The sequence below is a fragment of the Sapajus apella genome, unplaced genomic scaffold, assembly GCF_009761245.1.
Source record: "Sapajus apella isolate SASKATOON/1434 unplaced genomic scaffold, GSC_monkey_1.0 scaffold119, whole genome shotgun sequence".
Taxonomy (NCBI): Eukaryota; Metazoa; Chordata; class Mammalia; order Primates; family Cebidae; genus Sapajus; species Sapajus apella.
Genome location: NW_022437059.1, coordinates 1,652,226 through 1,716,715, shown reverse-complemented (window position 1 = coordinate 1,716,715; position 64,490 = coordinate 1,652,226). Strand labels below are relative to the sequence as shown.

The 64,490-nt window shown below is 42.6% G+C and overlaps 1 protein-coding gene across 3 annotated transcripts; it reads left to right on the top strand.

Moving 5' to 3' along the window:
- Positions 1-5,458: 5,458 nt before the first annotated feature.
- On the top strand, positions 5,459-42,684 carry FCRL5 (Fc receptor like 5). Of its 3 annotated transcripts, XM_032260720.1 has the most exons (17): positions 5,459-5,653; positions 8,829-8,849; positions 9,997-10,242; positions 11,587-11,835; positions 12,104-12,388; positions 13,514-13,792; positions 17,257-17,535; positions 20,350-20,628; positions 28,825-29,103; positions 32,266-32,544; positions 36,037-36,315; positions 36,780-36,896; positions 37,555-37,582; positions 38,543-38,625; positions 38,829-38,897; positions 41,641-41,672; positions 41,750-42,684. In XM_032260720.1, the coding sequence occupies exons 1-17, from the start codon at positions 5,476-5,478 to the stop codon at positions 41,837-41,839; spliced, it is 3,072 nt and encodes a 1,023-aa protein (XP_032116611.1). In that variant the 5' UTR covers positions 5,459-5,475; the 3' UTR covers positions 41,840-42,684. The 3 variants fall into 3 exon arrangements, with proteins under 3 accessions (XP_032116611.1, XP_032116610.1, XP_032116612.1); XM_032260719.1 differs by having other exon boundaries at positions 41,641-42,139; XM_032260721.1 differs by having other exon boundaries at positions 5,481-5,653; positions 11,626-11,835; positions 41,641-42,139.
- The last annotated feature ends 21,806 nt before the right edge of the window (positions 42,685-64,490 follow it).

Genomic DNA, 64,490 nt, shown 5'->3' with positions numbered 1-64,490 from the left:
AAAAAAAAAAAAAAAAAAAAAAAAAATTTAGATAAGCAAAAACATGCCTGAGAAAAGCAGAAATGTATATATTAGAAAACAAAAAAACAGAGCTGGTAATTAAAGAGCTGTTTTTTTTTAATGCCAAGGAACAGAAAACAGAATTGTCCTGGAATAAGAAAGAAAATTTAAACAGATAAATTATCATAGTAGAATTTTAAACAGTTTCCAAGGAACAATCCAATTTAAGAAACCTATCAAGACAAGATAGTTTCACAGATAAATCTTTCTCACTTTCAAAGAATGAATAATTACAAGCTACTTAAATGGTCTTGAGCCACACAAAAATTAAAACTAGAAGGATCTTTTTCTTAATATGATAACAATTATGTAACTCAAGCCAAAAGTTAGATTTGCATTTAATGAAGAGCACCAAAATAGTTTCCAGTAAGGGTGAAAAAATGGTAATTTAGAATTTTTCTGGTAGTATGTTTTAGTGGGAAGAGGACACTTTGAAACAACTCTAAAAATTGAGCAACTCAACGCATAATAGCTTATTTTAATTCAAGTTACATGCCCCACATGAACTGGCAACTGACCCAGGGACATAGAGGCTTCACCCTTTTGTACCTGTACTGCCTGAATCACATAGGCTATTTCGTGCCAATAGCAAGAGAAGTGATACATGGGCATTTCATGCCTGCTCTTGATATGTCATCCTGGAAGTAGCTAATACTACTTCCACTAACAGCCTATAGGACACATCTAGTCATATGGTTCCCTACTATATGGAAGCTGGAAAATGTGGAGCACATGGCTATTCTGTGAGCAGTAAATGTCTTTACCGCATAGTACTAGCCAATGGATAATAGTCAAGAGAAAGAAAACGATACAATTACAAAAATTGCAAAGAAGGAGATAAAATTAAAGCATGCAAAAGCTATGCTATAAAAGAAATCAAGAGTTGAGATAGACTAAAATTAGAAAAGATGTGTATTTGAATAACATGAGTCACAAGTTTGATCTAATAAGAAAAATAAATTTTAAAACAAACATTACTAGAGATAACTGTATTATTACTTAATGATTTAAAAAAAAAAAAAGGCATTCCTAAGCATGATAGAATAAACCCAACTCAAGGGCTCACGCCTGTAATCCCAGCACTTTAGGAGGCCGAGGCGGGCGGATCATGAGGTCAGGAGATCAAGACCAGCCTGGCCAACATGGTGAAACCCTGTCTTTACTAAAAATACAAAAATTAGCTGTGTGTAGTGGCATGCACCTGTGGTCCCAGCTACTCGGAAAGCTGAGGCAGGAGAATCACTTGAACCCAGGAGGTGGAGGTTGCAGTGAGCCAAGATTGCGCCATTGTACTTCAGCCTGGTGACAGAGCGAGACTCGGTCTCAAACAAAAAACAAACAAATAAAAACCCAAACGGACCATGCTCAACTAGACAATGAGGTTAGCTAAAGGTCATTAATAAAATTACAGCAAACACAGCATCAGATTTGGGTTTTTAAGTATAGCATCCAATGAACTGAATCAAGTCTAAAGGTAGATGAGACTCTCCCAGTGTGGCTTTCAGACAAGAAACAGAGATAAAGAGAGATATTTAATAATAGCAAGTGTGTCAAACTATCAGGAAGAGGTAACAATTCTAAATGTGTAAGCACTTCATAAATTAACTTGAAGAATAAAATATTAAAGAGGAGAAATTAATAAAAGAGAAAATGAACATACAATAGGAAAAAATCAACAAAGCCAAAAGGTTCTTTGAAAAGGGTTATTCGATTGATGATTCCCACTAGAGACTGGTGAAGAATAAAAAAACAGAATGATAAAGAGAAGACAGTTATTAATATTATGAGTGAAAAAATAAAAATCATTACTATGGATCTCAAAGATATTAAAAAATAAATGAGGACCTTGTAAATAATGTTGTGTCAATAGACTTGGAAATATTGATAAACAAATTTTAAAAATATACAACATATCAAAGCTGGAACAAGATGAAATAAAGTATCTGAATAATCTCATATCAGTTTTAGAAATCAAATCTATAATTTGCCCCTCCCAATAAAAAATTTCAAGCTTAAGTATCTTTATCAGTAAAATCTTCCAAACATTTAAGGAAGAAATAACATCAATCTTAAACAAACATCACAAGAATAGAAAAAGAGGAGCTTGCTTATGATACCAATATAATTTTGTTACTAAAATTCATCAAGAAAATAAATTCGTCCATCTATCTCATGAACACAAATGCTAAAAAGCACAGCAAATGTATAAGTCAAATTCAAGAATATATAAAAAAGGTAACACATCATGGCCAAGTTATAATGTACAGTTGATTTTACATTTGTAATCATCAATGTAATTTACAACATTGACAATAAAAGTAAACAATCATATGATCATATTAATAGAGGCAATAAAGATAGTTACTGAAGTAGCATCCGTTATTTTTTTAAAAATGAAAAAATCTTAGCAAATTAGAAATATAAGGAAAGGTATTTAATCTGATAAACAGTATTTACCCAAAAATCTTACAAAAATACCATATTTAATATTGAAATATTAAGAGCTTTTTCTGTGAGACTAAGACAGGATGCCTGATATTACCATTTCTCTTTAGTATCATGTTTGAGTTCCTAGTCAGTGCAATAAGTGAGGGAAAAGGACATTTAAGTTTTAAAAATAATGAATACAACTATCATTATATGATTGTGTATGCATGAAATCTAAAAGAACCTAAACTATTAGAATCAATAAGTAAATTCAGCAATTTTAGTAGATATTAAAAGATTAGCAAGGCCAGGCACGGTGGTTCATGCCTGTAATCCTAGCACTTTGGGAGGCCAAGGTAAGCAGATCACTTGAGGTCAGGAGTTCAAGATCAGCTTGGCCAACATGGTGAAACCCCATTTCTACTAAATATACAAAAATTAACTGGGCGTGGTGGCAGATGCCTGTAATCCCAGCTACTCAGGGGGCTGTGGCAGAAGAATTGCTTGAACTGGGAAGTGGAGGTTGCAATGAGCCAAGGTCGTGCCACTGCACTCCAGCCTGGGGGACAAGAGGGAAACTTCATCTCAAAAAAATAAAAATGAAGGTCAATAAAACAAAAAACTATTATATTTCTACATACCAATATACATTTAGAAAAAAATACATTTTTATTTAGAAAAAAATAAAAATGAAGGTCAATAAAACAAAAGACTATTATATTTCTACATACCAATATACATTAGAAAAAAATCTGATAATGTCACTTACAATCTCATCAAAAACATATCAATAACCTAAGGATAAACCTAACAAAAGATGTACTTTCTACAGACGAAGCTCCAGAAAATTACTGAAAGAATGTCAAGTTGACCTAAATAAATGAGGGTATATTTTATGTTTATGGATTGGGAGACTCAATCTTTTCTAATTTATACAAATTAATTTATAAATCCAGTGCAATCCCGGTTATTAAAAGTCTACTAGGCTTTTGGGAGAGAGGGAGCAGGAGTTGACAAGGTGATTTTCAAATGTATAGAAAAATTCAAAGAGCCAAAAATAGCCATAACAATTTTGAAGAACAGCATTTTATGACTTAAACTACCAGTTAATAAGAGTTATTATAAAACAACAATAATCAGAACAGTGTCATATTGGCATGAGGATAGACAAAATAGAGTAATGAGCAAGAAAGGAGTTTCCAAGAATTGACTTACATGGCTTTTTGTTTTATAACAAAGGTGAAATGGCACTGTACTGTGGGAAAAAATCAACTTTCAATCAATAGAGCTGGGGAAATTATATATATTTCCATTAAAAGTGAATAGAAACATTCATACTATACACAAAAATCAATTGCAATGCTATTATAAATATAAACTAAATGGTAAAAAAAAAAAAAAAAGTTTCTAGAAGATAACCTGGGAGAACATCTTTATGACCTTGGAGTGGACAAAATTTCTTAAAAGGGATGCAAAAATCTCTAACCATAAAAGAAAAGATTGATAAACTGAACTGTGTCAAAATTAAAACAATTGTTCATCAAAAAGCACTATCGATGAGGAAGGAAGCAAGCTACAGATTGAGGGAAGACATCTGCAATACATATATCCAACGAAGGGTTTATATTCACAGTTTAAAATAACTACAAAACAGGAAAAGAAAGACTAAAGTTAAGAGAAAAATGAGGAAAGTTTTGAACAGAGATTGCACATAAAAAGGATATCTACATCACCAATTAAACTATGAAAAAATGCTCAGTCTCAAATTCACCAGATACAAAAACTTAAAACCACATTGAGATAATTCTAGCAGAATGGCCGGATTTTACTAGATGACAACATCAGTGTCAGCCAGAATTTTAGAACAATGATAACTCATACATCGGTTGGTGGGTATGGTGTGAATTGACACAACCACTTTGGAAAATAATTTGGTTGTACTTGCTAAACTGAAAATATCCATTCCTTATGACCAGGAATTCCACTCCCAGGTATATACCCAATAGATTGTATGCGCAAATGCCCCAAGAAATGTATACAAGAATGTTCATAGCAGCACTATTTGTTTTAGCACCAAAAGTAGGTAAAGACTCTGTGTTCCCTTTGAAGTTCTCCTCCTAGACTTAGATGGATTCATCTCTATTCACCCCTGTAACCCCTGTATGGTTTTCTCACCTCAGGATGCAGTGGGTCAGATGTGACATAACACACCTAAGATGATGTAAAATTTGTAGATATAAAATTAAATGCCCCCTTAGGAAGACCAAGGTATGGGCCCAGAGAGAAAGGGTGGGGAAATTTTTTGAAAGAAAGAAACTGGCACTCCTCATGGCAGCTAATGTCTTAGGAACCTCTGTTGACCAGTATACCAGGATGGAAACTTGACTTTCAGAAAATTGTAAGAGCTATACATTCACATGGTAATTTTTAAAAAAATCAAACAGTACAGAAATACATAAAATTAAATGTCTTTTTCCCACCTATTGCTCTTCAAGCATAATCAATATTTTTGTGTGTGCTTTCCAGGAAAAGAAGAAAGTATACTTAAAAGAGTTGATGTACACATGTATCCTATTTTTTATATCTACCCACTAGGATAATATTACAAAACCAATCTATATCTTACTTTTTTCCTCTTCACATCAAACGGGGTGGTCTTGCCTTCTTAGCATATTGTGATTTACCTTATTTTTTAATGATTGCTTGTCATTGCACAGATGAATCAGAATATTCTTAAACAGTTCCCGTAGCATGGTTTTTAAGTTTTGTGCCCAGTGTTTAGGCAATAATGAATGCTACAATAAACGTTCTTATAGAACTCTCTTCAGATACTTCCTTCAGGGTAATTTCCCACTAGCAGAAATGTGGGGTCAGGGTATGTGATTTTTTAAAACCTTAACTTCTTTTTTCCTTCTTTGATCATCGGGCAGGAAACTTTGATTAGTAGTTGAATATGAGTACTCCCACTTCCTTTTTTCTAATTCACTAATGCTTTCGGCTCTTTTTGAAAGTGTAGCTTCTCAGATGTGCTCCCTGGAGCTGATGTGCAGTGTCCTGACTGTAAGATCAAGTCCAAGCCGGTTATTCCTGACGAAACTTCTCTTTTGGTCTCAGCCCTTGGTGGTCCAGCTCTTCATGCTGCTGCGGGTGATATTACTCCTCCTGGGTGAGTAAACGGGCTTAACAAGGACCCTGGGTGGTGTCGAGACAGCTTCTCTCCACCACAGATCTGGTTCTTTCTTGGGGCTCAGCCCCTGCTGAGAGAATCTTTCCTACATGAAAGGACTAGATTTTTGAACTTTACTCTGTAGCTCAGGGCTTTCTATTGAGCCTGAAGAAAATGGTCACAGCTGGAAGAAACCTTCAATCTTACAGAGTAACCATGACACTTAAAATTTCATTAATTTTTTTTCTTCAAAAAATACTTCATAAAGGCTGGAAAATATTTCATGTTTGTTTATTCATATTGCCTTATTTATAGAAGAGCCTACTCTCCTCTCTGCAGAGGAGATGTATGACAAGGCCAGATCCTGGTCCCAAGCATGAGAGGGCAAGGTTTCTAACAAGAAAGACACCTGTTTCTTTTGGACACAATTGCAAACCACTGCAGCGATTGGCTGATTAAGAAATGGAGTGGGGGAGGTTGGAGAGGGGTAGGTGGGCAAAGCAAGGACAAATCTAAAGCATATGACTTTCTTTTTGTGCCTGTGGGCATGGATAAGTTTCTATTGATTCATAGGTGCCAACTGATTGGTTTTTACTAAAGTTTAAATACTAGAATTAAATATGTTTATTTATTTGTTCAGCAAATGTGTTTAGTAATAGCTATGCACAGTATTGTACCAGGTGCTGAACAATAAGAGTCCACAGGAGGCACCATGTTTATGCTCAGGAAGGTCATGACATAGAAGGGCTCCCCACAAGGCCAGTGTGCTTTAAAACAGCTATGCAACAAGATCCCAGTTAAATAATTGTCCAGGAAAAGTTACCAATGAATGCTGTAGGCTGACAATAAACTATATGCAAAATAGCTAGTAAAGACTTAATGAAACTTAGAGGTGAGTTAGGAGCTAGAGGAGCAGAAATGGAGCAGGCATGATATAGGAAAAGAGGACCCCAAAGTTGTAAGGTACATAGACTATAATTCCTGAGGTAGGAACACATCGCAGTGTGGCACCCACATAATATGAGCATTAGCTAGGTCCTTTCAACGAGAGGGCAGAGTTTACAACATGGGCTCTGGGGTCAAACAGGATCTAGGTTCAAAACTTCATTCTGCCACCTGCTAGCTACCAGATTCCTGGCCTATAAAATGGGGTTAATCCTAGTGCTTACCTCATAGGGTTATCGACAAGGTTATATAAAATAACCCATGTAAATGCATACCATATAGAAAGCGCTCACAAAAATATTAGCTTCATTTAAAACAATACAAAGACTAAGGAAATCAAAATATTCAGGTGAATGGTGAATAATTTGTTGTTCTCAGTAAAATGTTTAAGTTCGGATAAGTCTCCAATAGCCTCATGTGGACAGGGATGATGTGCCTCTCACTCACTGCTGGATTTCTATTGCCTTGCCCTGGAGTATGACTGGCATTCCAAAAATCTCTGTTGAATAAATAAAACGTGAATCTTACGCAGAATATCTACTCAATTTATAAACCTGCCAGTTTTCTGTCCTCTCTCTCTTCATTACCCAACTCTCAAATCTCTATCCTTCTATCTCTATATTACTAACCTAGTTCTTTAATTAATTCATTATACAACAAAAATATATTTAGGGAATATTAAAGGAATATCTTTTATATACCAGGCACTGTTACAGGTCCTAGAGGATATATGGTGAACACAAGAAAAGTCCTAGATCTCATAGAGCTTGCATTCCAGAGATGGGAAAATAAACAGATAATGAAAATCATTTTGGATAAATACTCTGAAAAAAAATTAAACATTACCATCTCTTGGTCAGAGCATCAGGTCTAAACGACCTGAGCCTCAGTTGATTGTTTAAAAATTAGGCATGGGCTGGGCGCAGTGGCTCATGCCTGTCATCCCAGCACTTTGGGAGGCTGAGGTGGGTGGATCACGAGGTCAGGAGTTCAAGACCAGCCTGACCAACATGGTGAAACCTTGTCTCTAATAAAAATACAAAACTTAGCTGAGAGTGGTGGCACACACCTGTAATCCCAGCTACTCAGGAGGCTGAGGCAGGAGAATTGCCCGAACCTGGGAGGCAGAGGTTGCAGTGAGCCAAGAACATGCCACTGCACTCCAGCCCGGGCGACAGAGTGAGACTTCATCTCAAAAAAAAAAAAAAAAAAAAAAAAAAAAAGTAGGCATGATGATAACAAGCCATTGGAGTCAATGATTTCATGAAGAGAGTATAGCTTGGACTCTGTTACTAGTCTCCCTAATAGGTGGGACTACAGGAGCCTGCCATAATGCCTGGCCATTTTTGTATTTTTAGTAGACATGGGATTACCTCACGTTGCCCAGGCTAATCTTGAGCTCCTGGGCTCAAGTGATCTGCTCATCTGGGCCTCTCAAAGTAATGCGTGACCATTTCCTTGCCCTGCCTTCTAATCAATCTCCCTCCTTCGTACTGTATCCCACTGAAGTCTGTCCTGTGACGGAGTGTTCCATCCAAGTTCCACTTCTAACCTTGTCAATCTCCTCCTTGAAACCTTTCCATGACTCCTTATGGCTTTGAAAATAAAATTAGAGCCACTTACTGGGGCTCTGTATGCCTCTCTGCTCTTTTTTCCACCAACACTCCCAACTCCTGAGAACCAATGTCGTGTCTCCACCTCTGTGCCCTTTCTGCCTTGATTACCCTTCCCATCACCTCTCGCCACACACAAAAGCTAACATCCACCTGCCGACTCTTATGTTCTCACTCCCAGTTTTCTGAAGTATCATCAACTTCAGATACCTTCCAAGATCCATCCGCCCTCTTCAACACACATACACACAAACATACAATCTATACACATACACACATATTCTACACACTAGACTACGTGGCCCTTATGCCCTCAAGATACCGCCGTGTATTTGTTATTGCACTTACACCCTGTGATATAATTATATTACTTTACATTGTGTTTCTGTTTTTCCACCAGTCAACTTCTCGACAGCAGATACCATTTTTAAAGTTTATTTTAAAAGTCCAAGCACCATGCCTTAGTATTTATATATATAAATTTGATGAAAAATTATTAGATTTTTTTAAAATGCATTTTTAATGGGAGAAGTAATATATGCATGGGAAAAAAGAGAATTGTCTTAAAGCAAAAGAATCTTGGCTCTGTGCTCATCTCTGGCTCTTATTTTTTGCAGCTCCTGTCAACGGACAGCTTGGTGAGTTCTCCTGTCTTTAGCACTTCAGTGTCTCTGGATAAGAGTGTCTCTTTCTAGTGAATAGAAAACATTTGTGATGGTTGCCTGAGATCTCTAATATCTCCTGTTTTCTTGCTGAGATCGGCAGGGATTTCAAAGTGATGCTTGGTTTTTTGGCATTGCCCAAGGGCTAGGATAGTGCCCTGGTCACCCTCTGACTCTCCCTGGGTGAAGTGGTGAATGCACAAGCAGCTCCTGGCCTTTGCTAGGCTCTGCATTTACTGTTATTGCCAACAGACCCCACTTAGCCAGGAAGGACATCTTCAACTCCATGGCAATTGTGCTGGACTCAAGATAGGATCCTCTCCAATCAGCAAGCCAGAAAAATCCCTCTGAAAACATCCCACTGTGCTGATGTCAGCAGGAATGCTGCATTCTCTACAGCTTTGGAGTAAAATCCTCCAGGAAATGTGTGGGGAACAGAAAATCTGACAATTGGGTCCTTGAAAAAAAAGAAAGGCAAGAAAGGGGAGATAGGGGAGAAGACAAGTCATCAGCATCCCACATTCAATTAGTTCTGGCTCTTACTGCCATTCCTTTGGCTCAGAGTGAATAATTGAGAATCTATGAATAGCAAGAACCCTCTACAACCCCTCTCCTTGTCCAAATCAGTGCCGCAGCTGTCACCTTGTCCTGCTCACCCCTGGATGCCAGTGAGTGACTTGTCCCTTCCTTGCTCTGCCACAATTAACTATGATGGGATTTTTCTGGGCATTTGAATCATCATCTACAAAATGAAGATGTTAAGTTGAGCTGCCAAGGTTTTTTCAGTGACAAATCTTAAGATAATATGATATAGTCTCTCAGGGTAAGTGCAACATTGTGATTTTAAAAATCACCTTTGGAGGTTCTTGTGAGTGTATGAACATGATGAAATGGCAGTGCAGTGGTGGTTTTCTCTGGGACCCCCTTCCATGTAAGGCTACCTAACTGTGATGTTTGATGGTGAATCCTGCCGGTGTCACCCTCCTGAAATCATTTTGCTCATTGTCATCCCCTGGGCAATTTCTCCCTTGGGTGAGGTGAGGGCCAGGCTATGCAGCAGGAGGCCCTGAGGCTGGGCCTGCGGGTGCCTCTACCTTAGACTCCTTTTCTCTTTCCTCCTCAGCAAGGACACACAAGTCCATTATTTCCCTCCAGCCTCCATGGACCACAGTCTTCAAAGGAGAGAGAGTGACTCTGACTTGCAAGGGATTTCGCTTCTACTCACCACAGAAAACAAAATGGTACCTTGGGAAAGAAATACCAAGAGAAATTCCAGCAAATACCCTCGAGGTTCGAGAATCTGGAGAGTACAGATGCCAGGCCGGGGGCTCCTCGCTCAGTAGCCCTGTGCGCTTGGTCTTCTCTTCAGGTGAGAGAGAGTGAAAGACGCACCGACTTTAGAAATCAATTCAGCCCATGTTTCTCTCTAGCTGTTATGACTGTTTACTTCAGACCGTTTATGAGTGGACAATTTTTACTTGAGTGGATTAATGTCTCTAAACCTGTGGCTCTTAAAGTTTGATTTGGGCAGCTTTTCCATCATACAGATACTCAGGGCCTACCCTATATTTATTGAATCAAAATCTATAGGAGTGGGGCCCAGCAATTTGTATTTTTTACAAGCTTCTCAGGTAACAGAAAGTCTAAGGAGTAATTCATTTGAATGGTTCCTGAATCTATGTATAGTTTTTTTGTTTTGTTTTTTGAGATGGAGTCTCGCTCTGTCACCCAGGCTGGAGTGCAGTGTCACTATCTTGGCTCACTGCAACCTCCGTCTCCCTGGTTCAAGCGATTCTCCCACCTCAGTCTCCCTAGTAGGTGTGACTACAGGAGCCCACCATAATGCCTGGCTAATATGTGTGTTTCTAGTAGAGACGTGGTTACCCCATGTTGCCCAGGCTAATCTTGAACTCCTGGGCTCAAGCTATCTGCTCACCTGGGCCTCTTAAACTGCTGGAATTAAAAGTATGAGCCACTGCACCCGGCCTCTATGTATAGTTTTAAGTCATATTATTTACTTGGAATAATACGTGGCAGAAGGGTTGTTCACTCTTCTGGGTAGATAATGCATAGGTAGATAACTATACAGAGAAAGAAAGATGAAGTAAGAGACATTTCCTCTTTTGCCCTAAAGTCACCAGTTTTGAAATTGAAGTCATAGCATCCTTGAACGTAGTAGAAGCAGTGTACTAGCAAGGAATAAATAAAATGCTTAAGCTCTTTGACTTAACACGCCCTCTCTTAAGAATTTGCCTACTGAAACAATCATAGGCGTACATCCCTGAAAATGGCAGACCCTAAAATGGTTTAAAAAAAAGAATACTCATTTTAAAAATTTATGTTACCGCCAGTGAAGTAGGAAAGTGTTCATAGCATAGTAAGTGAAAGGAAAGTCATCAAATCCACCAGTACAATTTTTATTTCATAAAAAAATACACAAGGACTCTCAATACTTGAAAGTGGAAGAGAAAACTGGAAAAACATGCCAAAATACAGGTGGTGAGGTGGTAGGTGATTTTACTTACATTTCTGCTTTTCAACTTTTCTCAAGGTGTATGCGTTCATTTTTAAATCAGAAAAAAAAAAAAAGAAATGATAATTACTTTAAGAATTCTTTTTCCCAACCCATCTTTTAAAATAAAATCTACTTGGAAAAACAATAAAAAGGGAAACAATGAGATGAACCAAGTAACTGCGGTTGTGTTTCCCATAGCTTCGCTGATCCTGCAAGCTCCGTTTTCTGTGTTTGAAGGAGACTCTGTGGTTCTGAGGTGCCGGGCAAAGGCAGAAGTAACACCGAATACTATTTACAAGGATGATAATGTCCTAGCATTTCTTAATAAAAGCTCTGACTTCCATATTCCTCGTGCAAGTCTCAAGGACAATGGTGCATATCACTGTACTGGACATAAGGGAAGTTGTTGCTCTGTTTCTTCCAACGCAGTTGAAATCCAAGTCCAAGGTAAAGCCTTCATTATTTTGTGAAGTGAGTTGGTCAAAAGGAGACTCCCTGGGTTCATAGAGGTAGAAGAGGAGGAAAAGGGTATGCCACAGGGCACAGTCCTATAAGGACCAGAGGAAGTACAGCAGTGTTTTGGGCAAAAGGAAGCTAGAAATTGATAGCATCCCTTTCTTTCCCTACTTCTGGATGTGCTGCTGCTTGAAATGTGTTTCTCTCCAAAGCAATTCCAGCCTCACTGCTCTGGGACTATTGTGATTCTTCTCTCTAGAGCTGTTTTCACGCCCAGTGTTGAGAGCAAGCTCCTTCCAGCCCATCAGCGGGAGCCAAGTGACCCTGACCTGTGAGACCCAGCTCTCTCTAGAGAGGCCAGATGCCCAGCTCCGGTTCTGCTTCTTCAGAAATGGCCAGACCCTGGGATCAGGCTGGGGCAGTTCCCCAAACTTTCAGATTGCTGCCATGTGGAGTAAAGATTCAGGGTTCTACTGGTGTAAGGCAGCAACAGTGACTCACAGCATCATATCTGACAGCCTGAGATCCTGGATACAGGTGCAGAGTAAGTGTTGGTGGGATCTGAGGCTTGCTGATGATAGGGCTGGAAAAGTGGGACAGAGCTGCACATCAGCTTGGGTCACCAGCCTCTGTAGAAAGAACCCTTACCTGCAATAATGGGAGTTGTGCAAGCAAAGAGACCCCTACTCTTGTGGACATCTTAGAAGAGCTTAGACCCAGGAAAATCCAAGGAAAGAAACGTCTTTGTTATTTCTTTCAATGCCATTGAATACTACTCTTTCTTTTCTCTCACAGGGCTGTCTTCTCTGACATCATTTTTTTTCTTCTAGGCCCACAGGGATAAGCTGTGGGCTGTGGCAGAGCTCTCTGACTGTGGGGTACAGAGGTATCTTAATGTTGTCCCAATTAACATTAATTACTGGCAATAACCAATGTGAAAATTTCTGCAGGATACAAAGACAGATAGCAACATCACAGTTACTCCAAATACGTAACTTTGGAGGCTTACCATTCCCTAGTTAAGTTTTATAAATATGCACCTCAGATTACATCACCTTCCTTACTAGTATACAGCAGCATCCTTACCTCAAAGCTACTGTAGTAATTACGGTGATGAGGGCAAAACAGTTGCTGTGGAGCCCTGTGTCACCCCTCCACTCATGGCAAACTCCAGGCTCACTTCTAAGGAGACAATATGATCATCACCGGACCAGGAGTCAGGAGACTAACTCTGGTCCTGGCCAGCCCTGAAAACCTACACAGCCAGGTCTCCTAGTCTCTTTCTGACTCAGTTTTCTCACCTGTAAATAAAGAAGGTCAGTCTGGGCCAAGGGAGAGAGTAGGAGCTGAAGAAAAAGCTCTAGAGGACTATGCTAATCTTTAAGGAAAAACTGTCAATGGCGAATCAATCCCTGAGGCCAATGCAAGTCAAGGGAGAAATGAACAGGAATGGGAAAGAGGACTCGGAATAACTGGGCACTCCAGGGACAACCTTCCATAGTCATAGGGCAGAGGGAAGGAGCAAGGAGCAGGTGCAGGTAAGGGTGTGTGATTCTGATGACAGCAAGGTAAGGGTAGAGACTGGAGACTGGGCATTTGCATTGAAATTGCCTTGAAATCTACAGTAAGAGGCAAAAGCAATTCTTGACTAATTTTTTCTCTTTCTCAGTGCGCATGTCTCTTCCTGTCCTCACTCTCAGCCCTAAAGACGTCCCGAATTTTGAGGGAACCAAGGTGACACTTCACTGTAAAACCCAGGGATATTCTCCAGACACTTTGTACCGGTTTTATCATGAGCATGTCCTACTGAAGTACAAGTCAGCCCACTTTGCAGAGGGAGCATCTATTAGCTTCTCGCTGACTGAAGAGCATTCAGGGAACTACTACTGCACAGCTAACAGTGGCCATGGCCCCCAGCGCAGTAAGGCTGTGAGACTCTCCGTCACTGGTAAGTCCTGGGTTCCTGCCAATCATCCACCCCTGGCCAAGAGTCCTCTCTTACTAAGCCCTTCAGAAGACGGCATGTACCTTCCAGTTCCCTCTGCTTCTTCCTTGGGACAACCTAATGTCCACCTCCACTCTCTGGCTCACTGAACTAGCTGTCTGCCTCCTGAGCCTTGTTGCATTGCAGTCTGGGTGCCTTCACACCCCTACCTGATGGTGCAGCGGCTTTCTCTCCCTTGGTCCCCAATTTCTCAGAAGAGAAGTCCTTTTCTCGTGTTCTCTACTTGTCTTGTGGCTCCCCAGATGCCTGATTTTCACTCATTATATTATTCTCAATAGACACAGACTCAATTTCCAGGAGCACAGAAGTATCTCCTGTTCTGTTAATATCAGACATTAATCAATAAACCAGAGGCAAAGACATGTAAGACACAAAGACAAGTAGCTGGATCACCGTTACCCCAGCATGTCCCTCTTGCTCAAGCCTTTTTTAGAGTTGATTTGGGAGTAGGTAAGAATAGCACAGGCAGCACTGGGCTGGGGGCAGGCCAGGAGACAGCTTCACTTCTGCTTGCTTGGCTTAACGCCCTCATGGCTATTCATGCGGCCGTCAAATAGTTACGACATCAAAAAGATTTCCACTGAGCTTTGGATCTAAGTTTTGAATCATTCATGGGTGGCTAAATGCCAGGTCCAATGTTTAAGGAGACAGCATGATTTGGGCCTATACTGGAGACAGAGGGTCCAGTCTTGGCTGGGCCTGGAAGCAGACTCAGTTTCCTTTCCTGTAAAACATTAACACAAACTTGGAAGACAAGCAAGAATCCATTCCCCCCTATGAATGTGTGAGATTATAAAAGAGAGGACCAGGGAAGCCGGGGGAAGACATCAAATAACGTAGAAAGAGAACAGTGCCCCTACCATTCAGAGGCCTAAGTGGAGACAGTGACATCATGATCAAACACACTCAGAGATGCACAAAGTCCTATTCAATGGCTCGTTTTTTTTTCTTCACCTAATATATACTGATTGCATATATTCCACAGACCAGACTGTACTGACATCCAAGGATGCATCTAAGACTAGACAAACCTGGCCCTGCCCACATGGTTCTTAGGGGCTAAAAGCAAATGCAGACAAGTAATAGAGAAAACATCAACCTGAGGATAAAAATACCTGGTGGCTACAGGAACAGATGAAAAGGCACACAAATCTGAACTGGAAAGTGAGAAAAAATTTCTTAGAGGAGCTCATGTATGAGTTGAGACCTGCAGGAGAAGAGAATTGTGGTGAGGGTGGGAGGATACAAGTCAGGAACTGGAGTGGGGGTCGGTTCTTGATGACTGCAGCATACACTGAACAGTGGAGAAACGTGGGATGAGGTTGGGCAAGAAGACATGGTTAGAACATACTTAGAAGCAGAGTAAGGGCTTGGGCCATATCTGCAGGAGAATCTGGGCTCCATAAATGGTTTCAATGTTGGGGAAAACCACTCCAGCAGCACCGTGAGAAATGGGTCATACAGCAGCCAGTTTGGGAAGCAGCCAGGAGTAAAGGACAGGGTCCAACAAGAGAGTGTCCAGTTGGACAGAACCCCCAGGCCAGTCCCAGTAGAGGAGATAGGATATGAGAAGGAAGGACTCTGGCCGAGAAAAGAGGCACTATAAGAGTGTGTACCACTGTCACCAAGGGCAGAATGTGTTCTGAGCAGAAGAGAGTGAGCTGGTTTGGATAAGGCAAAGCTAACAGATGATGACAGGTAAAAACTGAGTCACATCCAGTGAATTTAGCCACAAAGTATTCTTTGGCAGAAGAACACAGACTAGGACCGGAATACCCGGGTATGAGTGCTGCCTCTTCACTTACTAGCTGTGTGACTCAACCACTTAGGACCTCAGCACCTTCATCTGCGAAACAGGGACAACAATAGCATCTACCTCAATGAATTGTTGTGATGATTAAATTAGTGTCTCTATATGTATAAATATTTATGAATTACATCCAACAAATATACACACACCAGAACTTAGTTACAGACATTATAGTGTCATTATAACATGTCTATTTTATGATTTTTAACATTATCATCATAATTAAATTCAGAAACATGAAAATCAGCTTTAGTAGATTGTTGGGGATACAAACCAAGTTGCAATGGACAAACTGTGCACATGAGGTATGAGATAAGGAAGTAGAGATGATAAATGTAGCTCACTTCTTCCAGAAGAATGACCACAGAAAAGTGGAGAAACAGACTGAGGAGCTTCAAATGCAAATAGGGTTGTTTTTCTATTGTCTGGTTATTTTCTACCATGGAGAGGGTTAAGCACATGCAAATGGTGTTTGCAAGAAGCCAGTAGAGGTAAGAATGTTTTATCTAGGACAGAGGCAGGTGTGCACAGGGTCAAGAGACAGAAGAATATCCCCGCCCCCAGGCAGGCCAAGGAGGTTTGCTCCATGGTCTCAGGACACAGGAAGGAGTGAGAAGCTGGTGCAGGTAAGGGTGTGGGTCGGCTGGTGGCAAGACAAGGGAATTCTTCCTTGAAAGCAACATCTCCTCTGCAAAAGAGAGGCAGGTCATACAACAAGGGGAAGTGGAAGAGGAGAAAAGATAGAGGTCTGATGGACAAGGAACAGACAGGGAAAGAGCAGCATGCAGGACAGAAGAGCTGGTGAGAGAAGCCTGGGAAGTGGCTCCGTCACCCTGTGGGTGGGTGGGGCCTGGAGACTGAACATCTGCATTGGCCAAACATTGAATGTGTGAACCAAAAACTATCTGAGACAGGTCTCAATCAACTTGTAAAGTATATTTTGCCACGGTTAAGGACATGTGCCGCGGATTCAGCCCCCTGCCTTCTCCAAAGATGATTTTGAGGGCCTTAATATTTAAAGGGGAAATGACAGATATTGGACAAAGATGAAGAAATTTTTAAAGGTATGGGTAAATAGGAGACAAAGTGTTCATTCTTTTGAGTCTTTGCTAAGCCTTTAGCAGAATACACAATTTATATTTAGGAAGAGGGTAGAGGAATAGTCACTTACGTCTTCCTCTAGCCCAGTGAGTCTGCATTTTAAAATCAAAGAAACAATCAGTATATATTTGTCTCCTGTAAGCAGGGGTGACTTAGAGTTCTGTCTTTTGTCCTGCACCTGTGAAAATCAGCTCTCAATTTACATTGTTAGGGTAAAACAGGACCAGTTAAGACAGAACCATTTAGAGTGAAGATCTTGGGATCCACAAAGAAATTTTTTAGTGGACAAAGTGTGAGGGAAGTATGTAGCTTTTTAAAAAAGTCTTTGTGGTGATCCTATTAAGGAATAAAATGAAAGGCAGGTTTGCCTGACACAGTTCCAGCTTGACTTTTCTCCCTGGCTTAGTGATTTGGGGCTCCCAAGATTTATTTACCTTTTACCAAATCTATAGCAAGAGGCAGAATCAAATCTTGACTAATTTTTTCTCTCTCTCAGTCCCTGTGTCTCGTCCTGTCCTCACCTTCGGCTCTGCTGACAACCTGAATTTTGAGGGAGCCAAGGCAACACTTCATTGTGAAGCCCAGAGAGGTTCGCTCCCCATCCTGTACCAGTTTTATCACGAGGATGTCATCCTGGGGAGTAGGTCAGCCCACTATACAAGAGGAGTGGCCATCAAATTCTCTCTGACTGCAGAGCATTCAGGGAATTACTACTGCACAGCTGACAATGGCCGTGGCCCCCAGCGCAGTGAGGCTGTGAAACTCTTCATCACTGGTAAGCCCTGGGTTCCTGCCAATCATCCACCCCTGGCCAAGAGTCCTCTCTCACCCAGCCCTTCAGAAGTCTGCATGTACCTTCCAGTTTCCTGGGTTTCTTCCTTAGGACAACCTAATGTCCTCCTTCACTCTCTGGCTCACTGAACCAGATGTCTGCCCCTTCGATCCTTGTCCCATTGCAGTCTGGATGCCTTCTCACCCCTTCCTAATGATGCAGCAGCTTTCTCTTCCCTGCTCATCAAATTCAGAGCAGCCAAGTGCTTTTCTTGTGCTCTCCACTTGTCCTGTACATCCACCAGATGCCTGATTTTCATTCACTAAATTGTTCTTAGTAGATATAGACTCATATTCAGTTCCCAGGAGGACAGAAATGTCCCCTGTCCAGTTAATGTCAGACATTAATGAATAACCACATGCAAAGTCATATAAGATACATTGACAACTAGCTGGATCACAGTAACTCCAGCATGTCCCTCTTGCTCAAGCCTTTCCTTGGGGTTGATTGGGAAGTATTAAGAAAGGCACAGACAGCAGTGTGCTGGGGGCAGGCCAAGAGACAGCTTCACGTCTGCTTGCTTGGCTTAATGCCCTCATGACTATTCAGGTGGCTGTCAAATAGGACGTCAAATAAGTTTCTGTTGAGCTTGGACCTGTTTTGGACCATCCATATGTGGCTAAATGCCAGGTTAAAGTTTTAAGGAGACAGTGTCATTTGGGCCTATGCTGGTGACAGAGTGTCCAGTCTTAGCTGGGCAAAGAAGCAGCCTCAGTTTTCTCTCTGATAAAAGAATAATACCAGGTTGGAAGATAAACAAGAATCTAGTTGCTCCCCTCCACCCCTCCAACATGGATGTGTGAGATTATAAAAGAGAGGACCCGGGAACCTGAAGGGAGATATCAAATGGCTTAGAAAGAGAACAGTGGCCCTGATATCCAAAGGCCTAAGGAAAGTGGAGACAGTGACATCATGATCAAACATACTCAGAGATGTATAAAGTCCTATTCAACGGCTCATTTCTTTACCTAATAAATACTGATTGCGTATATTCCATGGGCCAGACTGTACTGACATCTAAGAATGCATCTAAGGCTAGACCAACCCGGCCTTGCCCACGTGGTTCTTAGTGGCTAATAGCAAATGCAGACAAGTAATAGAGAAAACATCAACCTGAGGATAGAAGTCCCTGGTGGCTGCAGGAGCAGATGGAAAGGCACGCCAATCTGAGTTGGGAAGTGAGAAAAAAATTTTTGGAAGAACTCATATGTGAATTGAGACCTGCAGGAGAAGAGAATTGTGGTGAGGGAGGGAGGACACAAGGCAGGAACTGGAGTGAGGGTCGGTTCTTGATGACTGCAGCATACACTGAACAGTGGAGAAACGCAGGATGAGGTTGGGCAAGAAGACATGGTTAGAACATACTTAGAAGCAGAGTAAGGGCTTGGGCCATATCTGCAGGAGAATCTGGGCTCCATAAATGGTTTCAATGTTGGGGAAAACCACTCCAGCAGCACCGTGAGAAATGGGTCATACAGCAGCCAGTTTGGGAAGCAGCCAGGAGTAAAGGAGAGGGTCCAACAAGAGAGTGTCCAGTTGGACAGAACCCCCAGGCCAGTCCCAGTAGAGGAGATAGGATATGAGAAGGAAGGACTCTGGCCAAGAAAAGAGGCACTATGAGAGTGTGTCCCACTGTCACCAAGGGCCGAATGTGTTCTGAGCAAAAGAGGGTGAGCTGGTTTGGATAAGGCAAAGCTAAGAGATGATGACAGATAAAAACTGAATCACATCCAGTGAATTTAGCCACAAAGTATTCTTTGGCAGAAATACACAGACTAGGACCAGAATAGCTGGGTTTGAGTGCTGCCTCTTCACTTACTAGCTGTGTGACTCAACCACTTAGGACCTCAGCACCTTCATCTGCGAAACAGGGACAACAATAGCATCTACCTCAATGAATTGTTGTGATGATTAAATCAGTGTCTGTATCCAGATAATGATTTACGTATTATATGTGACAAATATACACACACCAGAACTAAAACCACTATAGTGTCATTATAAAATAAATATCTATTTTATTTTCAGCATTACTCTCATAACTACATTTGTAATCATGAAAAATCAGCTTTAGTAGATTATTAGGGCTAAAAACCAAGTTGTAACGGACAAAATGTGCACATGAGATATGAGATAAGGAAGTAGAGATGATAAATGTAGGTCACTTCTTCCAGAAGAATGACCACAGAAAAGTGGAGAAACAGACTGTGAGGAACTTCAAATGCAAATAGGGTTGTTTTTCTATTGTCTGGTTATTTTCTATCATGGAGAGGGTTAAGCACATGCAAATGGTGTTTGCAAGAAGCCAGTAGAGGTAAGAATGTTTTATCTAGGACAGAGGCAGGTGTGCACAGGGTCAAGAGACATAAGAAAATCCCCTTTGGGCAGGCCAGGCATGGCTCTTCCATGGTTGCAGGAAGGAGTGAGGAGCTGGTGCACGTGAGTCTGGTGGTGGCAAGACAAGGAATTTCTTCCTTGAAATTACCATCTCCTCTGCAAAAGGAAGACAGATCACACAACAAGGGGAGCCATGAGAGAAGAAGAGACTCGAGGTCTGGTGGAAAATGAACAGGCAGGGAGAGACCAGCATGGGGGATAGGGGAGCAGGTGAGAGGAGCCTAGGAAGTTGCTTGGCTGCCCTGACAGTAGGTGAAGCCTGGAGACCTTGGACTGGAGACTGGGCATCTGCATGGCCAAGCACTGAAATCTACAGTAAGAGGCAGAAGCAACTCTTGGCTCATTTTTTCTCTTCCTCAGTTCCTGTGTCTCATCCTGTCCTCACCCTCAGCTCTGCTGAGGCCCTGACTTTTGAAGGAGCCACTGTGACACTTCACTGTGAAGTTCAGAAAGGTTCTCCCCGGATCCTATACAAGTTTTACCATGAGGATGTGCCCCTAGGGAGCAGCTCAACACCCTCTGTGGGAGGAGTGTCCTTCAGCTTCTCTCTGACGGCAGGGCATTCAGGGAACTACTACTGCACAGCTGATAATGGCTTCGGTCCCCAGCGAAGTGAGGCAGTGAGCCTCTTTGTCACCGGTAAGTGCTGGGTTCCTGCCAATCAACCACCCCTGGCTGAGTTCTCTCTCACCCATTCCTTTAGAAATCTGCTTGCACTGTCTAGTTTTCTCCCCTTCTTGGCTTCTTCATCAACTAAGTAGCTGGGGTTCTCAGTCCTCATTCAGTCCTGGCTCAGCCAGATCCCCCAAATAGCTCAGTAGATTCCCCAAGTTTTATCAAATGAACTTATGGATTGTATTTTCTTCTCATTCATCACGTGTTCCATCAGTACACCAATTTATCTTGATGTACAGAGCGTGTCCTATTTCTCTACTGACATTTACAAATTAACTCAGCTACAAGCACAGTCTTGTAGATAAATATTGGTCGAGGCCTTAAATTCTCCAAAGGATTTCCAAACAGTTAGAACTCTTATGGTAGATTTGGAGAAGGCTGCTTGTGAATAAAGGAGGAAATGGCTCCCTAGGAACCAGCTCCTCAGACTTCCGGAGTTTTTATGATCCCTTGTTTTCTAACTCACTAAAATCAGTATCATTTTGTTGCATTATTTAAAAACTTTTGTTGAAGTGTGACATACATTCAAGAAACACGTGCAAATTATATGTGCATGATTTGGTGTCTTTTTAGAAGCTAAGTTGCTTCCGTTTTTAATTGAATATTTAGTAGAAAGTAAAAGTTTATTTTCTTTACAGAGAAGCAAAATGGTATGATAGAAGAATCTTGAGCCTGAGGTGTCAGACATGCCCCTAGCATAAGTTTTTGAGTAAAGAGACTATTTTTAAAATGTAAATGTTCTAAGATTACTCCAAAGTCAGAGTGCAATCTATCTAGGAAGCTTCCTGAGTTCATGCATTCTCTATCCCATTACCATGTTTTTATCCATGTTTTACTTTCTTCTCATATTTGGCAGCATCTTAAGCCTCTTTATTTTCGGTTTCTTGACTGTCTCCCTTAATGCCAATGGAATGTGAGCTTCATGGGGACAGAACAGCATCCATCTGGGTCTCCACAACCTCCCTGCACCTACTCAGTGTTTGGCACACAGCAGATCCTCAGTCAACATTTGTAATTTAGTAAACAGATGATATGACGAGATGATAAGAAGGGATTTTTAAAAAATTAGCAAAGCCCAAGAGGAAACAAAAAACAAGCTACTTTAGAAATGAGATACCAATTTGAAGCAGTAATAATAGAATGGAAGCCTTTGAAAAAAGTTAATTGAATGAAAAATCAGTGTGAGAAAATAATACAGAATGCAAAGTAGAAAGGCAGAGAAATAAAGGCAAGAATTATAATATGGAAATCAGACAGTGGAGCCCCCCAATTATCCAGTTATATGGATAATTAAAATGGAGACTCTGGAAAAACTGAACTGAAGAGTAAAATGAAACTCAAACATGTAGTAGACATTGTTGGGAAGTAAAGAACACTTGAATATGTAGATCAGAAGATATATGTTGATGAAGTATTGACCTTTGAGGTTAAAAACATATGTATGCAGATCCAAGATGGCTGAATAGGAACAGCTCTGGATGGCAGTTCCCAGTGAAAATGCAGAGGGTGAGTGATCACCGCGTTTCCAAATGAATTTTTACTGCCCACAGACCAGGAGATTCCTGGGCGGAAAAGCACCACGAGTCTCCAGCACACTGTTTCAGCTGGTGCAGCAGGTCTCTGCACAAAAACTCACACAAATCTGGGCACTGTTTCAACTGGCACCAGGAATGCCTGGGAAACAGAGTCGCCCATTCAACTGAAAAAAAGGGGGCTGAAACAGGGAGCCAGGCGATTTAGCTTGGCCAGTCCCACCCTGACAAAGACCAGCAATCTGAAACGCTCTGGACTGAGAGTTTCACAGCAAGCACAGCTGGACCCAGGATGGTCCAGCTCTGTGGGGGGAAGAGCATCTGCCATTACTAAGGCAGTCTGCCACTACCAAGGCAGTTTGCCATTACTGAAGCAGTTCACCAATACCGAGGCAGTCCGCCATTACCGAGGTGGTCCACCATTAGCAAGGCAATTCTCCATTACCGAGACAGTCTGCCATTACAGAGACAGTCTGCCATTACAGAGGCAGACCGCCATTACCGAGGCAGTTCTAACTATACCTCTATAAACAAAACTGCAAGAAAGTTCACACAGCAGCTAAGCAGAGCCCACAGCAGCTCAGCAACACCTCTGCTGGCAGACTGTGACTAGGCTACCTCCTCGCTGGGCAGGCATCTCTGAAAAAAGGCAGCAGCATGTCAGGAACTTACAAATAAAGCCCCACCCTCCTGAGACAGAGCACCTGGTAAGAAAAGGCAGCTATGAGTTCCGCTGCAGCAGACATAAACATACCTGCCCAGCAGCTCCGAATGGAACAATGGAGCTCACAGCTCAGCATTTGAGCTCCTATAAGAACAGACTGTCTCCTCAAGCAGCTCTCCAACCCCTATATGCCCAAAGAGACACTACATAAAGGAGAACTCAGGCTGACATCTGGCGGGTATCCTTCTGGGACAAAGACAGAAGAAACTGGCAGTAACCCTTACTGTTCTGCAGCCGCTGCAGGTGATCCCCAGGCAAGCAGGGTCTGGAATGGACCTCCAACAGTCCTATAGCAGACAGGCCAGACTGTTAGAAGGAAAACTAAAAAAACAGAAAGAAATAACTTCGTCATCAACAAAAACGATGTCCACTCAGAGACGCCATCCAAAAGTCACCAACTACAAAGACCACAGGTAGATAAATCCACAAAGATGGGAAGAAAGCAGCGCAAAAAGGATGAAAACACCCAAAACCAGAACGCCTCTCCGCCTCCAAGGAATCACAACTCCTCACCAGCAGGGGAACAAGGCTGGATGGAGAATGAATCTGATGAACTGACAGAAACAGGCTTCAGAAGGTGGGTAGTAAGAAACTTCTTTGAGCTAAAAGAACATGTTTTAACACAATCCAAAGAAACTAAGAACCTTGAAAAAAGGTTTGATGAAATGCTAATGAGAATAAACAGCTTAGAGAGGGATATAAATGACTTGATGGAGCTGAAAAACACAACACAAGAACTTCGCAAAGCATACACAAGTTTCAATAGCTGAATCGACCAAACAGAAGAAAGGATATCAGAGATTAAAGATCAACTCAATGAAATAAAACAAGAAGGCAAGACTAGAGAAAAAAGAGTGAAAAGAAATGAACAAAGCCTCCAAGAAATATGGGATTATGTGAAAAGACCTAATCTATGTTTGATAGGCATACCTGAATGTGACAAGAGAATGAATCCAAGATGGCAAACACTCTTCAGGATATTATCCAGGAAAACTTCCCCAACCTAGCAAGGCAGGCCTATATTCAAGTCCAGGAAATACAGAGAACACCACAAAGATATTCCTTGAGAAGAGCAACCCCAAGGCATATAATCGTCAGATTCACCAGGGTTGAAATGAAGTGAAAAATGCTAAGGGCAGCCAGAGAAAAAGGTCAGTGTACCCACAAAGGGAAGCCCATCAGATTCACAGCAGATCTCTCTGCAGAAACCCTACAAGCCAGAATAGAGTGGTGGCCAATATTCAACATCCTTAAAGAAAAGAACTTTCAACCCAGAATTTCACATCCAGCCAAACTAAGCTTCATAAGCAAAGGAGAAATAAAATCCTTTATGAACAAGAAATTACTCAAAGATTTCATTACCACCAGGCCTGCTTTACAAGAGCTCCTGAAAGATGCACTAAACATAGAAAGGAACAGCCAGTACCAGCCACTCCAAAAACATACCAAATGGTAAAGAGCGTCAACACAATGAAGACTGCATCAACTCATGGGCAAAACAACCAACTAGCATCAAAATAGCAGGATCAAATTCACACATAACAATATTAACCTTCAATGTGAATGAACTAAATGCCACAATCAAACGACACAGACTGGCAAATTGGATAAAAAGCCAAAACCCACCGGTGTGCTGTATCCAGGAAACCCATCTCACATGCAAGGATACACATAGGCTCAAAATAAAGGGATGGAGGAAGATTTACCAAGCAAATGGAGGAAAAAAAAAAAAAAGGAGGAGTTGCAATCCTAGTCTCTGATAAAATAAACTTTAAACCAACAAAGATCAAAAGAGACAAAGAAGGGCATTACATAACGGTAAAAGGATCAATGCAATAAAAAGAGCTAACAATCCTAAATATATATGACCCAAAACAGGAGCATCCAGATACATAAAGCAAGTTCTTAATGACCTACAAAGAAACTTAGACTCCCACACAATAATAGTGGGAGACTTTAACACTCCACTGTCAATATTAGACAGATCAATGAGACAGAAAATTAACAAGGATATCCAGGACTTCAACTCAGATCTGGACCAAGCAAACCTAATAGACATTTACAGAACTCTCCACCCCAAATCCACAGAATATACATTCTTCTCAGCACCACATCACACCTACTCTAAAATTGACCACAAAATTGGAAGTAAATCACTCCTCAGCAAATGCAAAAGAATGGAAATCAAAACAAACAGTCTCTCAGACCACAGTGCAATCAAATTAGAACTCAAGATTCGAAACTAACTCAGAATCACACAACTCATGGAAACTGAACAACTGGCTCTTGAATGTTGACTGGATAAACATTAAAATGAAGGCAGAAATAAAGATGTTCTTCAAAACTGACAAGAACAAAGACACAATGTACCAGAATCTCTGGGACACATTTAAAGCAGTGTCTAGAGGAAAATTTATAGCAATAAATGCCCACATGAGAATCAAGGAAAGATCTAAAATCAACACCTTGTCGTCAAAATTGAAAAAGCTACTGGAGCAAGATCAAAAAAACTCAAAAGCTAGCAACCAACAGAATGGGAAAAAATTTTTGCAATCTACCTGTCTTACATCCAGAACCTACAAAAACTAAAACAGATTTACAAGAAAAAAACAAACAAACCCATTCAAAAGTGGGTGAAGGATATGAACAGATACTTTTCAAAAGAAGACATACATGAGGCCAACAAACATGAAAAAATGCTCATCATCACTGATCATTAGAGAAATGGAAATCAAAACTACATTGAGATACCATCTCATGCCAGTTAGAATGGCGATCATTAAAAAATCTGGAGACAACAGATGCTGGAGAGGATGTGGAGAAACAGGAACACTTTTACACTGTCGGTGGGAATGTAAATTAGTTCAACCATTTGGAAGACAGTGTGGTACTTCCTTAAGGACCTAGAAATAGAAATTCCATTTGACCCAGCAATCCTATTACTGGGTATATATACAAAGGATTATAAATAATTCTATTATAAAGACACATGCACACGTATGTTCATTGCAGCACTGTTTACAATAGCAAAGACTTGGAACTAACCCAAATGCCCATCAATGATAGAATGGACAGGGAAAATGTGGCACATATACACCATGGAATACTATACAGCCATAAAAAATGATGAGTTTGTATCCTTTGTATGGACATAGATGAACCTGGAAACCATCATTCTCAGCAAACTGACACAAGAACAGAAAAACAAACACCGCATGTTCTCACTCATAGGTGGGTGTTGAATAATGAGAACACATGGACACAGGGAGGGCAGCATCACACACTGAGGTCTGTTGCGGGGGACTAGGGGAGGGACAGTGGGGGGTAGGAAGTTGGGGAAGGATAACATGGGAGAAATGCCAGATATAGGTGATGGAGATGGAGGCAACAAACCACATTGCTATGTATGTACCTATGCAACAATCTTGCATGTTATTCACATGTACCCCAGAACCTAAAGTGCAACTATATATATATATACATATATATATGTAAAATATATATATGTATGTGTGTATGATTATAGGGAAAAATGCAGTCATCTCAGAAAGAAAAATATTAAGTTAGTCTTAGACTTTGCAGAGCACTCAATGCCAAAGAGAGAGCAATGATATCCAGACTTGGACCTTCGGGGGGAGGAATAATAACTGAGAATTTAATATCAAATCAAAAAGGCATTGTCAAAAATACAGGGATTCAGGAAACTGAGAATGCACTAAGCCTTCTTGAAAAAATCACCTAGTGACAAAATCCAGCCCAACAAGATGCAAATGAACATACAGGACTCATAATGAGGAAACAGGATTATGAAAAGCCAGTTCTGAATCTATGTAGATGATTGGTTCTCAACCCTGGCTGTAGAGTCACCCAAGAACTTCGTAAAGGACACATTACTAAGCCCCTCTCCAGACTAATTCATTCAGAATCTCACAGATGGGGCCACAGAATCAATATTTTTTGACACATCCTCAGGTGAGAATATTGTGTGAACAAGATTGGAAACCACTGATTTAGATATAGAAACAAAGGCTAATCAATTGTGAGAATTATGGTCACAGAATAGAAAGTAACTAGTATAAACACTGAAGATGTAAAAAAAATTGTAACAAAGAAAAATCAGTTGGTCAGAGGAAGAAGAGTAAGTAAAGGAACAATAATTTTCTCATGATTATTATTATTTCAGAGTAAATTGTGAAGTATTTCACAATTCAAAAAGAATTGACAGTTTTTAAAAATTAATGACAGATTTCAAAATATCCATTTTGTAAATCGTTTCTGAATACTTTTCCAACAGTAACTCTTCGTTAATGGTTTATACTTCACTAAAATTCCATGGAAAACCAACTAGTAGCCTGTAGGGTCACATAGGATAGAACAAGTGAATTCTTCAAGTGGAGCAACCATAGATACTAAGACTGACAAAATAAATAAATGATAAAAATAAACCTGTGCACTGATATGACCATAAATGATCAGGGAAAGAAGAAACAGAAACTCATATACACCATTACTGCAACTGGCATGAGGTGGTATCACATTGTGGTTTTGATTTGCATTTCCTTGATAGTGATGTTGAACGTGTTAATGTGTTTGTTGGCAATTTGCAAATCTTCTTTTGAAAATTGTCTATTCATGCCCTTTGCCTACTTTTTGATGTGATTATTTGTTTATTTCTTGATGATTTGTTTGAGTTCCTTGTTGGTTCTGGATACTGGTCTCTTGTCAGATGCAGTTTGTGAATATTTCCTCCCACTCTGTGGGTTGTCTGTTTATCTGCTGATTTTCTTTTTTTTTCTTTCTGCTGTGCAGAAGCTTATTAGCTGAATTCAGACTCATCTATTTATTATTGTTTTTGTTGCATTTGCTTTGGTTTGTTGATCATGAACTCTTTGCCTAAGCCAACATCTAAAATAGCTTTTTTTTTTTTTTTTTTTTTTTTTACAGTATATTCTAGAGTTTTTATGGTTTTGGGTCTTAGATTTATGTCTTTGATCTATCTTGAGTTGATTTTTGTATAATTTGAGAGACAAGGGTCCACTTTCATTCTTCTACATGTAGCTTGCCAATGATCCTAGCACCATTTGCTGCACAGGGTGTCTTTCCTCACTTTATGTTTTTGTTTGCTTTGTCAAAATCAGTTGGCTATAAGTATTTGGCTTTATTTCTGGGTTCTCTCCTTCCACTGGTCTTCCTTTCTGTTTTTATGTGAGTACCATGCTGTTCTGGTAACTATAGCCTTGTAGTATAGTTTGAAGTTGGGTATTTTGATGCCTCCAGATTTGCTCTTTTTCCTTAGTCTTGCTTTGGCTATGTGGGCTCTTTTTTGTTCCATATGAATATTAGGATTGGCTTTCCTACTTCTGTGAAGAACAGTGATGGTATTTTGATGGGAATTGAATTGAATTTATAGATTGCTTTTGGTAGATGGCCATTTTCACAACATTGTTTCTACCCATCCATGAGAATGGGATGTTTCCATTTTATTGTGAAATCTATGATTTATTTCAACAGTGTCCTGTAGTTTTTCTTACAGACATATTTCACCTACTTAAGTGTATTTCCAAGTACTTTATTTTTTTGTGTCATTTAAAAGTTTGAATTTTTTTATTTGATTCTCGCTTGATCACTGTTGGTGGATAGCAGTTCTACTGATTTGTGTACATTGATTTTGTATCCTGAAACTTTATAGAATTCATTTATCAGATCTAGGAGCTTTTTGGATGAGTCTTTAGGGTTTTCTAGGTATACAATCATATCATCAGTGAACAGCATCAGTTTGACTTCTTCCTCTTTACCAATTTGGATGCCCTTTATTTCTTTCTCTTGTCTGATTGTTCTGGCTAGGATGGACAGCTGTTTTTAATTTTAAAAATATATGTGTCCCTAACTCATTTTCTCCCTCAGTTCCAGTGTCTCGCCCCATCCTCACCCTCAGGGTTCCCAGGGCCCAGGCTGTGGTGGGGGACCTGCTGGAGCTTCACTGTGAGGCCCTCAGAGGCTCTCCCCCGATCCTGTACCATTTTTATCATGATGATGTCGCCCTGGGGAGCAACTCAGCCCCCTCTGGAGGAGAAGCCTCTTTCAATCTCTCTCTGACTGCAGAACATTCTGGAAACTACTCCTGTGAGGCCAACAATGGCTTGATAACCCAGCACAGTGACACAGTATCACTCAGTGTTATAGGTAAGTTGACACAACCAGCAGCATAAAAAAAACAGATCATCTCCCCCAAATTTCCCAATAGCCAAGATTGGAGCTATGGTTTCCAGAGCCATTTGCTGTGTGATGTCCTGTTAGGCCTGGCACCTACACAGCCTCCATCTCTGAGTTTTGTATCCTACACATTCAAGAGCTTGCACCTTCCCTTCTCTTGCTGTACTTTTCCTGCTAGCAGCAGTCCAGCCACCGTGACCAAAATTCCCCTAACATAGGAGTAAAGGCTTTCAAAATACAAACTATATTCTTGCCAACAGTGATAGTAAGAAAGAAAGTTATAAAGTTCCATGTGCTTCACCTTAGAAGAGATTTAGTTGTGGTTTTCTCTGTCTGCCAATCAATAAAAAGACCAACACAACTCTCTTATTGGCTCACACATTTTTCTCTAGCCTCTCCTGCCCCTGTCCCAGAGTGGTTTGGGTTCCCACCCAAGACCCTTGTTAGAAGACATCCTTCTCCTTCCTCCTTACCTTTTCCTGTTCCATTCAACAACATCATGATCTTCCATGCATCCTTGTCATGGGCTGACTCCTAGTCATGCCCACTCTCAGCGAAGGCTTTGGCACTGCACTTTGTCTTTCTCCCTACCCCACAATCTGTCATCATTTCATGACTCTCATGGCCACATGTATGACTCCCTTAACACCATGGTCTGTCCTCTCCACACCAGTCAGCCACTCCCACATACATATACTACTTCATCTCCAAAATGACAATTTTAAGCCCTTATTATCTGAAAAAACCTCTATCCTTCTATTTGCATCAACCTCTCTTATCACTATTGTTCTCAGACCTGAACAGAATGCCCAGGTCATTAATACCTCTACTCCTTTCCTACTCCATCAGACAATAACTCCTTCCACTGCCACCAACAAATTGAGTGTCTAGCTCTGTATCCACCCAGTAACTCATCTCTCCTTTCCTAAGTTACAGAGGACTCTCCTCCCTACAGGTGAACATCTCCATCTGGACTCCAGATTTCATCATTTTGTGCATTCTCAGAAGCTATACAACCGATTATCTCTTTCTCCTCAGTGGCCCCCAACATCTCCCTCTCTGTAGGAACCTTCCCACTGGCATTTCACATCCTATATCTCTCCCATATCCAAGGAAAACCCTCTCTCGATCCCACTTATACCTCCATACACTACCGCTTCATGGCTAAACTTCTAAAAATAGCTACCCAGGTTGTTCCCATGTCCCCATTATCCACTAGGCTCTAATCTACTAGGTTTTTCCAACCTCTCCACTAAAATGTTTCTCACCAAGGTCATCGATGACCTCTGAGGCTTTAAATCCAATGGCCATTTTTCAATCCTCACCTTCTTTGACATCTCAGATATATTCCATATTGTTTACCTTTCTTCCTTCTTGAGGCCCTCCCTTCAGGGAATCCATCTTCTTCTGTTTCTCTTCTCTCCCTGGCCACTTCTTCTCAGTCTTCTTCATTGGCTTCTCCTTTTATAGAAAACCTTGGCCGGGTGTGGTGGCTCACACCTGTAATCTCAGCACTTTGAGAGGCCAAGGCGGGCGGATCACCTGAGGTCAGGAGTTCAAGACCAGCCTGGCCAACATGGTGAAACCCTGTCTTAAAAAATAAATAAATAAATAAGAAAACCTTTAAGCACTGGCATGTCCCAGAACTTTGACTTATGCCCTCTTCTCTTATCTAAATCCTTTGTCTGGATGATCCTGGGCATGGCATCTATAATTATTTCAAAACTTCTATCTCTAAAGGGGACCTTCCACTTGAGCATCTGCATGTGACATATCTTCACTCAAATATCTCAAAAGCTTGTCAATCTGAATATCTCTAAAACTGAACTGCTGACATTCCCCTCCTCTTTCAAAGGTTCCTACTTCTGTGACACACATCTCCCCTCATCAGATACACAAAGCAGAAACAGAGGAGTCTTCCTCAGCATTTCTCTTCCTCACTGCTCACAGCCAGTTAATCATTAAGTCCTGCTGATTTGACTTCCTAAATATTTCTCAAATCTTTATCTCTACCACCTCTATCTAGACAAGTCCGCCATCATTTTGACTACTGCAATGCCATTCATCTACCCTACCCCTTAATTCCACTTCCATTCCACCACAGTCCACTTTGTGCACAATGGTCAAAATGGTCTTTTAAAAGCAACAAATTTGATCATCTCACACCCCTGCATAGACAGACTTATAGGCTTCCCATTGCTCTATGAAGAAGGATCAAAATTCTTAGCATGGCTTATCAAGTCCAGCCTAGATTTCCAGCCTCCTATTTCATGGTAGTTTGTAGACTCTTCTCAGTGTGACGCTACCTTATTTCAATAATTCAAATGTGCCAGTCTTATTCCCAACTCAGGGCCTTTGCACATAGTTTGCCTGCCCAGTGCACTCTATACCTCCTTCTTCAACTGGCTAATTTCAATACTAATTTCAAAGGTCATTTTGTAAGGAAGCTTTCCTTGACAACACATACATTTCATAGTACCCTATCCTTTATCAATTATCAGTTTTTAATTCTATACTTACTGCATTTTTATTTAATTGCTGCCTCTCATCCTTCTATATGGTAGGCTCTATGAGAGCAGGAACTGTCTTTCTCACCATTGATTCCCTAGGACATCATACCATTCTTGGGACTTATTAAATGCTCAATTAATTTTTATTTTTACTCAATTTTATAAAAATTTTTGTTCAATTAATTTTTGATGGGTGAATGAATATAAAAATGAGCAAATAACATGACAATACTCTTTCTCTTGTGGGCCCTATTTCTGATGCAGCCCAGATGCAATTACATCCCTGGTGATATAAGCCGCAAGTCTCTCTTGTTCTTCCTTTTCTGTTGGACTGATTCCTCCTTTCTCCAATTGTCTTTTGACTTCTAAGATACCTGTCAGTTTAATCCTGTTTTCACAATCCTCAAACACATTTGAGTTTGTGTATTTCAGTATTCCAAACTGTTTATAGCGCTACACAAATGTTATTCTTTCTGGAGATCTGAAAATATTGCTGAGTTTTGAGTAACATCACAAGGGCATTAAAAGCTGAGAAAAACATTTTTCCATTTCAAATGTCTTTAGCATGAAGGAATATATTTCAGCAGAAGCAGCTGATGGTTAACTATTTTTCCTCCCTCAGTTCCAGTGTCTCGCCCCATCCTCACCATCAGGGCTCCCAGGGCCCAGGCGGTGGTGGGGGACCTGCTGGAGCTTCATTGTGAAGCCCTGAAAGGCTCCTCCCCGATCCTGTACCTATTTTATCACGAGGATGTCACCCTGGGAAAGATCTCGGCCCTCTCTGGAGGAGGAGCTTCCTTCAATCTCTCTCTGACTACAGAACATTCTGGAACCTACTCCTGTGAGGCAGACAATGGTCTGGAGGCCCAGCGCAGTGAGATGGTGACACTGAAAGTTGCAGGTGAGTGGGCCCCACCCACCAGCCACACAGCCCAGAATTGACTGTGCCTGCTCTCCCGCAGCTGACAATGGAGCCACAGAGCTCCTCAGGGCTGTTTGCTTGTGTGGCATCCCAGCACACTTTCTGCCTGCAGAACTTCCCTGTGAAAGTCTGGGATCCTTTGTGGTATGGTTCCGGGAATCTGAAGTTTCCCAGCAGTCTTCTTGAATGTGATCAAAGCCCCTCACTAAAAATGCAAAAGCCCCTCACTAAAAAAGACTTTTTAGAACATAAACTATATTCTGAACTGAAATTATTATATGAAAGTGAAACCAAAGAATTCTAAATATAGGTTTCTTTGCCCTAGAAAATATTAGGCTGCTTCTTGTCCAGATTATTCTCTCACTGACTTCCACCAATCCTCTATTCTTGAGTTTCTTGCATTACCGGGGATGTAAATGTTCCTTACATTTCCACATTAAAAATCCTATGTTAACATAAGCTATGTGCACAGCTCTTCAGGAGACACACTCAGTGATCTTTAAAGCAAGGGACACAGGTGACCAGGGCAGAAAACGGGAAGCAAGATGACATGGAATGGAAACGGCCACCTATCAACCAAACTCCTCCATTCTCAAAGCTGTTCTTTGATCCCATGCAATTAAGTGTAATAACCCAAGGAAAGCCGCTTCTAGTGAGCTTTGAATATTTTTGTTGATGACCTCCTACAAGCCAAACTTCGAAATCCCTGTTTAGAGAGACCTGGGGTTTAGTAAAAGTATGCTAAGGGGTGTTGAGGTGAATGTTCTAGACTTGGCTCTGAAGATAACTAGCTGCGTGACATTGGCCAAGTGCCTTTCCCATATTGACCTCAATTTCCACACCCATAAAGTGGGAAAATCAGACTAGATGAAAATCATATCATCCCCTGTCCTAGAATTCTATGATTTTGGCAGACAGGGAATATGGATTATGCAGACTTACAGGTTCCTAGAAGGACATGTGCGAAAGTAAAAGTGGGCTGTCCCTGCTTTTGGAATATATCCTGGAGAAACAGGAGACCATAAGATGGTATGCAATCACCATTCTAGTCATGTAAAGCAAAATATACAATGATGCTTTTATTCCCCTTGGCAAGATGCCTGGGTATCACAGGAATAGAGACAGAGCCACATAAGCAGGCTGATCTGGGCATGCTAACCTAGGATCCAGCATCTCACAAAGTAGCCAGTGCAGCCATCTCATTGGCATCCAAGAGATGATGACTTCAGATTTTCCTATTCGGTAAGTGCCAAGACCAGCTTGGTCATGAAGACTCCAACGCAGGTGGTGCTGAAGGAATTAAGAAACAGACACAGAGACAGAGAGCAAAAGGTGGGATGACAAGGGGCCACAGCATTCCCAGTTGAGAGCATCAAATAGAGTTTGACCCCCACATTTATTGACAGCAAGCAAGTGATAATCATCATTTAACTAAAAGCATTCTTCTCAGGGAACAAAGCATTCTTTACTAGTGGCAAGAAACAGGCTCCAGTGTGTTTATCTACTGCAGCTAGAACATGTCGTTAAGGCATGGGTCACTCATTCTATCGTTTGTGGTTCAGAAGCCCCCGAGTAAGAATGGGTTAGGTCTTTCTTTCCCTTGCTCCAGTAAACCAACAACCTCTAGCAATGTGTGTCACTGCCATCACAAGGATGTTACAGTGCTAATAGATATTCTGTTTATGGCCAGTATCTTTAAGGCCTGTTTATGCCAGGCTTAGGACCTGCTCCCAACATGCTCCCAACAGGTAAGCTCATTCTTCTTCCCCCACAAGCAGCACCAACCTCAACCCATTTTCCTGAGATTTGCAGGGACTCTTGCCACACAGTTTATACACCTGTCCCTTAGAGCTGACATACAGGCATGTGCCACTGACCGAGGGCTGCTCCGTCTCTCCTTGCAACACAGCAAGCCAATACATCATACCTCCCACATTCTGTACTTATGATTTCATGATTTTCTGCTCATCCTCACTCCTTTGTTTCTATAATTCCCTATCATAAATACATGTTATTTCTGCTGCTGCTGTTATCACAGCTAAAGGGCTTCTTGTGCAGCCTGAATAAATTGTGTCTGAGTCCTGAAACTAGGACACAGGTCATAGGGACCAGAAACTTCCAGAAAAGGAAATATTATTTCTTATTATCATCATGACCAATGACATCATCAACACTCACTGAGACTTCATCAGGCTCCAGACTCTGTGGTTAGTGCTTAATATCCAATATCTCATGTAATCATTAAGATAAACCTGGGAGGATAAATTTTAAGCCATTTTATCCCCTATTTTCAGAAAAGAAATAGATTTAGAGAAGTAACTAGCTTGCAGACACACAGCTAGCAAGGGTAAAGCCAGGTTGCAGCATGGTCCTTTCTAACTCTTAACATTAGTCTGAGACATTATGACATTTCCTCATCCATTGTGGCCACTTTTTAACACAACCTTTTAGTTTTTAATAATTTGTTATTCTGAAAGAACACATGAATCTTCATGATGAAAAAGATCAAACAATACAAAAGGGCCAATACTGAAAAGTAAAAGTCTCTTTCTACCTGTTCATAATCAATTCATATGCACATACTCTCTAGACATAACCATTGTTAACTGTTCCATGTGTATGCTTCTAGGAATACTCTATAAACCTAAAGGCATTTAATTTTTACAAACCTAGAATAATATTATACTTATAGTTATGCCAGTTGCATTTTTTAACTGAAATATATATCTCGACTTTTAAGAAATACATCTTGGATAGCGTTCGTATTTCATTACCCAATCCAGTAGGTTGCCTCTAATTTTTAGCTTTTATTAAAATGCTACAATAGAAATTATTGTACAAATATATTGGCATACTTTATGCTGGTATCCCTAAAGGAGATGGCTCTAGAAGTAGGACTTGAACTCCTGGGCTCAAGTGATCCTCCTGCCTCAGACTCCCAAATCATTGGGATTACAGGTTTGGGCCACCGCACCTGGCCCGCTACAAGTAGATTTGTTGAGTCAGAGTTTATGGGCACTTTAAATTTTGTAGCTATTGACAAATCATTCAAGGAAGTTTGTTAAATTTGTATTATCACCTAGAGCAAATGTGGATGCCTGTTTATCCACAAGCTCATCAGTATGATCAGTCCATGTAAGCTTTGCCAACCCGAAGAATAGAGAAAAGAATAGTATTGTATGGTTGTCTTTAGTTGTATTTCATTAATTAGTAATGAAGATGATAATCTTTTTATATATTTATGGTCTATTTGAAGTTTTCAGTGATTTATATCTTTTTACACTTTTCTACTGGATGTTTTTGTACACTGAAAACTATTAGTAGGTCAAGCTAATTAGCTTTGTTTATCACTGTATTTTAATCTACTTTCCAAGATTGAGATATGACTTTTTACATTTGTTGATAATACCTTTTGTTTTTTACAAATATGTTAGAAGCAGAAACTGCTATTGACTTTTTGTTCTCCCTCAGTTCTGGTGTCTCGCCCAGTCCTCACCCTCAGGGCTCCCAGGGCCCAGGCTGTGGTGGGGGACCTGCTGGAGCTTCATTGTGAGGCCCTGAGAGGCTCTCCCCCGATCCTGTACTGGTTTTATTATGAGGATGTCACCCTGGGGAATAGCTCGGCTCCCTCTGGAGGAGCAGCCTCCTTCAACCTCTCTCTGACTGCAGAACACTCTGGAAACTACTCCTGTGAGGCCGACAATGGCCTAGGGACCCAGCGCAGTGAGGCGGTGACACTTTATATCACAGGTAAGTTTCCCATGCCTGGGCCACACATGGAGATAAAATGTTTCCCCCAAAGACCCTCTGATAACCCTCACGGTGCTTGACCAGAGCGGCACTCCTCAGGGACAAGTAACACAGCTGGCAGTTCTCTACATTGCTATTTCCTGAAGTGCTTCTGGAATGATGACGTGGGGGCTTGGAGCACAGGGTGGCAGGGGACAAAGAGCAACACTGACTTTAGAGCTCCTTACCTGGCTGCCTCTTCTCTCGCCAGCCACCACCCACCCTGACCCTTGACCCTTGCCTCAGGCACAGAGACAACTTCCTCACAAAGACGGTAGCCACCTTCTGTGCCACATTGGCCCCTGCTTAGCTGCTGGGACCCTGCTCACCTAGGTTCACCCTCAGGCCCAGGCAGCAGCTACCGGGGGTGGGCAGTTTGAGATCATAGCCTCTCCTCTGGCTCATTTGTGGGGTCTCCCCCTCAGGGTTAACCGGAAACAGAAGTGGCTCTGTTGCCACAGGCATCACCGGGGGCCTGCTCAGTATGGCGGGCCTTGCTGCTGGGGTACTGCTGCTCTACTGCTGGCTCTCGAGAAAAGCAGGTGGGTAACTCTGGGTACACCTTGGCTTGAGTTCATGCCCTTCTCAGCAATGCTCCCTCGGGCCTCATGCTGCCTTTGTGGCCATCCTCAGGCTCGCAAGAGTTCCTCCGTTCTGTCCCTCAATCCTCTGCCTTTCCCGCTGGGTTCTCCAGAATTGCTTTTACCAAATACGGTTTCCAAAACAGACCTATAAGGTGGAAAATATCTTGATGAGATGGTTTATCTACCATCATAAACTGCAGAGCGTCTTCGTCTGGATGCTTACAAGACCCCCAAGGAATGGGAAGAGGAGGAGAAAAACTCTGAGAAATAGAAAATAGAAACCAGATAGGATCCAGTAATTTTCTGATATTTTAAATGTACACTCTTTTTACAGCTGATCAAGTCTGTTTTCTTGCCTGTGGCTACCAATCATTATCTTTAAAACCACCAGGTTAAAGGATAACAGATTGTGGTCTTCCATTCCACATCATAACATACCCCTCTGGCAGGGTCAGTAGCTTTTGCCCAGTCTGCTGCCTCCCTGGGGCATAACAAAGAAGGATTCCACCTTCAGTGACAGCAACTCCTAGCAGTTTCTAAGTGAGCCTTCTCTGATCTGTGCCCCTCTGAGGGTCTCCTCGTCCTGAATCCAATAATCCTCTGCTTTCCTTTATAGGGAGAAAGCCTGCCTCTGACCCCTCCAGGTAAGACCTGAGCTGCATTCCTGTGTGATTAATGAAATGTCCACAGAGTGGAAAAATTGAATTGAATCTGTGATTACCAAGAGAGCACAGTTTCTGCCAGGTGCTGCTGAGATAGGCTGTGCCCACTTCCTGCTGTACCTCCCTGGGGATATCTCAAGGCAATTCCCAACACCTTTGCACCCACCCCCCTTAGCTGTATAGGCTGTTTGCTCATCAAGTGTGAACTGCTTTTTCATTTATTAACCCACATCCCTGGACCATTCTTGGCTTGGTTGTCTGAGTGACCACTATGACCACCAAGTCGTTCCATATCTTGAGATGACTTTAGATCAGTCAACCTGGAAATCTCTGGAGATGCTGATCTCATCAGCACCTCTTGTGATAACAACTGAGAAGATGGAGCTACACAACTTGACCACCCAGAGAGGTCAATCTGCCAGAAGGACGTAGTCCCTATGAAGAAGGGGTCACCGTCTTGTATCCCAAAGGTAGACTTTAGGAGCCACACAAAGGCTCACCGCTATCCCTGGGCAAGCCCACGAGAGCAGCACGCAAACCATGCAGAGTGCCTCAGAGCCTTCTGATCACTGAGCATGCAGGCTTTGGAGCCAGCTTTGAGCCTTGGCTCATCCCCATTCTTGTTACATGATATTCATGTAACAAGGCTCCACTTCTTGGAGCCTCTGTTTGTTTCAACTACAAAATGAGGATGAAATAGAACATCATGTTGTTATAAGCATCAGCACAATGCCTGTTACATACTAGATGAGCATAAAGCCTGGAGACATAGATAATATGATTATGATTCATAATAAAATGCCCATGGGCCACTTGTTATGTACTCCTCCATGTTTCCAGGCTTGGCAGCCACCTTGCAGTAGAAAATCACTTACTAGGAGTAATCATTAGAGCTACTTTGTCAGGATTCCTAAGAAACTTCCACATTTCCCTGTCTCACAGGAGCCCTTCAGACTCAGACTCCCAACAGCCCACCTACCACAATGTACCAGCCTGGACAGAGCTGCAACCAGTGTACAGCAATGGTGAGGCCCAAGGACCCCCTCAGTTGGCAGAAGCCAGAGGGCTGGTGTGGGAAAGAGGTGGGGCAGGAGATGGGGAGGGACTGTGCCCAGCCCTGCAGGGCTCTAGTCATTCTAGATAAGAGACTCTTGCTGGGGGAGGAGGAAGTATCTCTAACGAGAGACAAGAACCTTAGCATCCTCTGAAACTTCAATTTCTTTCTAAGTAAATCCTAGAAGAGAAGATGTGGTTTACTCAGAAGTACGGAGCGTCCAAAAGAAAAAGAAACATACTGGTAAGACCCAAGGAAGTCTTTGTTCTGGCCAACCCTCAATTTAGATAGTGTAGCTCAATTTCCACCCCCTCAGCAGCTCTGAGCCAGCCAGGCATAGAGCCGCCCCCCTCCCACTGGGTCATGGGACTTTTTTTTTTTTTTTTTTTTGAGACGGAGTTTCACTCATGTCACCCAGGCTGGAGTGCAATGGCGCGATCTCGGCTCATCGCAACCTCCGCCTCCCGGGTTCAGGCAATTCTCCTGCCTCAGCTTCCTGGGTAGCTGGGATTACAGGCACGCACCACCAGGGTCATGGGACTTCTTAATTTGCGCCTAAGCCACTTCAGGCGAATCCAAGCCTCCCCTGCATTCTCCTTTCTCCATTATCTGCAGAGGGCCTCAGTATAACCTGATTAACAAAAGCATCCTTTGGGGCATTCCCTTAATCTCTCAGAGCTTCAGTATCTCTATCCATAAACTGTGACTACTTCCCTACCGCTTAGTCAGTTCCCGCTCCTCTAACAGAGTACCATAGACTAGGTGACTTAAAGAACAAATATCTATTTCTCACAGTTCTGGAGGCTGGAAGTCCAAGATGAAGGTGCCAGTATAGTCAGGTTCTTAGTGAGCGCCCTATTCCCAGTTTCCAGACAGGTGACTCCTTGCTGTATCCCCCACACAGCAGAGAGAGAGGGAGAGATCATCACTCGTGTCTCATCATCATGATTATCATGACATAATTGTCACCCTAGGCTCCATTTCCAAATGCCATCACATTGGGGATTAGGTCTTTAACCCATGAATTTGGAGAGCAACACAAACATTTAGTCCACAGTACTTACCTACTTGTACTAGTTTCTGATTGCTGCTGTGTCAAATTACCATAAATTTGGTAGGATGAAGCAATACGAATGTATCATCTTACAGCTCTGTGGGTCAGAAGTCTGACATGGGTCTCACAGGGTGTTGGCAGGGCTGTGTTCACCCCTAGAGGCTCCAGGGGTGCAAGTGTTCTTGCCTTTTCAGCTTCTAGATCTCACCCACTTTCCTGGGCTGGAGCTCCCTTCCTCTCTCCCCAAAGCCAGCCAAGTAGCCAGGTCATATTTCCCTAACCATTCTTCCATAGTCAGGTCTCCCTCTGACCTCAGCTGAGAAAAGTGCTTGGGTTTTCTCAAGGTGAGTATATTGGGCCCACCTGGATAACCCAGACTAATCTCCCTATCTCAGGGTCTGTAATCCTCGTCGCATCTGAAAGGTCCTCTTTTCCATTTTTAGGGTAATATATTCACAGGTTCCAGTGATTAGGGTGTGACATCTTTGGGGGCACATTATTACAGCTACCACGCTGTTTCTTAGGGTTACTGGAGGACTAAATGAGAAAATCGGTGTGGAAATGCTGTTGAAACTGCAGAGGGTGGAGCAGCTGTGGTGATTACATGCTGGAGGTCTGGCTGTGTCATCAGCCCTCACTCACAGTCAGTGGTTTGAAATGAGGGAATCCCAGCCTGGCTGCCTCCTTACTAGGAGCAGGAAAGAGAAGCAAAGTCCTTTGGGGCAGGCTTTTCTTTCTACCTCTGCTTCATTAAAAGTGCTGCGTGATTTTAGCCAGGGAGCTTCCGTCTTTCGTTTTCCAATTTTTCTTATATAAAGTCAAGTGAATTGTGTTTGTGCCTCATTCTTGGTTCTGTAGCACCCCTCTGAGACATGTGAACTCATTCACTCTTACAAGCCCCTTTGAGGTATACGCTGTTACTACTCCCTTTTTACAGATGAGGAAACCAAGGAATAGATACCTTAAATGACTTGCCCGAAATCATACAGACAATCACCAAGCAGTCTGTCTCCAGAGTCCAAACTCTGGACCAAACTCTGCTTTTCTCAGTGCAATTCCAGGGAGTCCTGATGCTCATTCCAAGCCATTCCAAGGCTCATTCCCCAAAAAGGGAGAGCCGTGTCTGGAGAATGTCATACTTTCCTCCAGTTTGATGATAATATAACAATAATAATTTCTAATATCTATCATGTGTTGAACAGTTATTATGTGCCAGGTATAGTTCTATAAGTGCAATAAGTAAATACACTATATTTGTATGGATGGCTCTTAGAACTGTACCTGTAGCACATATACAGAACTATGGCATGCATACATATGATAATAGAGAGAAAATGTATTGAATATAGCAATCAGGACTGTACCTGACACATAAAAACTGCTCAACACATGATAGATGATAGAAATAGTGTATGCACAGACACATGAGCACACACATATGTGTAAACTCATATAGCTTCACCAAAACCATACAGGCAGATGATATTTTTATTCCCATCATATAGATGAGGCAACCGAGGCAGGAGATGTTGAGTGACGTCCCCCAGCTGCAGAGGTGACAAGGCAGGCCGCAGGCTCAGTCTCGGGCGGTCTAGACCTGCATGGAGCGTGCTAAAACTCGCACCCGCCACACCGCCTCTCCAGAACACATAATATCGATTATGCTCAAAGAACTAACAAGATAAAAGACAAACGTCTTTCTCTGGAGAGCCCCTAAGCAGCTCCGAGTGGGCCACGAAGTGTGAAGGGGTGTTGAAGAGAGGGTCTTAGGAATGGCACGGGACGGGGTGGGCACCGACCAAGTGCAGCGATGGACTCACCGCGCGGAGGGGAGCGGGCCTCCAGGAGCCTCGGGGCTGGCCTGACAGCGCCGGCGCAACGGGAGAGCTCCACGCCAATCTTCCACAGCTGAACACTTTCCTCTTTCCACAGCAGCCTCTGACCCCAGGCATCTCAGGAACAAGGTGAGTCTTCCCCTCTGCCTGGCCTCCCCCACCCCCAGGCCCGCCCTGGTCCTCATGCGGGTGCTCTTGTCTCCTAGGGTTCCCCTGTCATCTACTCCGAAGTGAAGGTGGCGTCAACCCCTGGCACCAAGTCCCCGCTCTGCGCTTCCTCAGCTCCTCACAGATGAGCCCACGTGTCTCCCCAGCTGCTGTCTCAGCCTCTGCACCCCAAAGTTCCCCTCGTGGGAGAAGCGGCATTGAAGTGGGAAGATTTAGTCTGCCCCAGGCCACATCCACTGGCCTTCGTTTCCATGTGCTCCTTCTCAGTGTGACCAGAACGCAGGGCCCTGCCCACTCTCGCCTATTTCCTAGTAACAGCCCTGCCTGGCGGGTTGTTTCATCCAATGGCGACGCACTCCTATCCCAGAGCGCAGCACGTTTCCGTTTCCGTTTCCCGGCTTCCTTAGCGGGCTTCAGCTGTGGTTGCTATTCTGAGTACTGCTCCCATCGCACCCCGACAGAGGGGGTCTTACCACACAAACGGAGAGTGGGCCTCCAGGAGCCGCGGGGCTGGCCTAAACTCCGACACAGAATTCCTGCTCTTGGCGGATGCATTTCTCAATTGTCATCAGGCTGGCGGAGCTACTGCAGTGTGCTGTCAAACAAGACAGTGCACATCCAGTACGCACAGGACTTGTAATGGATCTCCCCACAGGGGCTGCATTTTACACTCCTCCACCTGTCTCAAACTCTGAGGTCAGCATTTGACACCAGCATAACGTCTCTCCTGCTCATGTGCCAATATCTACCTGCCCAAGTAAGTGGCTTTCAGACACCAGGTCCCAGGTACCTCCCATCCTAACAGAAGCAACCTAGCAAGTCAAGGCCAGGAGGACCCGGGTGCAGATAGAACACATACTGGAACACAGGAGGTGCTCAATGACTGTTTGGCTGAATGAATGAATGAATGAATGCATGAGGAAGGAAACTATTGGAACATAGGAGGTAGTCAATGACTATTTGACTGAATGAATGAGGAAGAAAATTGCAGGTAATCAAAATGGCATAAAATCCAGTGTGCTCTCTAGGAAGTCCAGGATGTATCCTGGCTTCTCTTAGTAAGAAATCATGTAAGAAAAGGAGCTTGAGTGAGGAAAACTGTTCAGCAAGAGGAAGGGCTTCTCACACTTTCATGTGCTTGTGGATCACCTGAGGATCCTGTGAAAATACAGATACTGATTCAGTGGGTCTGGGTGGAGCCTGAGACTGTGATTCTAACATGCTCCCAGGGGATGCTGATGCTACTGATCCGTGGAGAGGCAGCGTGTGCTGCCCAGAGCCTAACTCGATTCACATGGATCATGCTGTTTCCTGGCCAGCCCTCAGCCACAGCACCATCAGCTGCTGTTGCTGAGAGAGCTTCTCTGTGACATGCTGGCTTTCCTCAGCCACCCTGGCAAAGGGAAAGTAGCTGCCACTATCTTTGTTTCCCCACCTCAGGCCTCACAATTTCCCATGAAAAGAGTAAATGAATACAGCCTAGCCCTCTCAATTCAGAGTTGTTCTCCCATCTCTGAGCAATGGATGTGCTGTTCCACTTTTATGAGGTCTATCACACCTCATCTTGAACTTTGCCTGAGACGTTGATCACCACCTGTGGGGGTCTGTCCTGCAAACCGTGACAGATGAATAAAACACTCAAACACAGAGTACAGTGAATGAGTGGGCCAGGGAGGTTGTCAGCTGCTCTCAGAGCGCAATTGCAGCTACGCGACCCTTCACTAGCTGTTCCTCCTCATGTTTATTCAGTATAGATTTAATAACAGAGGTTTTAAGTCATCACACTTGTGGATAATTAATATGGTTAAAAGAGTTGTCTTATGAATGATAAAAGGTTTAGTTCCAGGGCACAGAGCAAACACCATTAATGGGTAAATTCCCTGGTGGACCTCCTCCCACGAGGGCCATCCGGCTCAAAGGTTACATGAGTAAACAAGCTAGTTAGAGGAGAGACAAAGGAATGTGGGGTAAACAGACTTAACTGGCGAAGCTTCCATTATCCCTAAGCTTTACCCTGTGACCTAATACTCTAAGATAAGAACTGGCAACCTTCAGCCTGTTCTATTATTACAAGTTATCAAAACCTTTTGGCCTACCAAAAGGTTTGAGACTGTATCTTATAACGTTCCCTAATATTTCCCTTAATATTTTGCCAGCCACCCTGAGTGAATCCCAACATTTGCCCCCAATGGATTGTATAGTGATCACTTCTAAGGCCCATGGCCCTGAAATAAAATCCTTCCAAGGGCATTCAAAGCTCCACTCCAGCTGTCACATGGCTTTTCATGCTTCCAAGTGTCAGGGCCTTGCCCAGATAGACAGAGCTGGGTCTGCTGTCCCAATCTTTCAAGGAGGAAATCAGACACCCGAGACAGGAGCTGGTACTGCGGCCCAGTGCAGCCTCACAGAGCATGAGGCACAAGGCATTGTCCTCACCACAGATGTGCAACTAACATACAGGTGGAGCAAGAAAAACACATTTCCACTGACACCGCTTTTTTAGGCCTAGTTGAAAGTCAAGTGAGGACAGCAGCAAGCGTAGTTTCTGGGACCACATTGCGTGTGTGCGAGGCCCGGTAGGTCTCGGCAGAGGCCTGTGGAGAGGCAGTGTGTGCTCTGGCTGCCCAGGGCCTAACTCAATTTGCACAGATCATCCTGCTTCACGGCCAGCCTTCGGAGCTTGAGACCAGTGTCTTCTCTCCAGGATTAAAGAAAAAAATCTCACAGTCTATGCTGGAGGCCACATCACCAACAAAGTTCACACCCCATGCAGCTCTGAGAAGGCAGAAGCTCCATGCTCAAAAGAGGAAATTTTAAATTTCTCATTGGGAAAGTAAGGTACCCTTGTCCCAGAAGGATAACTGCACAATGGCAGAACGAACTCCACCCTCATGTGGGTGGGCCCATCCAGTCCGTTGAAGGCCTGAATAAAACAAAAGGGCTGATTCTTCCTCTAGTGAGGGGAAACTCCTCCTCCTTTGGGTTGGGACATAAGTTTTCCTGCTTTCAGATGCAAACTGAAAAACGGCTCTTCTTGGGTCTTGAACTTGCTGTTATTTGAACTGAAAGAAACTACACTATTGGCTGTCCTGGATCTCCAGCTTGCTGACTGTAGATCATGGGCTGTGTCAGCCTCCACAGTCACAAGAGCCAATTCATTCAAATAGATCAGTCTCTATGTGTGTATGTGTATGTGTGTACATATGTATGTGTGTATATGCAGATTAGGTATATCTGTGTGCTTACCTCATGGGTGCATGTGTGTGCACACACAAAAACATATACACACACAAGCACACACATCCTGTTGGTTTTGTTTCTCTAGAAAACCCTGACGAACACAATGACTGACAAGGATGTGAGAACCAAACGGGCCGGCTGAGTGTCTGCTCTCCAGGCTGGACTTGAGACAGCCCACCTGAGGGAAGGCTTCAGTCTTTAAGATAGACACATTTTTCTAGTTTGCAGCCTTGTGCTGGTCCTGAGTGAAGAGGAAGGAGAAAGTGAACAAATTCCCCATGCTCTAGCTCGAAATAGGACAGACCCAGTGAAATGGGTCTATCTGTAATTTAGAATGGGTAATGCAACAAAGAGCAAACCTCAGCCTCAAATATAGCGTGGCCTGGAGTGGACCCGAGTTCTCAAAGGACAAAATCTCGACTGCCAAGCAGTGGTCTCAGGAGGCTCCACGGAGGCAGAATGTCTTTTTTCTTTTCTTTTTTTTTTTTTTTTTTTATATTTTGTTGCGTTTTAGGTTTTAGAGTACATGTGAAGAACACGCAAGATTGTTGCATAGGTACACACATGGCAGTGTGGTTTGCTGCCTTTCTCCCAATCACCTATATCTGGCATTTCTCCCCATGTTATCCCACCCCCTGCTGTCCCTCCCCTAGATCCCTCCCAGAGACCTCAGTGTGTGATGCTCCCCTCCCTGTGTCTATGTGTTCTCATTGTTCAACACCCACCTATGAGTGAGAACATGCGGTGTTTGATTTTCTGTTCTTGTGTCAGTTTGCTGAGAATCAGAATGTCTTCTTTGGGGGAAGAGCCCCACACACTAGGAGAACAGTATGGCTCTTGTGACTGTGGAGGCTGAGCCAGCCCATGATCTGCAGTCAGCAAGCTGGAGATCCAGGACAGCCAGTAGTGTAGTTTCGTTCAGTCCAAATGGCAGCAAGCTCAAGACTCAGGAAGAGCTGTTTTTTCAGTTTGAGTCTGAAGGCAAAAAAACTCATGTCCCACCCCGAGGCGAGAAGAGTTCTCCCTTACTAGAGGAAGAATCAGCCCTTTTGTTCTGTTCAGGAAACAATGGACTGGATGTGCCCATCCACATTAGGGAGGGTAATCTGCTCTATTTAGTCTAATTACTCACATGTTCGTCTCATCCAGATAGACCCTCACAAAACACTCACAATCATGTTTGACCAAATGTCTGGACACTCTGTGGCCCAGTCAAGTTGACACATAAACTTCACCATCACAGCCATAAAGGTGGTCTTGGCTTCATACATTTTTTGGGGGGGTTGTTTCTGTGTTGGTTCAGAACTCTGAGCTGTTACTTTTAGGGTCTCCTCAAAGAGAAGAGAGGCCCAGCTTCCCTCCAGTTTGCGGTTAAAATAAAGCTATTCCAGGAGTATACCCACTTCCTCTTTTTGTTTTGTCATTTGTCACTCCACAAAGTCTGCCTGGCTCTTTGACACCTAGCTGACCTGTTTCATGTCTCCTAATTTCACCTCAACTAGCCAACCTTATTGTCTTTCCCCTCTTCCCATCTCCCGTTAATACTGCCCGCTCAACCGAGAGCTCGCCGTAAGAATAACTACCACTTATTAAAGAATTAATGTGTCAGACCTTATGCTAGGCTTTTTGCATAAATCATCTTATAGGCACAACAGGCCTATGCAATACATATCTATTACTGTCCCTGTTCCTGGAAGCCACCTGGGTCCGGCTGTGTTATCTCAAGGCCCAATAATGAGAAGCAGATAAAGTAGGAAAAAGGGAGTGTATTGCTTTAACCGGATACAGTGAGAAGGCCAGAGATAATTCCACCAGACCAACTCAAAGTGTTCCAATTTTCTTAGTGCTTAATAGGTTGGGGTTATGTGCCTATGTGCAGTATAGCATTCGCCTAGATCCATTGGTAACTAATTTTGTTTCAACTAGAAGGTCAGAGGTAAAAAAAAAAAAAGCTTGCTAAGTCTGATTAAAAGGACCCCAGTACCTTCAAGGCCTGTCTCCCACGGTATTAGAGTGATTATTTCTGTCTTCTCTCCTTTACAGCTCAGTCTGGAGAACTGCTTTAGACTCTCCAATGAGTCTGTTCAAACAGTTGCCTCTGTTTCCTTGACTCGTCTTAGATTTCATTGACCAGAGACAGGTCCTGGCACTAGGAACGTAAAACTGTTCCTTTTTATTTTGTTTGCTCCAGGTTAGGGAGAAGCCCATGCAAGGCTCCTACTGACCTTATGTTTCATTTCCAGCTTTGATGTCTGGGCCCCGATTTCCCTAGGTTTAACTTTGCCCATGTTAAGGCAGCACGGTGGAAATTTGTCTATGTAGCTGGGTGCTATGCGGGCCTGTCTGTGTGACTGTCATGCAGGCCTGTCTGTGTGATTGTCAGGGAGAATTGGCCTGCCACATTCCTATTTTACAGATGAGGGAAGTGAGACTTAAAGGAATTAGTTTAGCCTAAGGCCACACAATAGTAAGTCAGAGCTAGAACTGTACATCCCCAGAGTCCACACTTAGTTACTTCACCAAATGTCCTCAGTGGGTATCATGGGCCACCGAGTCCTATTTGGGCAGAGGCATTTGTGAAGCAGGAAAAGGGCACACGAGACTTGGGGCCGGAAGGCCTGGTTCCTGTGCAGGCCACTACACATTGCTGTTAAGCTCTCTCAGCTCTGGTTACCTGTTCTGTAAAACTGGAAAAGAAATAACAGCTGCTTGGATTACATCTGGAAGGAGATAAGGTTTGCGTAAACACCATGCAGATGTTCACGGAAGCAGGTGAAGAGGTGCCTGTGTTTGTTACAAAGTTTGCATTGCTTTCTGTTTGCCTTCCTTGGTCCGTCTCCTATCATTACAGTGGCACAGCTGCTGAACTGCAAAAGCATACTTCAGGAGAAAATGATGGAAAATAACCTGGTCTTCTTTTTAATGTGGAGGGGAATGGGAGGTGTGGGAATACAGACATTCAGCATGTCAGGGATTACATAACTTCATAAAATCTTTCTGATTTGAATGTCCTTTAGTCATTTTCCAGAGAAATAAAAGCAAAGGGGTGATGTCCCCAGAGGCGCTCCTCCAGGTCACTTATTAACAAAAGAACATGTTTGCTTACAAGCAGCCTTTGAATAAATATGAATTTCCTGGGTGGGGCCCAGCATATCCTGCAGCTCTAAGTTTCCTGGTATCAGGCAGTTGAAGAGATGAAGGTCTCTGATGAAAAGAGATGAAATGAGAGTGTTCAGGCTGCCGGGTCTCTCAGGGCCCTGTCTTCCATGCCCAGCCTCAGCCTCCCTTCCCACCTCTCTACCATGGCTCTCTCCATCTTTTGTGTTTACCCCACACCTCCGAATGCCACATCCACCTGTGTCTTTAAGTGGAGCGCCACAGAACAAACCCAATGGATAGGTCTGGTGCAGAGCCGGCCTTGTGCCTACATTGGTGACTTGGGGAGAGCTGGGAGAAGACATGGGAGAGTAAGGCTGAGAGGCAGGTGCCCCTCACTTGCCTTTCTTCCATACGTCCAGGCTGCGCTCTCTGTCAAAGTCACTGTCACCTGTCCTCACCAAAAATAGAATGAGCTCTGTGTGGGAAGGGAAGGAGGAGGAGGGGCTGTGGCCACAACCATGGGGTAACAGGGGTGTAGGGAGGGCCAGGGAATGGCTCAGGAGGACCCTCCTCAGCTGACCCAGAGACTCCAGGCTTCAGGCTTTAGGGTGTGGGAGTGGTCAGAGAGGGGCGAGTTGGCTAATTTTCAAGTCTTATTATTAGAAAAGACCTTGAAGGGCACCCACTTCTTGTACTTTTCTCACGCTTGGGACCCCCCCAACAGCATCCCTGCTGAGACATCAGGCAGCCTATGCTGGAATGCCTCCTGGGCCAGGGAGCTCAGCACCTCCCCAGGCCTGAAATCACTGAAGGTTAGAGCTGGAAGGGACCCTTGAGACTGTCAGGCCCCATGCATGCTCATGTGTCCTGTCACTCTTCTTGCACTCTGAAAGCAACCTCCCTGTCACTCTTACCCTTAAGAAGAGTGTGCTCCCTGCACTTATCAGCCACACTGCCTCCTTCAGGTGTCACCATCAATAGCTAAACCGTGGGGCAAGGCAGCGTGGGAGCTCCTCCACTCCCCTCACCACGATTCGCAAACTCCTTCTCTAAGTATGTCCTCTTATTTAGAATGAATTCATATTCAGTGCCTACAACTGAGAATTGTTGAGAAGTCATCAAGAAGACCCTCCTTGCCACTATGCATACCCTCAGTTTTGCCTGCAACTGAGAATTCACATTCATATGAAACATGTATTCATATTCTGTGCCTACAACTGAGCCAGGGCTTGCTGTACTAAGCACTTGGAATACATTGGTAAACAAGGCAGATATAAATAATTGGTAAACAAAGCAGATAAAATTGGTATGTAAATACTTGGTAAACAAGGCAGATATAAATAATTCTGCCCTCAAGGAGCTGACATTCTAGCAGAGAAACAGACAGTGAACACTAAACATGATAAATATATGTAACTTATGTCATAATTTAGAAGGTGGCATGTGTCATGAAAAAGAGGAAGTAGAGGCAAATAGAGTGATTAGGAGGCCCAGGGGAGGCTGCAACAATAAAGAGAGTGGTCGGGGAAGTCCTCACGGAGAAGGTGATGTGAACAAAGGCATGAAAGGTCCCATGGCCATATGGACAGCCTACAGGTGTCAGAGGGAGGATGCTCCAGGAAGAGGGCGTAAAATAGCATCACACTCAACAAGTTTGAGGCTAGACAGCAGGGAGCCACGTGGAGACAGTGGGGAGAGGACCCGTTAGGAGACCACGACATGATCCAGGTGAGGATTATGACAGTTGAGATGAGGGTGAAGGTGGTGGGGTCAGAGTGGTGGAATACTGGGCATATCTTGAAGCTAGAGTACCCAGAGTTTTCTGATGGTTGAAATGAAGATTCAAGAGAAAGAAAAGAATCAATATGACACCAAAATATTTGGCCTGAGATTCTAGAAGAATGGCAACTCCATCCTGAGGTGGAGAATGCTGTGAGTGGAACAAGTTGGCAGAGGAGATCAGGAGTTTGGGTTTGAGTAAGTTGCACTTGAGATGTGCATTGCACGTGCACGTGGAGATGTCAAGGGGACAGTCAGCGATGGAAGCCTGGATTCAGGAGGGAGCTCTGGAGACATACGTGTCAGTCATTGGCATGGAGGATGGCACGAGGGCATCAAGGGTGTGCGTAGTGACAAGGTGGGCCTTCTTGATTACTTCAGAAACATGTTTTGTCTGCCAATTCAGGATGGCCAAATGAGCACACCCTTTATTTCTCCCCCTTGCAAAATCCACCAAAATGTTAGGCTTATCATTTATTGGTCATTGTCCTAACAGTACTACATGTATTGGGTCACCCCATCTCAAATTAACTTATGAGAGGGCTGTATTGTGCCCATTTTACAGATGAAGATGCCACAGTGCTGAGATCCAGTTATCCAAGACCACAGGATTAATATGAAGCGAGGTTTCAAACTCAGGAGGTCAACTCTTAACCACTGTGTTATACGGATGTAGCACATGTTCCAGCAAATCTAAACTTTAGCAATAAAAATAAAATCCAAAAGAGAAAATGTCACAAGATCCATGAGAATGTAGGACTCAGGTGTGTAACAAAAAACAAACAAACAAACAAAAAAATCCAAGCTGACAGCAACATAGCAGCCCTAGAAAGTAATGCATCCAAAGAAGCTCAGAAGACCTGGTGAAGACTGTGCTATTCCCACCAGAGCAAGTCTCATCCACTACAGAAATTATAGAAATAAGAACACAAAATAAAGATTCTAAGCAGGTCCTGGTCGGCTCTAAACAATCAGATGAGCTATGTTATTCTTCAATAACAATTACAGCAAATAGAATGACAATTAGAAACCCAGGGAAAACAAGACAGTCTAAAAAAGTTGTGGTTCAAATTTGATGCAACTGAAGTGTGGGTAACTGTGGATAATTAATGGAGTGGAAAAAGAGACCTTCATTCATACAACATTCTCCTTTGAGTGCCCAAGGTTTAATTACATAGTATTTTATTTCTTTTTCTGTGAGCCTAATCACAGTACTTGGTTCTACAGTAAATCGTGTTTATATAATCATAATGCCTTAACTACTGTTTAAGGGTTTTCAATTTTTAGAATCAACTCCAAAAACAGAACACTTAATTATGGCTACTTCAGTGTTTAAATTCTATAAACATAATCAACAAAAGTGACATTATGGCTCACAGAAATCTGGAGGTAGAGAGCAAAGGAAAGTCTACATACACTAATTTCCTTTTTTCATGTAATGGAGAATCAATATAGAATCTTTCTAATATTAATACATCAAAAGGCTGGGCATGGTGGCTCATGCCTGTAATCCCAGCACTTTGGAAGGCCAAGGCAGGTGTATCACCTGAGGTCAGGAGTTTGAGACCAGCCTGGCCAAATGGTGAAACCCCGCCTTTCCTAAACTACACAATTAGCTGGGTGTGGTGGTGTGCCTGTAATCCCAGCTGCTTGGGAGGCTGAGGCACGAGAATTGCTTGAGCCTGGAAGGCAGAGGTTGCAGTAAGCCGAGATTGCGCCATTGCACTCCAGCCTGGGTGACAAAGCAAAACTCCGTCTCAAAAAAAAAAGAAAAAAAAATACATCAAGAAATTCAGATTTACATACATTCTTTTTAAGCATAAATCTACTAAAAAACTAGTAATATTACAGATTAAAAAGACGAAGTAAAGGAGACGGGAAGAAAGAAAAGTCATATAATGCCCTAAATTCTTGATCTTTCCTATAATGTAGTTAATAGATACCATCTCATATAATTTGGATATGTTTCTGCCCGAATCTCATCTTAAAATGTAATCCCGAGGGTTGCAGTCAGGGCCCAGTGGGGAGGTGATTGGATCTCTAGGGCAGATTTCTCATGAATGGTTTAGCACCATCCCCCTTGGTACTGTCCTCACAATAGTGAGTTATTGTGAGATCTGGTTGTTTACAAGTGTGTGGTACCTCCCCCCCAAAACTCTCCCCCTCTACCTTGCTCTCACTATGGCCGTGTGATGTGCCTGCTCCCACTTTGCCATAGGTCATGATGGTAAGTTTCCGGAGACCTCCCCAGAAGCTGAGCAGATGCCAGTATCATGCCTCCTGTGCAGCCTGCGGAACCGTAAGCCAATTAAACCTCTATTCTTTATAAATTACCCAGTCTCAGGTATGTCATTATAGCAAGAGAGAATGGACTAATACGCTATCTAAAGTGGATAAATCAAGAATTTATATGTATCATCAAGTTACTTACATTCATGTGCTGACCCGATAACTAAAATCAGAAAATGTTAATCACAGGAGTAAATGCAAGCTATAGGGAGGAGAAACTTTACCTTTTATTGCATGTCTGTACCAGTTGTCTGAATTTTTATACATGGGTAAAGAATAGGTGCTCGGCCGGGCGCGGTGGCTCAAGCCTGTAATCCCAGCACTTTGGGAGGCCGAGGCGGGTGGATCACGAGGTCGAGAGATCAAGACCATCCTGGTCAACACGGTGAAACCCCGTCTCTACTAAAAATACAAAACATTAGCTGGGCATGGTGGTACGTGCCTGTAATCCCAGCTACTCAGGAGGCTGAGGCAGGAGGATTGCCTGAACCCAGGAGGCGGAGGTTGCGGTGAGCCGAGATCGCGCCATTGCACTCCAGCCTGGGTAACAAGAGTGAAACTCCGTCTCAAAAAAAAAAAAAAAAAAAAAAAAAAAAAAATAGGTGCTCACCTTTTTAATATGGAGCTGCATCAGAGCCTTCTTGTACATTAAACTCAAGTGCAGCTGCAGTTCTAACTGATAGCCAGTAGGTGTCACTAGGTCCCCTGGCTGTGCCAGGCTGGGAACAGAGTAGCCATGAGAGCTGACTGCTGTGTGTCTTTGGGGCCCTGACAGGGGACATAGCAAAGGTAGGCAGCAGCTGGAGGCTGGCGGCTTGCCAGCAGCAGAGCTGGCATTCTGCACACAGCTGCAGTTCTTAGTGCAAGGGCAGCCCCAGATGGCACCACCATGGGGAAAATGTCCCAATGGAGGAGGTGCACAGACAGGCTGGACCGCGCCAACCTGCCCTAGGAGGGCAGAGACTGTGAGAAAGCAAAGGAAGCCAGTGATGAGAAAGCAGAAACTGAAGCAGAGAGCAGTACTTGCGTCAAGTGAGAGTGCCTGAGCCCACATTCCCTAGGTCCACCACGTGCCAACTTTGTTCCTGCTGCAAGCTGCTTCGCCCAGGTGAGCTGAGCATCCTCACCTGAGAATGGGATGATAGCAGTACCCACACCAAGCAGTTGTGAGGACTGAAATATCCATTTTAGAAACTGCTTCGCAGTTTGTCAATTTCTGACAAAGTTAAGCATACACTTACTGTACAACCCAGAAAATCCCCCCTAGGTTTTACCCAAATGAAATGTAATCTGAGATTTACAGGAGAACCTATACATGTATATTTGTAGCAGTTTTGTTTACAGTCAGCCAGAACCATAGACAAGCCAAATATCCCTTAATAGGGAAATAGATAAACAAATTAGACAAATTCCATACAATGGTATCCTATTCAGCAATTTAAAAAAGGCGCAAACTCCAGAAACACACAACAACATAGATAACTCTCAAATGCACTGTGCCAAGCAAAAGAAGCTCCTCTCAAAAGACTGCAAACTGCGTGATTCCATTTTGATGACACTCTCGCAAGGCAAAACTATGGGGACAGCAAACACATCAGTGGCTGCCAGAGACTGGGACAGGGTAAGAGGTTCACCACCAAGGGACACAGAAGAAGGAGATGTTGTCAGAAATAACTCTGACTTCCTGGTTGTCACCCCTGCCACACAGGGTGTACCTCTTCTCGGCTCCCCAGGGCTCGGCTTCCTATCCTGGGAAGCAGTGGGTTCTCCTTCCCTGGAAGTAACCAAGCAGAGGCTGGAGGAACTCTTAGTGGAGAAGTGACACAAGTCCTGAAAGCTTTTACCATGGAGAGACAATAAATACATATTTCACCCCGACCCTATGGCATGTGATAACTGCAGTCATTTCTTTTCGCTTCTCCCTTCTCGTCCTATCCCCTCCTCCCCTCCTCTCTGTTACCTTCTTTTCTGTGGGAGGGGCCCAGGAATCTGGTTGTTCAACAGATCTTCCAGGTGATTCTGATGCAGCCTAGAGTTTGAGAGTCATTGCCCTAGAGAAAAGAGCAGATATGCTCTAAATTGCAAACAGACAGGGAAAGAATTGCACCTTTGTGACGATGAAGGAAAAAAGGTGGCCTTGTACTTAACGTATGTGTGCTTTGCAATATGTGCAGTTGGAGGCTCGGGAGTTCAAGCCATAGATTTACAAAGCAAACTCAATGAGAACATAGGGGCAACACCCAAAACACCCTCACAAGGATGAAGCCCTTCAACTCTGATGCCTTCAGGAAACAGCCACAGAGTCCAGGAGGAAGAGTGATGGCAACATAAAGTTGTTTCAAACAGTGTGATAAAATTAGCAAGGTCATGGGCAACATGCAGCTAGGAGGTTATGAGATATTCATCACAAGTAGGACTATGACTAAGGTCCTGTTTACAAAGAGGAGATTTATGGGGATCCTGAGATAAGAAGAACCTGTGTTCAAAAGAGATCGTTAAAAACGACCATCATGGTTCTACAGACCTGAGAATGGGGTTAACAAGACAGTTCTCCTTCAATGAAGGAGGCAGCCTAATAAATTAAGAGAACCATGAGGCCTCCAGGTTTCAGGTTTTCCAGAATTGGAAAAGATCAGAGGCAAATGGTTCCTACATTATGCTTTTCGGCCACAGTTTGAGGCCCTTCCTCAGAATCAGGTACCTGGCCTCATGGTCTCCACGCTGCAGGCCCTGTCTATTGCAGGTGCTGTCCCCCTGGACATGTTGTGCTGGGGGACCTGACCATCCTCTTCATGTTTGATTTCCTGCCTGTATGCGACCTGCCAAACTTGACAAGAGCCTTCCTTGGAATCAAGTGGCACTGCATCCTTTTTCCCGGGAGCATGCTAACGCTTGGGTCCATTTGAGGAGCCTCTGGCAACATGGCAGCACAATTTAATGAAATCCCAGGCATTCCATTTGGAGGCAGGGATGGTCCCTCTGGAGACACAGGTGGGTCCGATGTCCTGCAAGGACTGGGGAGGGGTTTGCGTGGCCTGGGCATAATGACAGGTCTGTGGGTCCCAACTGTGACCACCACCTAGAGACACACTCTAAGAACAGAAGTTGAGGGTGCAGGCTCTGCAGACAGATACCCAGCTCTGTCACTTTCTAGATGGGTGAGTCTGGACAAGTTATGAAACCTAGTTTCACATCTTTCTAAAATGGAATATGAATATGTTAATGGTACCTACTCTTGTAGGACCAGGAGGCTCCTATGCCCGCTGTGCAGTAACAGACCAATTATAGTAGGTCAGCAGGGTTCACAGCCCAGAAAGAGTTTCATGATCACAGCAGCACTGAGGAGATAGAAGACCCTCAAATCCATCTCCCAGAAACGTTCTGGGCTGAGGTTTCAAGGGGATTGTGGAGGGTGAGGGGATGGAAAATTGGGGATGTTGATTGGCCAGGGGAAGGTGGAAAATCAACATTTGGAAAATGCGTATTTTGGTGAGTCCGCTATTCATAAAGTCCTTCAGGCCTGCCAAGTCAGTAGTTTATCAATATGCAGGGCCTTAGGGATTATCTCAAAGGGAGAACTTAAAGTTTTAAGTTGTTATTTTTAGAACAGTTAAGGGGAACTATAATCTGATAAGAGGGTCTACGTGATTCTGAGGCGACAGTCACCAAACAGCTGTGGAGAAGCAGTCAGAGAGCAAGCTGATCTCATGATTAGTGCCACAGGTGCTGCAAGCTCAGTTTATTTTGGTCTCTTTCCCTCCCTTTTTCCTTCTTCCCTGATCACTTTTATAAAATTGATAGAGAAGTTTGCACTACCCCATTGACTGAATGGAATAATGGAGTGATGTCTCTGGTTCAAGTCCAGGCACATGTTGGGACCTCCGCACTGGTGAGCTACAGTGACTGTGACTCCTGTGGGTGAGACAGACAAGGGTGAGTGGACCACTTGGCTGTACAGGGATTTCCTGGGAGGGGCTTATGCTGTAAACGTTGTTAAATTGTTTGGGTTATAAAAATTGTTCAGATTTATAAAATATAGGAAGGCAATAGAGACCACTCCCTTCTTTTCCCTGTTCCCAATCGCAGGCTGCAGAAAGACAATTATGATAATGTAGAGGTGCCTTTGTGATGCTGCAAGCAACTTTTTCAGGATGGCCTTGAACTTGGGTGGGAAAGCTAGCATGGTAATGGGAATGGGTCGGGCACCGGCAGCTGAGGAGAGAGCATTGTAAAGACCGTGGTGACCTTTAGAATTCTGTCATCAGTGGATTTGACCATTCATGGATGGCCCGAAGTTCTCTAGCATGTGGCAATTCATAAATTTACAAATACAAAATATTGAATCTTGCGTTCTCTGAGGTTGGTGTATTGTAAATGGCTTAGCCAGTGAATGAGATTAGCAGGCTGCCAAGCGACCCTAAAACCATGGCTTAGTGGCTCTCGAATGGGGCACAGTGTTGAACCACTCTAATTGTTAGAAATGTGTTTCTGAAAACTTTCTCACTCTAGAAGTCATCATTTATATCTGCATTCTGTTCCTAGTATAGGAAACCTTATTCCCTACTCCAAACAGTCGTTTCAAATAGCTGAAGAGCCACAGTGTGGAATCAGGCCAATATGGGAGACACCAGGGACTGGTAGTCCCTCATTTCAACACCTCATTAGAGGAATCCAGAGGCTTACCTAAGGGAGAATCTGTTTTTCATTGAAATCGACCACCATTCAATGAAGTTGCAGTTCTGCCTTGAACCACTAGGTGGCACTGACACTATGCGTGGCAGACACTAGTGTGCGGGCTGAGAATGAGACCCCTTTTAAAAGTGAAACACGCACACTTTGAACCCCAATTTCGACTTAAATTGTTTTAGTACCACATTACTCAAAGGCATACAAACACAAAATCTATACTCTGTATGCTTATCTCAAAACAACAAAATTAAAAGTATAGAAATAGAAACAAAGAAATAAAATTCAAGTTAATGTGGGAGGTAATGTTATTCTACTGGAACTAAATGGGTGATGTGGAGTTTTTAACATCACGAATGAGCATTCACATTTTTTGCTGAATTGGACTTAGGCCTATTTACTGTACACATGATGGACTTAACGCCTATTTACTGTACATATGATGGACCATCATTTAAGTCATTTTTTAAACTCCTACCTAAAAATTCACTAATTTTTTAACTATCAACCCATCCTTTTCATGGGCCAATAAACTGAAGAATACAATTCCAATCATTCAATGCACTTACCCCATTTTACACAATCCCTTGCCGTATTGATTCATAATAATGCTAATTACCTTTTAATTATTTCCCTAAAAGAGTTATATATAAATACAAACTATTACAGTAGCTATTAATATTTTCTTTGTGTCCTTCAGTGAATGAGAGCTAGCCAGACCTTGCGGAGCAGAAACTACCAGGCTTGCTCCCTCCTTCCTGCCCCGCCACCAGGGGCAACTTGGGTCAAAAGGTGCAGCTGCTTCACCCCTATCCTGGAGGTCCTTGTGGTAAGGCCCCAACACACCTGCCTCCATCAGCTTTGTCATTAGAGGCAACATACCCCAGAACCATGAGCTGCTGACACTGGGTCTCCACTATGAGGCCAAATGTGTGGGTTACTGTCCCTTCCCTGCTCAGCTCAGCTCAGCTCAACCATCACAGTTCTGGGCCTTTGGGTGCAAGCTCTGAATGGAGTCTTAAGCATCATATCCTGGGAGCACGACCAGGAAGCTGGGAATCCATATGAGGATTCCACCCATCCCTAGCTTCTGCAAATTAACATGTAAGGAGAAGAGTCCCATTAATTCACCCAAGCTACCAGGTCTTTCCCACAGGGTGCTGCACACAAAAAGAAATGTGAAGATAGGGCTAGACAACTTTTAGAAAAATTCCCAAATATTCCATTGTAACTACAAGTCTCTCTAACATCCGCAGTGGGAGCTGATCTGCACTGAGTAAGCAGCTCACGAGTGAAGAATTGTTCAATTCCAAGTAAACCCAAATCTCAGCCCTACAACTGTCACGATATCCCACTCTGCCTTTTTTTCCAAGAAACAAACTTTGTAGCTTCTAGAAAGTTCTTCATCCTTACCCAAGTAATTCTTCTAGAAGCATCTGCAATGAGCATGCTGTTTGCATTAGGCTCTGCTCCTAGAGATAGTAAGAGAAATGATACTGTTTACTGAGGTGGTGGACCTTGCAGAAATTAAAATACACATGCATACTCACAGATGTGAACATCAATGGGCACTACACCCACTGGAAGCTCTCAGAATGTAGCTACCCAGTCCAGTCTCTAACACCCCTGTGTCAATACAGTAACTAAGCAGAAAACATCAACCTGTGACTCTCTCACTTAGGTTCCAGGGGGACGGTTGGACTCATGATATCATCAGAAAAATGACAGACCAGGCTGTCACTCATTCCCATGTAGGAAGAAAAATAGTACATGAATCTAACATGCAGTTGCAGAAAACTTAAAATTTTTCTCTAAGAAACAAGGAAAATTTGTTAATATACTTTAAATTGATGAATTATACTGGATGTAAACTGGACCTCAATAGAAGCCATCAGCCCCTGAATCAGACTTGCTCCCTCCTACCTCAGAGCTTTTCACACACCACTCCCTCTGCCTGGAACGTCACGTCCACTTCCTCGCAGCTCCCAGCTCTTTCATATTACATCCACTTTGCAGTGCTTTGCTTCCGAAGCATTTATTATTTGTAATGAAAGATTATGTGTGCCTGTTGCTTTTAACGTGTGGTTCTCTCTGCATACATATGCCCCATGAAGGGCTGTTTTCTCATCATCAGATGATCCCAGGAGGGAATATGGAGTGAAACTACCACCTGTTCCCCATCCTTGGATTCTGAAAAACAGAAGATCTCTCTAAGGAGATTCTGAGCAAATCCTTTTTTGGCACCTGTGGTCAGTCCCCACCAGGGTCTATATTGTCCTTGAGCCTCCAAGGCCCCCAGGACTCTTAGAGATCCGATAAGCTCTGTTTGGCTTTGAAAGATGCACTCATTCATATAATTCATTCAAACAACCACAACAATCAAGATATGGAATATTTCCATCACTTCAAAAAAGTTTCCTTGTGCCCATTTCCCATCAGTCTCCTTCTCTTTGGATTCCCCTGGATCCAGGCAATACTGACCTGCTTTCTGACACTAGAGTTTTGCATTTTCTAGAAATTTCTGTAAATGGGATCATATAGCATGTACTCACTTGAGTCTCACTTGTTTCATTTTCATGTGATACCTTTGAGAGTCCTCCGTGTTATTGTGTGTGTTGGTAGTCCACCCCTTTTTATTGCTGAGTACTATTCCATTGTATGGATGTACCAAATGTGATTATCCACTTAGCAGTTGACAGACATTTGGTTTGTTACTAGTTTTTGGCTGTTGCTAAGAACGCCACTGTGAGCATGCATGGCTTTGTGTAGACATGCGTTCTCCGGGCTTAGACTATGGTGAGGCAAGGTAGGCAGCCTAGGGTACAACATTTAAGGAGGCACTTACTCTCAGGGGCATGCAAGTCTTGCCCCACTGAATCCCAGCCCTAGTTTTCATTTCTTTAGGAATGCGGTGGTTGAGTCAATATCTAAGGGTAGTGTTACTGGGTCATGTGTTAAGTGTGCACTTAAAATTATGAGAAATGGCCAAACAACTTCCCAAAATGACTGTAACTTTTTTACATTACCTCCAGCAGTGTGTAAGAATTCCCCTTCCTCCAAATCCTCTCCAGTACTTGGTATTTTCAGTCTTGTTATGTTAGCCATTCCAGGACTTGTAGTGGTATCTCTTTATGAATTAAATTTGCATATTCCTAATGATTAATGGTGTTCAATTTTTTATCACTTTTATGTGCTTCTTTTCAACTTGTCTATCTTCTTTGGTAAAGTGTCTGTTTAAACTATTTGTTAATCTTTTACGGATTGTTTATCTTAGAGTTTTGTTTGTTTTTCATTGTTGTTGTTTGGCTTGTTTTCTTTTTTTTGAGACAGAGTCTCACTCTGTCACCAGGCTGGAGTGCAGTGGCCCAATCTCAGCTCACTGCAATCTCTGCCTCCTGGGTTCAAGCAATTCTCCTGCCTCAGCCTCCCAAGTAGCTGGGACCACAGGCATGCGCCACGTCGCCCAGCTAATTTTTGTATTTTTAGTAAAGACAGGGTTTCACCATGTTGGCCAGGATGGTCTCAATCTCTTGACCTCATGACCTGCCCATCTCAGCCTCCCAAAGTGCTGGGATTACAGGCATGAGCTACCTTGTCTGATGTGTCTTATTGAGTTTTAACTGTTCCCTATATACTCTCTATATAAGCCTTTTATCCAATATGTGTTTTGCAAATATTTTACCTAACTTTGTGCTTCCCTGATAATTATTTATAGATGTCTTTTATCGGCTTGAAGAAATTATCTTCTGTGCCTAAATTGCTAGGAATTTTCATCATAGCATTGAATTTTGTCCTATACTTTTTCTGGAACCATTGAAATGATTACATGGTAATATGGTGAATTATGTTCCTTGATTTGAATGTTCAACCTACTTTGCATTCTTGGGATGATCCCCACTTGGGCAAAATATATTATCGTTTTTATATATTGCAACATTTTGATGATGATATTTTGATGATGGATTTTGCATTTATGTTCATTAGGAATATTGGTCAGAAGTTTTTTTTCTGTCTACTCTTTGTTTGGTTTGGGTATCTGGGTATTGCTGGCTTTGTACAGTAAATTAGGAGGTTTTACCACCTCTCCTATTTTCTGAAAGCATTTACATAGAGTTCATGTCATTTCTGCCTTCAAGGTTTGGCAAAATTTACCAGTGAGCCATATGGGCCTGGGATTTTCTTTGTGGGAAGTTTTTAAACCATAGATTCAATTTCTTTAACAGAGAGAGCTTTGCAAATTATTTCTTTTTTTCTAAGTAAGCCTTGATAATTTGTATCTTTCAAGGAATTTGTCATATCATCAACTTAGTCAAATTTATTGATAAAATTGTTTGTGCTTTTGTTTTAGTATCATTTTAATGTATGTTGGGTCTGTAATAATGTCCTCTCTTCTGATGTTGGTAATTTCTTTATTCTCTCCATTTTTTTACTTATCATCTAGCTAGATGTTAAACAGCTTTAATAATCTTTAAAAAATTGATGTTAGGTTTTGTTAATTTTTTCTCTGTTATTTTTCTACTTTCTCTTCCATTGATCTCTGTCCTTTTCTGTATTTTTTTTCTTCTGCGTACTTTGGGTGTAATTCACTCTTGTTTTTCTAATCTGTTAAGGAGGAAGCTGAGATCATTGATCTGAGAGGTTTCTTACTCTCCTAAATCAGCATTGAATGCCACACAGCTTCAGCTGCATCCCCCAAAATACTGTTGTGTATTTGTTATCACTTACTTCAAAAATACTTTTTAATTTTCTTTGTGATTTCTTCTTTGACCTATGAGTTATTTGTTTAGTTACCAAATATTTATGGAATTTTATTCAGATGTTTTATATGTTTACATTTCTAATTTAATTTTTTTGTGGTGAGAAAACATATTTTATAGTATTTCAATATTTAGAAAACTATTGAGGCTTGTTTATGACCCCAGTTATTGTCTATCTGAATGAACATTCTATACCTACCCTTGAAAAGAATGTACATCCTGCAGTCATTGGGTGTAAGAGTTCTAGAAATGTCAATTAGGTTAAGAGGGATCATTATGTCAATCACATCATCTATATTCTTGCTAACTGATTTTTGTCTAATTACTCTAACAATTACTGACAAAAATGTACAGAAGTTTGGATACAGTGTTATGTTTACTTTAAACAAATGCATTTTTCATAAATCAAGAAAATAAAACCAAAATTATACATAGTCTTTTATATTTGCATGTGTCTTACGCACCTTTTGCGTACCACCCCCCGACATCAGCCAGTTTCTGGAAGGCACCCAGAAATGTTTGCTGACTTGAAGTGAAAAGAGGTGATTGGAATTAGAGCCCTGGCAAAGTCAGGGATTGATAGGAATCTGTATCTGATGTGTCAGAGGAAACAGTGCCACCAATCAGAGATGAAAGAGGAGACATTACTACTGACTTTGCAGAAATAAGAAAAGTTATGAAGGGATACTATAAATAATTGAACACCAACCAATGAATTAGATGACTTAGGTGAAATGGACTAAGTCCTAGAAAGACACAGACTACAGAAAGTGAAATGAAAAGAAATGGACAACCTGGATAGATCTATATTTAGCACAGCACTATTCACAATAGCAAAGACATGGAATCAATCTAGGTGCCCATCTATCGTGGATTGGCAAAAGAAAATGTGGTACATATACTCCATGGAATACTATGCAGCCATAAAAAGAATGAAATCATATCTTTGGCAGCAACATGGTTGCAGCTAGAGGTCATTATCCCAAGCAGGACAAGAAGACCAAATGCATGTCCTTATAAGTGAGACTCATGGACATAAAGATGGCAACAATAAACACTAGAGTGGGGAGCAAGGGAAGGGGGAAAGAGTTGAAAAACTAACTATTGGGTACTATGCTCACTACCTGGGTGACAAGATCACTTGTAGCCCAAACCACAGCATAACACAACATACCTATGTAACAAACCCGTACGTGTACCTGCTGAATCTAAAATAAAAGTTGAAATTATTTATTTTAATGAAAGAAAATGTAAAAATAAAATACTGAAATCATTTTTAAAGGAAATGGAAAGATACTCCACAAATGGGAGAAAATATTTGCATTTGTATGTATGATGAGGTATTTTTACCTCACACTGAACAATAAAATGAGAAATAACCTAATTTACAAGTGGGCAAATGATCTAATAGACATTTCTCCAAAGAAGATATACAAATGGCCAATAAACACATGAAAAGATGCTCAAGATCATTAGTCATCAGGAAAAGGCAAACCCAAACCATGAGAAACACTTCATATCCATCAGGATAGCTACAATCAAAAAGTGCATAACAACAAGTGTTGGCACAGGTGGAGAAATTGAAACCCTCATACACTGATGGTGAGATGCGAAGTGGTGCAGCTGTGTTAGAAGGCAGTCTGTCAGTTCCCCAAATGATTGAACATAGAGTTTTACCATATAATCCAGCAATTCCACTTCTAGGTATGTTGTATTTGACCGGAGCGTAGAAAGTTATCACAAGACAAAAGTATGCCAGATTGCAGGGTCATTTATTATGCCGGCGACCACAGAGGACTCACGTCTCTCCAACCTGTGGTGGCAACAGGAGGGTGCCACGATTTTTTTATACCCGAAAAACCACCTTGGGAGTGGGGGTGAGGGGCGGGGATGGGGATGAAAACGCTTCAGACATTCCGAGGGCTAGTGGATTCTGTAAATTGCCTCCTGGGCAGAGATGAGGGTGGGGGTCTCTGGACATTCCAAGGGCCAGGGGACTTTTGTCATTCCGTTTGTTACTTAAGTGGTTTACAGAAGTCAAGATAAACATTTGTTTACACATTATCTGGTTAAGGTGGAAATCACAGACCTTAGTTACTTATTACAAGCCACAGGAGCCAGGATGGAACTAGCTTGGGCTGCTTAGTCTGGCAATTGCCGGTAAGCAAAGGCTAGCAATTCTGGCAGTTACTGATAAGAAAAGGTAAGCAGCTTTACATAGTTTTGAAGAACAAACTAGAGGCCAAGGACAGTAGTTATTGTGAGGAGAATGGGGCAGCCATTTCCACTTATCTAAAAACAGTTTTGCATTTTATAAAATAGTTTTGCTCTGGTTCTGGCTCTAGGCCAGCACAATATCACAGTATATACCCAAGAGAAATGAAAACACATGTTCACACAGCAACTGGCACATGGGTGTTTATAGCGGCATTGTTCCTAATAGCCAAATGGTGGAAACCCAGAAATCGGTGGATGAATGGATAAATGAAATATCCATTCAATGGGATATTAGTACCGATATGTGCCACAACACTGATGAACCTTGAAATGTGCTACATTGAAGCCAGTCACAAAAGACAACATCTATTTGATTTCACTTCTATGAAAGTCCAGCATAGGGAACTCTATAGAGACAGAAATTAGATTTGTGGTTACTTAGGACTGGGGAAATACGGGAAAAAGGAGAAAAAAGGTTGATGGCTGAAGGGGTCCACCTCCCCGGCTCTAATCATCCTTCCACCTCAGCCTCCCAAGCAACTGGGACCACAGGTGTGCACCACAATGCTCAGGTAATTTTTAGTTTTTTTATAAAGACAAGGTCGCATTGTGTTGCCTGTGCTGGTTTCAAACTCCTAGGTTCAAGCCATCCTCCCGCCTCTGCCTCTCAAAGTTCTGGGATTACAGGTATGAACCACCGAGCTGGCCCAAC

Excerpts from the sequence above, each read along its gene's own strand:
- FCRL5 (XM_032260719.1), top strand. The coding sequence starts at position 5,476 with ATGCTTTCGGCTCTTTTTGAAAGTGTAGCTTCTCAGATGTGCTCCCTG. Across the intron at positions 11,836-12,103 it reads AGTTGAAATCCAAGTCCAAG|AGCTGTTTTCACGCCCAGTG; the intron begins GTAAAGCCTTCA and ends TCTTCTCTCTAG. Across the intron at positions 37,583-38,542 it reads CCTGCCTCTGACCCCTCCAG|GAGCCCTTCAGACTCAGACT; the intron begins GTAAGACCTGAG and ends CCTGTCTCACAG.